The sequence below is a fragment of the Epinephelus fuscoguttatus genome, linkage group LG7, assembly GCF_011397635.1.
Source record: "Epinephelus fuscoguttatus linkage group LG7, E.fuscoguttatus.final_Chr_v1".
Classification (NCBI taxonomy): Eukaryota; Metazoa; Chordata; class Actinopteri; order Perciformes; family Serranidae; genus Epinephelus; species Epinephelus fuscoguttatus.
Window position 1 is genome coordinate 7,862,451 of NC_064758.1, and position 72,089 is coordinate 7,934,539.

Here is a 72,089-nt window from a genome sequence, read left to right on the forward strand (position 1 = left end):
AAAATAGGACAAGAATAAGCCGATGACATCACACACATCGTTAAAGACCCCCGGGGATGATTAGTGTGGACCATCTTGTAGTGTGTCATGTCTGTCGGCCAAGTCAAGGCACGATTTTATGACTCCACAATCGCGTAATCTGACATAGTGACTGTCAGAATGGACAGAAATGTTGTGTAGTGTGAACCAGGCATTAAGTTTTAAACCATGACTCCTTCTGTTCTGGCTCCTAATGACACAACATGAGGACATTTTAAGACTCCTGTGTAGCCTACAGCCCTGTGGTGGATAAAATAATGTCATTATAAAGTTGTCCCTAAAACGATCTATTCAGCATTGTTAACATACTTTATAATCTTTGGGAAGTATTTTCAAGTTAAAAGGCAAAGGTCCAAGTCAGGAGTCACTGCTTTAAAAAGTCAACTCAAGTTGAGACTTCGCCCATCCTCAGAGCCATTGGGAGAGAGCCTGTTCATGTGGGGAAAGATGCTTTTTGAGATGATTTTTTAATTAGGGATGCATGATATTGGATTTTTGCCGATATCCAATATGTGATGCATAACAACTCATTTGGCCAATAACCAGTACCAGTATTGATATATCCATTTTTTCCCCCCAACCGAAGTTTGGTGATCATCAAGTCTTCTCTGTAGTGGAATTAACATCATATTACATACACATACTCTTATCTTGATGGCCCACCAGCAGATGGAGACATGAAATAGAATGCTATTCAGTGTATGTTATACTTAGTTATTGTGCAAAGAACACGAAAGCATGTTGGCCGATTCTGATTCTGTTCATTTCAAAGCTGATACTGGCCTATGCAGATGACGTACCAATGCACAAAGTTCGTTGCATTGCTTTTTGTAGAAAAACATATGAAAATTTGTTGGAACAGCCTGAGAGTGTAGATATGTGTTTGGTATTCAAGCAGTAATGCAGCGAGGACTGGATCTCAAGCTTCCCTGAACTGCTGTATTTGATGGTTAATAAATGCAGTTAGTTAGGGGTGTGACTTGTGATAAGTCAACTAACAAGCAGAGTGATGGGGAGAGTTGGATCCTGTAGGGGTGCAATCTTCTGTGGTGTTAAGGGGGGTAGAGTGAGCAGTTTACTGAATCCAAGAGGCCCATTTGATGCATTTTAGTGTTGTGTTTTTATGGTTGACATTGTACTGTTCAAGTTTGAGGTTGGGTGTATTTATCAATGTGAATGTGTTTGTGCAAATTTTGGTCAAGGAATTGCTGTCTAGTGATATGGATGAATATTTTTTTCCATTTTACAATAGGACAATATTTCCTTTTGTTCTTTTTGGGTTTTGTGATGTGGTGAGTCTTGCTCTTTTCTTTATCTTGGATAGTGTTATGTTGGTGATTCCTATTCTTCCAGTTAAAAGAATGGTAGATTCAACAGTCTTGTTTTTGTCACCTTGAATTGATATGCGAGTTGAGATTTAAATGTACCAGTTAAGTTCTGACAGCTTTGTGGAGATATTAACACCCAGGTGTCTTATGGTGTCTGTGGAGGGAGGAATGGGTAATAGTAGAAAAGCAAGATTCAAGCTCTTTTTGGAAAGTTGTAACAGTGTTGATTTTGTCCAGTTAATCAAGTAGTTTGAAATTGTGGAGAATTTCCTGAATAGGTTCATGGTTTCTTGTAGTTAGACTTGTGGGTTCTGTAAGTACAGTAGGATGTCATCTGTGTATAAACTTATTCTATGGCATATCACGGATGGTATACCTTAAATGTGAACGTTTTGACAGACTGCTGCAGCAAATGGTTCAGTGAAGATGTATCTATTTGATATGGTGAGATTAATATTTTTGAATGATGTAATTAAGATAAATTTGCTGTCTGAATCAATAATGGAGTTTTGAGTTAATAGAATTTACCTGTGACACAAAATGTATACACCACTTTGTCTTGAGTTGTAAGGGGCAGAGAAAATTTGACTGAATTCTGTTGAATTTAACCTATGGTTGTGAGAGTTTGATATGTTGGTTTCCCGGGGTAGGTATATATCTGGATTTACTTATTTTAAGTTTTTGATTGTTTTAATCCTATTAGGTTGTGAGCCAATCCCACGTGCATTCCAGTTTAGGAATTTGAGAGAAACCACGAAGAAAGGGGGTGATATACATTTACTGTAAGAGTCTGTGTTGAGTTGGGTCTGTTATGTGCATGGGCTTTAGGGGGGAGAGTAATGAGAGAGGTTAATGTTAATATGAGATTTTACTGTTAATGACTGTTAGATAAAATGTAGGGAATCAGAGAAGCCATGGGGTGGTGTTGGAGTCACAATAGAGCAGTTCTAGGTATAATCTGTCAACAACCAGATTAGCATGTTTACTGTTTTGTCTGTATTGTTTCAGGATAGGGTAGGAAGCTTTACTTGCCTTTTTTTTGCATGGGATTAGTTATTTAGTCTGTAGTTTGTACCTTTCATTTCCCTCCATTTGCTTTTAATCAATTCTTTGTGTTTGAAATGTTACAGTTTGGCAACTGGGTCATGGTGATTTGTTAACATGAGATCCAAAAAAGTTATCAGTTTATCTATAAGTGATGTGTTGATTATGAGTTTGGTAGAAATCTGATACTATTACGTTCACTTTCCGCTAGCTGTTGTCTTTGCCAGTCATATCCACCTTATTTTCAAACATGGAAGTAAATAGTGATCAACTTCCGTTTTTTTGTGCGTGACTTCCGGTCAGCCGCTTTCCCTCATGCTTTCCCTTACCGCAGCTAACGGTGCAAGCTATTTTTTTTTTCAATTTTCAGTTGTTTATGTTAGTCAATCAGTTAGTTAGTTAGTTAGTTAGTTAGTCTGTGTATTTTGTATAGATAACTGTGCCCACGTTTCTGTTATAGCAGAAATTTATTCCCTCTAAACGTGAATAAATCGCACGTCAATCATAAACTATGAACCAAAAAAGCACAATCTATCCCGAGTGAGACAAACTGCTTGATCCCCATCTCCAGTGTACCAGCAGAGAACCTGCAGAACTGAATCAGCGAAAAAACACACCAGGCTAAGCCTCTCTACCTGAGCAGCTGAAGCTGCGGCTCACACCCTCGACACACAGACATACAGACGGTGCTTCTGCATGCCAGCCAAACGTGTGCGCAACTGTGAGAAATAAATATGTGAGGTGTACGCTGCTTTTCTATCTTTTTTCCCTTTTCTTTCTTTCTGTCAGCGACATACACTCCTAACACAGGACGGGTTGTTTTTATTGACTGAGTTGATCATTAAGCCATATGATGCGCGGATCGGCTCTGATAGCGCCCAAAAGAGCATGTACGCATCAACCATCCAGCCGTTACAACATGATTGAGCTAGCAAAGCAGTTTTGTGTTGCTATGTGTGGTATTTATTCAGTTTTGGGAAATCACGATGTCTAGAAAGCATCAGTGGCTGCAGCTGACAGGGACAGCTAACGTTAACACTAGCAGCAAAGCTAACATCAGGATCGTCATCCGTTAAAAGCCTCCCGTTGTCGGATACGACATGAAACTACTCCAATTAGCTCAATCATGTTGTAACTAAGACATCCGCTGGAGAAAATATTTTTTTCACAGGCCACTTTGTGAGTTTAGTGAGTTATTACAGACACGGCTAATGGTTAACAGCTAACGGTTAGCCCAGCTAATCTACGATAACCATGTTATTAATTACAGAGAAAATACTAATGTTTGTTCAGTCATTGTGTTTATAGACTTTACAAACATCAGATTAGTCTAAACAGTGATATAGTGACGTGAAAAATGTGATATATACATATATATAGCTAAACTCAGAAAGGTAAACAACAAGGCAATTCCCATTTACACAGTGGTAAGAGTGCTGGACCGGAAGTGTCGCACAAAAAAATGACTGCGTTCTGTTTTGTCTCCGTGTTTCCGTGAAAAATAAGGTGGATAAGTAAGGGTTAATGCCCGACAAGGTGTCCATTATCAGAAATTAATAGACGACGCAGAGGCGTCAACCATCTGACGCGAAGTCCATTAATTCCTGATAATGGACACCTCGAAGGGCATTAACCCGCTTATACCATGGTCACTTACCAAAGAAATGAATATTAAATCAATTATTTATGCTTTAATGTGTTTTACAGTTAAAATCAAGAGTTTTTCACAAGCCACCCCTGAGCAGCCTGAGCGCCATGGAAACCCGCTGTGGCCAGAGCATAGAGAGCATTGCGACTCTGATCAGTGAAGGGAAGAGAGATGATGGCTAAACGTTACGTGATATTATTCAGAAGATGATTATTTCAGAAAGCCAGTGCACTTCTTACCGCTTGTGTGTTACAGACTCTGGTTTTCAGAGGATGATGTGCAAAAAAAACCTTAGATATTACTTTCATGATTCATTGGCGTTCATTTATAGACCCAAGAAAATTTGTTTCAAATAATCAACATCCAAATATTAGTCAAAATCATTTTTAATTGCAACAAATAATTCATAAGCATATAGTAGTTGAGATTAAATCCTATAAACATTCACAAATTAACGATTGTTTCCTATTTAAAATTAAATGCTACATTACCATTAATAGTGAAATTTGAAAGTGATATGGGTATGTCCATCATAGTGGCATTTGAACTGCCCATTTCGTTGTCTTCTTGATGTTGGGCTCATCCTTCTCATCTTCTAAATTATTTAATTCTTCCGTTGTCACCTCCTTGTGCCGTTTCTCCCTTTTCTTTTCATTCGCTAACCTCTCTTCTTCTGCATCCCAGTCATCAAAATTATCAAATTCACCAAATAAATTAAATGAAATGATAAAATCACTCATGGTGCCCGTTGTAATCGGTTGCCTCTGCTCTGAGTCTCCGTTGCTATGGTTACAAACTAGCAGTTGAGCTAGCGCAATAATTTAGAACCTGTCATCAGGCAATTTGACCGGAATGTCTTTTTAGCTGTCCTATAACACCTCTTAATGGACACCCTGCAGCCAATCAGAATTGAGTATTCACCCAGATCATGGTATAAGCAACAATAAATTAATGTTAAGACTATGCAATCACAGTCATCACGCTCTGCCTACATCACACTGGGTGCCATGACCATGTGCACTATTGCTCTCACTACAGTTTCATAACATAATGGACATGTCTGATTAGATGCTAAGACAACTACATAGAAAGCTTGGTTGTGCATTCCAATGAACTGAATTTGAGCTGAAATGATAAAGTGCACATGTTAATGTAACATAACGTTCTGTTTCTCTTTCGAAAATTTTAATTTCTATCACTTAATGTGACTTTTATAGATTAGGACAAAGACAAGGACGGGTTCCATTGTGTTGCTACAGGTCATGGTCTGTGTATCATTAATCTGGGCAGCTCTGATCATATAGTGCATATCACCACTGCACACTACTGTTGGTGTACCTTCTGCTTTTTGGTCAGCCATTTTTTTCTGGTCTAATCCTTGTTTCAAATTGCATCAGGCATCAGGTTCTCTTCTTAAAAAAACATTTATTCATATTGAATGAAAGTGCATTCTCCATCCTGTGTAGACCTCTAAATCATAGACAGAAAGGCCATAATAAGGTCGTATTACAGTAGTGAGTAGCACTTAAGACTTATTAGTTATTAGCATTTAACTGGACAGCAGTGACAGTCTGTACTGTCCATTCACTGCTCACCAAGCCCTCGCCCTAATGGCAGATTCACTGAACTTTTATAGCAGATTCATCAAAGAGACCCATAAACATAAAACCGATATGGGAACAGATGGGTGGCATTCCATACAATATATTAGACATAAACCTCTGGATCACGTAAGTGGTTGTACTGTTCAGTCCAAACATAGGGAATAGACTAGAGGGAAAAGAGTTTTTCAGATCTTTTCTCTTTTTTTCAGAGGACATCTAAACCTGTAGGACTTGCATCTTTGGATATGGAACCCAATATACAATATTTGATATAGTACAATTAAAAATATCCCTAAATGGTACAAATAATAACCTGAAAAGTTCACTAAGTAGAGTACAGTTCTCTGCCAGGTGTCCAAGCGGCCACTCTAGACAGTTCTTGTAATTCCAGCAGATGTTTCAGAAGTATCCTAGAAGTGTCCCAGAAGCTAATGAAAATACTTGCTTTGTGTATTTACACTGCCTGCTAACAGACAGTGTATGTGGAATATAGATACTCCTTAATTAAGGGGATAAATGTATTTTTAATAACTAAAACACAGCCACAAATCTTATTCTAAAAGTGCTAACTTCCAAAGGTGGTGGTGGTGAATTTCTCCTCGAACTTGGATGGTACATGACTTGACTGGTCCCGCCACCTAAGGGAAAGGAAGGTAATGTTCCTCCAGCTGTATGAAGAATACCTCTAGAGCCCATTTAAACACCCTGTGTCGGGGTACACTGCCACATGCGGGCTAATACACCCCCAGACCTCAAAGGCCATGTACATAGGTGCTCAAAAGTACAGTTGGACAGTTGAAGGTGCGTTTCAAGTTTGTAGCACTGTTTGATCGAGAGGAATTCATCTCCAGTGTACTTTATGCCCCAGATTTCTTCTACATACCTGCACTGGACCAGCTCCTGTCTGATTTTCCACTCATCTTGCCATTCTGAGATGAGGTTGGGGGCGAGGGAGTCTGCTCCATCATCAGGGAGGTGCTGAAATCCCCAGCTGGCACTCTGCAAAATGAATTTAAGTCCCACAGTGGCATCGGAGGCTTCCCCACTAGCTGGAGTGCCTATCCGGCAGGGCTTGGACTTGAAGAGCGTCTGTAGGGCCACCCGCTGAACCATACCAATAGAGTGTTCACTGTGTGGGGACAGACTCCCTCAACCCAAACAGCGTCACACACACCTGTGGCTCTTTCAGGCTTACTTGCACAAGTGAGTTTAAAATTCACTTTCTATTTGGTCTGAACACTATTTGGAGGAGCCCCTTTTGGTCGACACCACTGTGGCTTCAAAGGTAAAGGGACATCTCTTGAACTGGCATGTTTTTTTCATCAATAACAAAAGATTTTTAATTTAAACCCAAACTTTAAAATGCACAAGGTCACTGGATGCTTAACAATAGATACCATGCAACATGAGCCAGATCTGTTAGTCTATTTTCTTATTTTATTAGCATTTTGCTACTTAACCAATTAAGTTGGTCATTGACCTCTGAGAGCATCTGCTTCCTCTGGCTCCCGCTCCTCAGCATGGACATGGACTCAGAGCTTATTGTTGTTTATGGGTAGTGGCCTTTCATCCAGAATTTCGTTCCCTTGTTCATGAGGTGCTTAGGGACAGACGGCTGGTCCGGGCTGTCCAGCACAATTAGTGTTGGAGCCAAATCAAAAGTCAAAGTCTTTTCATTAGATTGAAAACCTCTACTGTTGTAAAGTGTTACCCAAAGTCATATATTTGACTTTCCTCTCCAGAGGTACTAATTAAAAATATAATCACACATCTTACTCTTTCTGTCACCCCTCCTTTTTTCTGTCATTTTGTTGCCTTCTCATCTATGCCTTCTGGCCCCTCTCCTTTCTTTTCACATTTACTTTTTTCAATCCCGCCGCTGGCTTGGATCAGAGAGCTCTCTCTCCCAGATTAAAAAGTGTCTGCAGGATCTGTACACTGTATCCATTGCTTCTCCCCTGCCACCAGGTAATGCAGAAAAAGCATTCATCTCCGAGGCCATTTCACACGCCAGCTAAAGTAATGGTCCCCCGGGAACTTTAACTGCATCATAGGGAGGGGATAGGGAGGGGGGAAACAGTAGGGAAAAAAACAAGGAAATATTTTGGTGTTTGCTCTTGGTGGTTGCAGTTTGTCTCCAATGGGACTGCCCCGTCACAGAAAGACAGAGTTTGAAGGAGCTTATTGTTTTTTTGTCCTACAACACAACCTTATTATTCTGTCTGCTCGCCAAGCCGGATCAGATGAGTGTACAGACTCTAAAGTGCCCAATGACAACACTGGGGGACTCACAAACACACAGATCAGCTCTCTCTCACACACACACACACACATACACACACACACACACACACACACACACACACATGCAGCACTGTAGATATGACTGGAAAGACGCAGGCATGTGCAGGAATGCTTACATACACACAGTCACTCAAGCATAAATTAAAAACACACACTATAGACAAACATTTCACTCACTGAGCGTGTATTCGAGTGTGTATTCAGAAATTAAAGATGTAATCTGACTCAACACAGCCTTTCACACTTATCCAGTCACAAAGACAAATACTTCACTGTAGCAAACCTCTTCACTACAGATTATAGGAAAAGCCCCTAAAAAATAAGAGACATTCTTATGTGTTTTATTAATTTTTTAATGTTTGTATCATTCTGTGCATTTGACTATATGGAGAGAAATTAGTGTCAATAGCAATGACAGATGTGTGTTTCATGATCCTTAAAAAAATGCAAATGCATGTGAAAACTTATGAATGCATGACAGTGTTCACAAATGTATGTTAAAAAAACCAAGCACCCTCCACCCCACCCCCCAAACTTCAATAAAACAGTTTTACAAATACAATCATCAGGGGTGTAAGAGTTAAAAAGAAAAAAAAAAAAAGTTTGATTCAATACATTTCAGTGGTGTCATGGTTCGGTACGTTTTTGATACAGCAAAAAAGTAAAAGTCGAAATTTCATTTTTCAAACTCATTTACTTATTAAAACTAACATCATGATCTTTTTTGACTTTGAACAATGAAGGAGCTGAGTGAGTCATCTTTTGGGGTGTCTTCTTAGCAGCATATAAAACAAAAACAGCTCCTTATAAAATATTAAATGTAGCATTGTAGTTGTAAACAATTACAAACAAAAGAAAGAATTCCTGGGACTTCCAGTTTCCGCTTGATGGAGTAGGCAACCGAAGAGAGAAGCTCCAACAAAATAATTCCTTAACATAGACATTGCGCCTGCAGCAACACATGGAAAGGGGCACAACCTGATTGTAGGTCACTCACGATGACATTTCTGAGAAAAAGCTCACGCAAGGGAAAGGTGACACAAATTCAGAAAACAATAACTCCATTCAAAATTGGCAGTCCAAAGACGGTGGATAGTGCGTTGGAGAGTTTTAAGAGAGGAATAACAGAGTTCCAGAGAAGCGGTGCTGGCTCAGATAAAAGCTGAGATTGCGACATCATTTAAGGAAATTAAGGCTGACGTATCCTGTCTGTGCAAAGAGACAAAGGTTGACATGCTGGCCATACACGGCAAGCTAGCCGGTGAGCTAACTCGTCTCAGCTCAGCGCAGGCAGAAACAGCGCGCAACTACAAAAAAATGGGAAACATGATAAAATTAATTCTTGCTGATTTTTTCCTGCGCTACTGGGTAAAGCCGTCTTCAATTCACCAGTGATAATAGACAGAACACATCACACACCAGCTCTTAGGATGACTAGAGAGGAGAGGCCATGGGTCATTGTTGTCTGCCTGCATTAGTATGCAGACAAGCATAAGATACTTGGCCTCAGCAAAGCGAAAGTCCATCTCACATATAAGGGAGTCCACATACACATCTTTTCAGACATGAGCCCGGCAGTCAGCAGACTGCGCATCGCATTCAACCTAGTGAAGAGGAAACTTTGCGATACCAACGCCGAGGCACACCTTTTACTCCCCTTTAAACTGCCGAGGATTTCTTCAATCAGATGATCGCTAAAGTGGGCTGATTTCTGTGCAAGTAACATTAAAGGACACCGTCTGACATGTTCTCTTTTAAATAACATGATAAGGGACTGATAAGAGTTACAGGGTGATGCAGTGCACTATTAAAACAAAAAAAAAAAAAGGTCTTATCTTTCACTAGTTGGCACCAGAAATATTAGTTAAATTGAAACTAATTAGTGTTTGTGACAAGGCAAACATCATGCAGCCGCCCGCCACTAGTGGGGGCTACAGAGCCGTCAGACAGCAGTCCCCCTGCAGTAATGCCGGAGTAAAATGGAGTTTTAAAACAGCACAGTGGGAAATTGGAGAGATATACTCTCGCAAAACTGGGGCGGTCTGGCAGTAAGTGTTTGATCTAGAAAATGAAAACATGGTAGCATGTAGGCTGTGTCAGAAAAAACTGCCATATAATCACTCGACTGGAGCAATGCGCAACCACATTGAACTCAAGCTTATGTATGTTAACCTGCACAGAAGAACTGCTGCTCCTATCGGTGTTAGCCACACTCAGACCAAATTGGCATTGTTCACCCGCAGACGCTGTGATCCCACCCAGTCTGAGAAGATAACGCAACTCATCACAACAATTACCTTGCAAGATATGCTTCCACTTGACTTTGTTGAAGGTAAAGGCTACAAGAAGTTAATGGAATATGTTGAGCCTGAATACATCGTGCTGGGACACAAAATGATAATCTCCAGGCTGGAGCACATTCAACATAAAATGGGTGTTTTCCTCTTTTTAGACACGTCTTAATTAGAATTTTCGTTAAGTTGATAGGGAAATTAGTTGCCAGGAACATCCCTATTTTGTATCATTTTAGTTGAGTCAGTATACTGCAACTTAAATGTCAGGACCCACTAAAATAATGACATACTTAACAATATTGAATAATTTCATTATACTAATTAGCTATGGCAGTGAGCTAACCCACTGACAGCCTCTCACAACCTAAAACAAAATACTGACTGATACTGACATAAGTCACGACATAAGTCACGTGGAACAGCCCTTACAATCAATAAAAATACTCCTTTTACCCCATCTGATACGTAGTAACTTGGAAACAGAATGAAATAATTTTTTAACGCATTACATGCCTCCACCATGGAATGCAGTGTTAAGAGGCGGTGGTCATTTCACGTATTTTTGTGAGATCAGGTTGTGTTGGACGGTGGGTCGCTGCTGCTGATTGCTGTATGAGACAACACACACACACACACACACACACACACATTGACTGATTAATTGTTGCTGGTTATTTATATTATTGTGGTGTATTTATCATGAATACAGTCCATCTGATGCTTGTTTTGTTTGTTTTTTGCCCTTTAATCACTCCTACAAATGCAACTGTAGCCATTATCTCGCGATCACTATCCTTATGGGGTGCCGTTTGTAAAGTGTCTCACGCTGAAAATAACATCAACATTTTGCCACATTTAGCTTCAAACAATGTTTAAAAAAGTATTGTGATTTTTTTAACGTCACCTTTTACCACATTTACAGCAATATTTGTTAACTTAGAAATATATTAAATAGTTAAATCTAAATATTAAATGTGGCACCTAAATGTTAAATGTTAAATCTAAACATTAAATCTAAATCTAAATGCTAAATCTAAATCTAAATCTAAATGTTAAATCTAAATATTAAATCTAAATCTAAATGCTAAATCTAAATCTAAATATTAAATCTAAATCTAAATCTAAATGTTAAATCTAAATGCTAAATATAAATATAAATATAAATATTAAATCTAAATCTAAATCTAAATGTTAAATCTAAATGTTTTGGGTGAAACTAAATATTTAGCTAATATGCAAATTCACACTGCCGGTCACCGGAAGTACCAAAATAAAAGCTCGAGATGGTCAGACTGTTTATAGAATCAAATAACGAACTAAAACCAACTTATCGGGGGAAATGGACACTTGAACATACATTAGCGTGATAATAACTACCTAAAATAACAAGAAACGTGTTTGGAGAAATTTTATTTGATGTATACTTTGAGTTGTTAGTGTCCCTTCGGAGGGATTAACAACCTAAGCTAAGCTAACAACCGTCAGTTCTTAGCCCCGTTAGCAGTGTCTGTTAATGACTCATTAACTCTTAAACGGTCCGTGAAAAAAATATTTTTTCCAGCGGATGTCTTAGTTACAACATGATTGAGCTAGCAAAGCAGTTTTGTGTTGCGATGTGTGGTATTTATTCAGTTTTGGGAAATCACGATGTCTAGAAAGCACCAGTGGCCGCAGCAGCACCAAAGCTATCCGGACTTCATCTGTTAAATGTCTCCCATTGTCTTATAAAACATTAAACTACTCCAGTTAGCTCAATCATGTTGTAACTAAGACATCCGCTGGAAAAATATTTTCTTCACGGACCGTTTAGAGTTAGTGAGTCATTACAGACACCGCTTAACGGGCTAACAGCTAACAGTTAGCCCGCTAATCTCGATAACCATGTTATTAATTTCAGACCGTGATAGTAATGTTTGTTCAGTCATAGTGTTTATAGGCTTTACAAACACCAGATCAGTCTAAACGGTGATACAGTGACGTGAAAAACGTGAGATGTGCATATATATATGTTGCTAAACTCCGCTGGTTTTCTACCCGGAAGTATTTGTAAACAACAAGGTGATTCCCTGCGAAAGGACACTAACAGCTCAAAGTACACATCAAATAAAATTTCTCCAAACACGTTTCTTGTTATTTTAGGTAGTTATTATCACGCTAATGGATGTTCAAGTGTCCATTTCCCACGATAAGTTGGTTTTAATTCGTTATTTGATTCTATAAACAGTTTGACCATCTCGAGCTTTTATTTTGGTACTTCCGGTGACCGGCAGTGTGAATTTGCATATTAGCTAAATATTTAGTTTCACCCAAAACATTTAGATTTAACATTTAGATTTAGATTTAGATTTAATATTTAGATTTAACATTTATATTTATATTTATATTTAGCATTTAGATTCAACATTTAGATTTAGATTTAATATTTAGATTTAGATTTAGCATTTAGATTTAGATTTAATATTTAGATTTAGATTTAGCATTTAGATTTAGATTTAATATTTAGATTTAACATTTAGGTGCCACATTTAATATTTAGATTTAACTATTTAATATATTTCTAAGTTAACAAATATTGCTGTAAATGTGGTAAAAGGTGACGTTAAAAAAATCACAATACTTTTTTAAACATTGTTTGAAGCTAAATGTGGCAAAATGTTGATGTTATTTTCAGCGTGAGACACTTTACAAACGGCACCCCATATATCCTCATTCATATTTTAAGAAACTACAAATATAAACCTGAAAAATTGGAAATCAGAACAGAAGTACAGAGAGTTGTTGCATAGAGATGATACACCATCTCATCTAGTTGCATTGGTCTGAACCAGCAGGTTTTTAGAAGATTGTAGTGCGGTGCATTGAAAGTAGTTGCATATTTCAACTTGTGTCATTGTGAATCTTTGGTCTGAACTAGGCATTACACTCTTGCAAAGAGCAAGTTTATCATAGCTGCCTCCCAGCATGTTTAGCTGGAGACAAATACTTTGGTTTGGGGTGAGAAGAGAAGACAGCATGTTACCTGTTCTGTCATGCGGGCTGCTTTGTTGAACACAGTGGCACTGAGGACATTATATAAACACAGTTTAAGCTGTATATTTTATTTTTCGGTTTGTAGTGTATACCAAACTGAAAGCCTCATACCAAATGGTTTAATACAAATTTGTTTGTCGTTACACCCCTATAAAATACATAATCTAAACAAAGAATTAAACACAACACTTTTGTTTTTGCTCCATTTTTTCAGTTAAAGTTAAATTTCTAAGATAATATGTCCACATGACAGGTGTGGCATATCAAGATGATGATTAAACAGCATCATTACTACACAGGTGTGCCTTGGGATTGTCACCATAAAAGGACACTCAAAAATACACTTGTTGGGATTTTACATGACTAGCACTGCAGAAATGCATTTTTTTTTTTTGCCACAGACCAAATTTTTTTGGGTGACATGTTGGGTGAGCCTGCATGCCATACAGGAGCTGGATATTGGGTTGTGCATTATCATGCTGCAACATGATGTCATGGCGGCGAACACATGGCATTGCAATGGGTGTCACAATCTCATCACGGTTCTTCTGAGCATTCAAATTGCCATTAATAAAATGCACCTGTGTTTGTTGTCAATAGCTTATGCCATCCCATACCATAACCCCACAACCACCATGGGGCACTCTGTTCACAATGTTGACAAACCGCCTGCCCGCTTGCTCACGTAATGCTGTACATACCGTTTGCTGTCTGACCTGTACAGTAGAAACAAGGATTTATGAGGAGAACCCTTCTTTTAAGTGCCAGATGCCACTGAAGGTGAGTAGTTGCCCACTCAAGTTGGTTACAATGACAAACTGCTGCCAGGTCAAGACCCTGCTGTGGAGGATGAGAATGCAAATGAGACGGTTGCTGACGGTTTGTGTTGAATCAGCTGTCTGGGTGGCTGGTCTCAGATGATCTTGCAGGTGAAGACCCTGGATGTGGAGGTCCTGATCTGTTCAGTGTTCATTTCTTTGACAAAAACTGTGATGAAAATTTTTCATCAATTGCCTTTTTAATTCATGATGAAAACGAGATGATGACAAGCTAAAAATATATCTTGATAATAAAGATTAAGAATAAATTTATGTTTCCATTTTGTTTATGAGACAAGATGTGATGAAGATGTTAGTAGGAGACTATCTGACATTGAAAGCTGAAAACAACCATGCTTGCAATTATCTTCAAATGCTACAAGAGCAACAGGCTGGTAAACTCCAGTAAATAGTCAGCACTAGGATGTTTCGCTAGCCAGCAAAAAACATTCACTTCGGAGCAGCGTCAGCCATTGGTGTGAGCTGCGAGCTGTAATTCACCAGTAAATAATCAGCTGTGTGTGTCTGACTGTGGATGGTGGAGCTGCTGGATGGATTTGTGGAGTTGCGGCTGTAGCTGTTAGCAGCTTTGCTTGTTAGCCACTGAACGGCTAGAAGCTTTATGGGTTGATGCTGTTTGACAGGCAGGTAGGAGGCTCAGTTATCTGTGAGTGTAGCTTGTGCTGTAAGTTAACAGTCTGAACTCAGATCAGTTTTCTCTGACAGAGGTGAAAGTTTACTTTCAGTCACCAATTCTGTGACACAAGTTAACACTACCAGACTAACATGTTGCAGATTAAGAAATAATTAATAATTAAGAAGGATTCGTTTTTTGTTTTTTTTTAGCTTGGCGCCACCTAGTGTCAGTGGTGTTGCGTCGCACTGTCGCAAAGACCAAATTGGCCGTGGGGATCAGAGATAATCAATAAATTAAATAAAATGTAGGCTGTAAAGCCACCAGTATACCTCTATGTATATGTAGAATGAGAAGGAGTGTGGACACTATACTAAATAAATGAGTAAAGAGACCGAGCAACAACAAAAAAACAAATAGTAATGCAAATAATTAAACCAGAATGCACAGTACCAGTACAAACAACTCAGTAAATTCTACCAATATGTACAGTATCAGTACAAACAACAGTAGACACGGTGGAATTATACCAATATGCACATGTAAACAGTCCCGATTCTAGAATAAACGGTAGCTACTGTATGGAAGCGATGCGGCCGGTTGGAGCTCAAATTGAATGGGAAACAAAGTTCAGTGTTCACTTAACTGGGCGTGACTTAGCTGGGCAATGTCCGTCAATAGCTGCCTCGTGAGAAGAGAACAGAAGGAAGGGAGGGGGGTATCACTGTCTGAGGGCTGCCATAGAATGGCAACGAAGATGTCAGCCGACCAACACTCGCTACCCGGTCCCTGGTTACAGTACAGTACAGTCCTCTCTCGTCTAGCTAACATTTAGCCGTGTTATTTACTGATCCATTAGAAAGAAAGCTAGCTGGACATGGGTTTTGAAGCCTCTTTGGTCACGGAGCTCCCACCATCTCTTGAACGCCTGACTGAGGTTTACTCTTGTTTTTCCTCTTCTTTTATCACTCTCCTTTTTGCTCTTCTTTGCCTCCTCAGACAGAGGAGCTTGTTTTCTTTCGCTAGGCCGTTTTTCACTTGTTTCCAAACTTTGTCCGTCTGCCATTGTGCTCGTGACTCAACTATCTCATGCCCAACTCCTCATAAGGACTCGCTCCAGTCCCTGATTGGCTGACCGACCAGTTTGGGAATGGGACATGACGCGTTCATGCCATAAAGCATTTTTTTCCGCAAAATTTCGCCCCCGGTGGCAGAAGCTTATTACAAAGATTGCAAAGCCACTAAGTAACCTTTGTAAACACTGAGAGTCTGATTTTACTGTGGCCACTACCCTGTGCACTGTGTACTGTGTACTGTGTGTACATGTACTGTGTACACTGTGTGTGTGAACGGGTGAATGTGACTCAGTAGTGGAAAAGCGCCTTGAGTGGTTATACAAATGCAGTCCATTTTAGCAACATCTGTGTCATTGTGATGTGTGATAAAACTGCAGATTTTAGAGTGGCCTTTTATTGTGACCATCCCAAGGCACACCTGGGTAGTAATTATGCTGTTTAATCAGCATCTTGATATGCCACACCTGTTAGGTGGCTGGTTTGTCTTGGAAAAGGAGAAGTGCTAACCACTGTAACATGGATTTTAAGAAGTTTGTCTTTGCTGAAGTTTGTTTTTACCCACGCCTAAAACAAGACTTTGTTGTCCTGTCTTAAACATGAGCATTTGTCAGTGAAACCTTCCTGACTCACCAGGCAGGGAAATGTAAAGCTTTGGTGTAAGCAAAGAAGGAAAAAGGTTAAAATTAACTGGGGAAAAAGAAAAAAAAGGACCTATTGGAGCAGAGTGCTTGTAAAGGAGCCAAAGCAAAAAAAAAGTGAATAGTTTAAAGGTGTTATTTTGTCTTTTGCTCTGTTCTCTGTTTTACGTTTTAGAACACCATTAACATTCCAAAACTGTGTGTGTGTGTGCTTGATGTCTGCACCGGTGTCTCCAGTCTCTGCTGTGATCCCAGGACAGATCATACATACAACACACACACACACACACACACACACACACACAAGCGCAGACAGACGCTTAGTCCCCGGAGCTCCTGAGAAGCGGAGATTGCCTCTTTAAGGTGGAAATCAATATCCTTTCTTTCCCCATCTCTCCTCCCTTCCTCCTGTCCTCTCAATTCCCGGGTCCTTTCTCTCTCCATCTCTCGGTGTCTCTCGGCCGCTTCCTCCACAGATACATTCGCCTCACCTGAGACTCTTCATCAGCTCAGAGACACACACGAAGTGAGCACCTCTTGCCCTGCTGTCTGTATGAGGGTCCTTTCTCTGGCTCTCTCTCTCTCCGTCAAACTATCATACATACACAGCACCTCCATGGTGGTGGAGAGTCAGTGTGGGGAGGGTGTGTGTGGAAGTCTGGGCAGCTGTTTGGCTGTGGAAGGGGCTTGCACCTCTTTATTTGGCAGGGCCAAAAATACTGCAGGGAGATTCAGCAGGGGGCACCAACAAGCGAGGAACATGGAGCTGCTCAGGCTTAAGGAGACTTTAACAACTGTGGTTATTTCAAAACTTACCGACTTTGAAGGGTAACACTTTGGAGGAGGTAGAGTTATGTACATCAGTCAGTCACATGCATTAAATATGTAGACATCCACATGAATAAGTGGCTTATAGATTTTAATTGAAAGAAAAAAATATTAGAATATACATGTTTGTTATGCTTCACAAAGCCAACAACACAAACCCACTCACACAATGGCATATTATTTATGAAAAAATAAAACACTTCTTTTAAACCATTTTTAGTATTTTATATTTAATATACAATATTAACAACAAAAGTACCGAACTATTAATAATGGTACACTAAACCCAGATAGGGAATTTAAAGACAATTGGAAAAGACAAGCATGCAGGCTGAAATTTTATCTTGCTGTTCTGTCAGGAGATGCAGTGAATTAAACCAGCGTTAAGTAAAAAAAAAGTATACATGAGTAGAGAAAAACTCCACTAACTGCTATGCAGTGTAAAAGTGCTTAAGCTAAGAATGGGTGTCCAGCAAAAAAATAATTGTTTTGTCTTTCAGCCTTGACAATTATTATTGAGCGAAATTTATACTTTTGGTAAATGATGTTGCTGTTAATTCATGTTTTATGGCTGTTGGGACAAGTTTGTCTTCAGGGCTTTAAACCAGACAGCCTTGAAGTTTAAGGAAAAAGACTATTGTTTGGGCCCGTTCTGAAAAGTTTTCCTTTAGATGCCTAACGTATTCGTATAGAATTGATCGTATGATATCCTATGAAAAATGCATGCAAAACAGTTCATATGATATTCTATAAATTTGCGCCCCACGAATGACCTTGCATCCTAAACATACAGTTACATTAGGCTGACCAAACGTCCTCTTTTGCCCGGACATGTCCACTTTTCACGTCCCGTCCGGGGCGTCCGGGGGTTTTTTATAAACTGATGATAATGTCCGGTTTTCCGTGTGTTTGTGTGTGTGTGTTAGAGTGCGGCACGGGCAGCATATTTCTGTCCGAACCCGATCGAGCCCGACATTATTTAATGACCAAAGCACTGAGTTTGTGTCACACAGTTGTTACGGTTACAGGCTATTTAACAGGCCGGGCGTGCTCAGCGGAGAGGGAGACCTCCGTGTTTGAGACGGGAGCGGGAGGTCCGACGCTTCCAGCGAGACGAGAGGGAGAAACAAAACAAAATAAGATAAAATAGGAAAAACCTGGCTCCCTCTTTTATTTTATTTTCAGCGTTTAATCAAGGCGGAGGCGGGCGGCTGGAGGTCCGAGGCTTCCAGCGAGGAGAGAGGTAGAAACAAACAGCCAATGTGTGTCTGTGTATGCTATGTTCAGGTGTTGTCACGTAAATAACAGTGCCCAAGCAATAAACAGGACAGACAATAGGATTTTATTTATTTTTACACTACATTTTCACTGAAAGCTGACCGAATCCGACCCGAGCCCGAATACAATTTATAGCTACATTTTTGACCAAACCTGGCCGACCCGTCAGGTACCATCGGGCTCAGATCGCCCCACTCTAGTGTGTGTGTATGTGTCCCCTATTGGGGCCTATCTGAATTTCTGTCTTTGAGAGATATTATTTTGTAATATAACTGAATTTTCTATCCATACATATAAATTTTAAATATATTAAAATGATAAGGCATCTTTGAGTAAGCTGCGAGTATCATTTAAGTAGGCTATGTGGTGGCCGGCCGAGTGTCCTCTTTTTTGGAAATCAAAATATGGTCACCCTAAGTTACATAATTAGCGTAAAGTTACAGAGGTTAGCTTTAGACAATAAAAGTTACTGTGGTTAGGGTTAGGAAAAGAAAGAATGATGAGGATGTATCTTTAAGGACTCAAAGTTTACATGGATCCAAACACGGGACTCCATCAACCACGCCAACTGTCCTCCTTACAAGCGCTCGGACCGCTTCCTTTTTTACTGCGGACGGCGTATTGGTCACGTGATTGCAGCCTTTCAAAATACATAGGATATGTACGAATTTGGTTGCATTGCTTTCTGTGGCAGACAGCACTAAGCCAAAAAACTTTTTGGGTATGTCTGCACTCTATTATCATTTGTGCGTAGTCTTTTGTGAACCTTGAATGAGGAATATTGCTGTTGCAAGTGATGTGTGTTTAGTGATGCATGAATTTGCCCCCATGAGTCTACTGCCACGCTACGCAGCTCTCTGAGGCTGTACAGTGGTGGTACATAAATGCTTTTTCAATGGCATTTTCATTGTGAGTATGTTAGCATGCTAACGTGTTAATGTTTACAATGTTCACCATCTTTCTTTAGTGTGTTAGGATGCTAAAACATTTGATAAAAAGCACTAACCAGAAAGTACAGGCTATTGAGGATGATGGGAATTCCATTAGTTGCAGATATTTTGTCATTAACCAAATTGGTCTAATTAGGACTGAGAAGTCTGATGACCTGAAAAGTCTGATGGGGGTATAGTCAGTGGGCAGTTAGGAGATATACTGGGGAACTGAGCCATATTGTGCCTTAAAAAGCAATAGGAGGATTTTTAAAGTGAATTTTGTGTTGAGTGGGAAGCCAATCAAGTCAGTTAAGTTTAGTTTTATTGTACTGGTAAGGACTCAGCAGCTGAATTCTGTATGAGTTGAAGCAAAGTTAAGGGTTCACCAAAACACCGCCTCATGGTGGTGTTTTCATCCTCTTTTTAAATGCAGGAAAACCTGCAACAAATAGGCAATAGGCTCCTTTCCCTTTGCCAGAAGATGAGTATGCCTTTGTTTTTTATTTTTATTTTTTATTTATTTATTTATTTATTTTCTTCTGGTGTGTCACATTTGATGTCACAAACATGCCAGAAAACAGGTTAGTAAACAGCAGAAAGTAGCATGAAGTCGAGTGAAAACATCACAGTGGTTACTTCTTTAAAAATTCTGTTATTTATTCACAGGGGTGTGGACCCAAATCACATGACTTGGACTAGACTCAGAGTCGAGTCACAAATTTGATGACTTACAGGGCTGTACAGTGTGACATATATGTTGCACGTGCGATGGAAAAAAATGTTTGTGTGATGAATTTATTTGCCTAGTAGCATGTTTTTTTTCTCGTAAAATCTGACAGACATGAGCAATGGCTCATCGTTATCCTACAAAAAAAAAAAAAAATCGCTAGTCTACATGGTAGTTGTAGTCTACTGTGATAACGACCATTCCTAGTATCCTGTATATCCAACTACTATTACCACAATTCCTGTGCAGTTACCTCTAGCCTCTCCCATCATTACTTCACTTCAGCAAGACGGTGGTGACAATGAAGAGATATTTTCAGCCCCTCAACAAAAACCCCAAACAAAAAGAGAAAAATCAGGAAAAATTTGCAATGCGATAAGTCGGTTAATTGCACAGTAAATTTAAAGGGAGACGGTAACTTTTCTGGCAGCGCATAATTGCCATATTCATGCATGTTTGTTTTCCTTGTCTCTCTCCACCAAAGAGACTGGACGACAAGAGCGTTCACTGCCGTGCATCGTCTGGCAGCCAGGTGAGTTGGTTCATTAGCGTAATGAATGGAGGGAAAAGGGAAAGCTCTTGTCATCGAGTGTCTTTGTCTCTGTAGGGGAGAGTTGAGCGTAAGAGAAAGACAGGGAACTTGTTCCTAAACCAAATGCCATGGCCCCTGTGTGGGAGTGTTTTGGATTTAAACCAAATGACAGAGCGGAGCCCAGTAATGTGGACTAGCTGGTGTGCCAGGTTTGTTCTAAAACCATCCCAAAGAGCGAATATGACCAACTTAACTGAAAGTCTATTTTTTTGTATTTATCCACCTTATTTTTCACGGAAACACGGAGGCAAAACAGAACGCAGCCAGCTTCCGTTTTTTTGTGCGACACTTCCGGTCCAGCACTCTTACCACTGTGTAAATGGGAATCGCCTTGTTGTTTACCTTGCTGAGTTTAGCTATATATATGTATATATCACATTTTTCACGTCACTATATCACCGTTTAGACTAATCTGATGTTTGTAAAGTCTATAAACACAATGATTGAACAAACATTAGCATTTTCTCTGTGTGTAATTAATAACATTGGTTATCGTCGATTAGCTGGGCCAACCGTTAGCTGTTAGCCGTTAGCCGTGTCTGTAATAACTCACTAAACTCACAAAGTGGCCTGTGAAAAAAATATTTTCTCCAGCAGATGTCTTAGTTACAACATGATTGAGCTAACTGGAGTAGTTTCATGTCGTATCCGACAACGGGAGGCTTTTAACGGATGACGATCCTGAAGTTAGCTTTGCTGCTAGTGTTAACGTTAGCTGTCCCTGTCAGCGGCAGCCACTGATGCTTTCTAGACATCGTGATTTCCCAAAACTGAATAAATACCACACATAGCAACACAAAACTGCTTTGCTAGCTCAATCATGTTGTAACAGCTGGATGGTTGATGCGTACATGCTGATTCAGGTGCTATCAGAGCTGATCCGCGCATCATATGGCTTAATGATCAACTCAGTCAATAAAAACAACCCGTCCTGTGTTAGGAGTGTATGTCGCTGACAGAAAGAAAGAAAGAAAGAAAGAAAAGGGAATAAAGATAGAAAAGCAGCGTACACCTCACATATTTATTTCTCACAGTTGCGCACACGTTTGGCTGGCATGCAGAAGCACTGTCTGCGTGTCGAGGGTGCGAGCCGCAGCTTCAGCTGCTCAGGTAGAGAGGCTTAGCCTGGTGTGTTTTTCGCTGATTCAGTTCTGCAGGTTCTCTGCTGGTACACTGGAGATGGGGATCAAGCAGTTTGTCTCACTCGGGATAGATTGTGCTTTTTTGGTTCATAGTTTATGATTGACGTGCGCTTTATTCGCGTTTGGAGAGAATAAATTTCCGTTATAACGGAAACGTGGGCAGAGTTATCTATACAAAATACACAGACTAACTAACTAACTGATTGACTAACATAAACAACTGAAAATTGAAAAAAAAAATAGCTTGCACCGTTAGCTGCGGTAAGGGAAAGCATGAGGGAAAGCGGCTGACCGGAAGTCACGCACAAAAAAACGGAAGTTGATCACTATTTACTTCTGTGTTTGAAAATAAGGTGGATAAGGTCTTTATTTATTTTGGTATTTTTACATGTTATTTCGGAAATTTAAATTTTCTTTTTTTGCATTCATAAATATTCTTTAAAAGGGTGTACTTGCATCATTATACCTTTATTATCATTATATAAGTTTAAAAAAGCAAAATTACAACAATAATAAAAATGGTCTTAAAAGCACAATATTACGCATATTATCGCTTATCGCAATAATTTCTGATGCAATTAATCGGCCAGCAAAATTTGTTATCATGACAGGTGCTACAAACTTTCTGGCCTGTGCTACAAAATTATCACCCTCTGTAGCACCAGTGCTATGGGCTAAAAAAGTTAACGTACAGCCCTGACTTAAGACTGGACTTGAAAAAGCAAAACAGACTTGCAACACAATCTGAACTTTAACACCAGTGACTTCACTTAGACTGTAGCCTTTTGACTTGAAAATACTTGATAACTTTTTTCAAGCCTGGCGTGTAAGGTCAGCAATGTCCTATCAAAGAACTCTTTTTAGCCCTTTTTAAAATATGAATTGTGCAAATTTGCAGGAAAGCCCAATCAGTCTTCTTTTAACAGTGGCAGCATAAAAACAAAATCAGGGAGTGCAGTGAAATGCCGCCTACCTACTTTTGTTTATACAGAATGTGCCTTTTTCAGGGCAATGGGGGGCGTGCCCCAAATGCTCTGCTCTGACAAGTCAAAATACGGCCAGTCGATACGGCCCCCTGCCGCTCCCCCCTGCTGTTGTGGTCGTTCACTTCGTGAAACTTTTTCTTCACATTCTTTAACTTAATAATGACTTGTGCCTTGCTCCGAGGGAAGCCACGTCTGGTCAGTTCTCTGCGATTCTCTCGTAAGTCGGCCCGTCCTTCACTGTTCCCATCATTTGACGGTTAAGGGCCTCTTCATTTGCAAGGGCAAGGAGGGAGAGCAATTCCTTGTCTCCCCAGTTGTCTGTTCCTTGTCTCCCTCATCTTTACAGTGTCTTTCAGGTTTGCATTTCCCTCTTGCTACTAGCTGCTCATTCTATCTATCAGCTGTTTCCTGTTAGTCCACCGTCAGTGGGTTGCACGTGCAGCGTCATCAACAGCTCCTCCTACAAGTCATCAACATCCCCTCCCGTGGCAGAAGGGCGCCTCGTTCTTTTTAAACCAAAATGTTCCGGCAATATGTTTACCCCTAGGTGGCGGAAAATTGGGCACCTCGGATCAACTCGCCAATCCGGCTCTGTGTGTCTCAACACTCGCAGCTTGCCAGCAAAACGGCCTAACATTCACCAAAAATCTGGCAGTGTAAGAGGGGCTACTGTTCATCATTCACATTTGCATTACACAACAAGAGAGGTCAGACATAAACAAACTTTTTTTATGATTACGTTTAGTGGTACCTGTTTTAACAAACTTGTTTAACACATCAACACAAATTTTTAAAAGCATTAATGATTTTTGTAAATTTCATATATTATTACTCTAATGGCAGGACATTTGCTGAAGAGCACATTATGGCTCAAATTAGGAGTCGAAACTAAAAGTTTAGGACTTGGGACTTGATTTGACGCTTGTCAGTCTTAATTAAGGACTTGACTCGGAACTTGCCCGACTTGACTTGGGACTTGGGACTTTCAGTCTTGACGTGGGATGTGTCTCTGAACTTGAGTGCAAAGTCTTGAGACTTACTAGTGACTTGCAAACCAGTGACTTGGTCCCACCTCTGCTTATGCATTCTCTCTTTCAAGCTCCATGCCAACTAACTTGGAATGATGCTGCTGAGATAGAGACGGACAGAATCTTTGGCTGAGATAAAAAACAGTGGCAGAAGTAACCGAGGGAGTCATAGCATTGCATAGCACTACTTTTTAAATGATTATGTCCAGTCACACTTGTTTTCACAAACATGTTTACAAAAGAAATACACTGAAAAAAAAGCATAAATGACTTTTGTAAATTTCATATATTATTACTCTGTGTTAAAATGGCATTACATTTGCTGAAGGGCTCAAAACTCAAAATCTACGACTTGGTTTGATTTGAGACTTGCAAGTCTTGATTTGGGACTTGATTCAAAACCTGTCAGCCCTGACTTGGAACTTGACTCGAAATTTGCATGTCTTGACTTGGGACTAGACTTGGGACTTGTAAGTCTTGACTTGGGACTTAACCTGGGACTCCTCAGTCTGGACTTGGGACATGACTTGAGTGCAAAGACTTGAGACTTACTTGTGACTTGCAAAACAATGACTTGGTTTCACCTCTGCTTTTTCAGTGTCTCTTTCAAACTCAGTGCTGACTGATTTGGAATAATGTTTGAGTGCTGCTGAGACAGAGATGGACAGAATTTGTGACTGAGATAACGAACAGTGTCAGATGTTTCCAGCTGAGTCAGCATCACATAGCACAGCACTTTTTAATAATTAAGTTCAGTTGCACTTTTTTTTCACAAACATGTTTAACAAATAAATAAAATTGTCATACATTATAACTCTGTATTAAAATGGCATTACATATGCTGAAAGTACGTTATGACTTATTTAGGACTTGAAACTCAAAGTTTAGGACTCGGTGCCAACTGATTTGGAATGATGTTTGAGCGCTGCTGAGACAGAGATGGACAGAATTTGTGACTTGATTCAAGACTTGTCAGTCTTGACTCAGAACTTGACTTGAAATTTGCATGTCTTCACTTGGGACTAGACTTGGGACTTGAAAGTCTTGACTTGGGACTTGACTCAGAACTTGCCTGTCTTGACCTGGGACTTGACCCTGTACTTGTAAGTCTTGACTTGGGACTCAACCTGGGACTTGTCCGCCTTGACTTGGGATTTGACTCAGAATATGTCAGTCTTGACTTGGGACCTGGCTTGGAACTTGCCTATTTTGACTTAGGACTTGAATCTGAACTTGAGTGCAAAGACTTGAGACCTTTTTCCACTGCTGATGGGAGCTGGAGCAGACTTGTGACTACTGCAGAGTCATTATCCCGGGAATGAACACCCAACCTTTAAACTAAAGTAAAAATCCAGACGTTGGTGGGTGTTAGTTGGTGTTTTGTCCAATGAGAGAGGAGCTTTACACACCTGAAATAGAATCAGAAAGACTCATCTAGGATTCTTAAAGAGCCCAGGAAAATCAAGGCGCCTGAGAAGAGGCACAGCACAGACAGATAGTAAGTACAGTAGATTAAGTATCCCAGGCAGGGGGATAGGACAGTAACGTGACACACCAAGGGGTGGCCACAGAAAAAAGATGCATGAGAAAGAGGAGTAAATCAAGCTCAGACCTGACTAGTCAATTAGCAGAGAGAAAGATTAAAAGTGACTGCAACACCACTACCATCCCCAACCTTCCTTTACACCCCCTCTCTGCCTCACCTCCCAGTCTTCCCCGCCCTGTCCCTCCCACTCTCCCACCCACCCACTTTTACCCAAACACCCCCAGCAGCACTTGGGAGGCTATTTTTTGCCACGCTTCACTAAATAAGGCCGTGGAGCATGGCTGCGCGGGCGGGCTGGTGGAGGGGTGCTCGTCTCTGGTTCTTACCTTGGTATAAAAACCCTGGGACGGTGGGGGTTTCCTCTGATCACGCTCAACCTCTTGCCTGCTCCCCCCTCACAGTGTTCTCATTCTAATTTTGCTTTCGTCTATTTATTTTTTTTTTACGCCAATGCACAAACACTGCCTGTGAGCAGTATCACTTGACCTTTTATCCCAGAACCTTTTTTATCCTTACAACTTGATTTCTTGATTTTTTTTTTTTTTTTTTTTTTTTGTAGTCATCTCTTTAATTTTAAGGAACTGCTTTTACCAACCGCTGGACGACATATCGGGAAAGTGACTGAGTGGAATATGGGGGCAAAAGGACAAGAAAGACAGGAAAGAGTAAGAGATAATTGAGTTAACTCTTAAAAGCTCCCCATTTTACTGTTCCTTTTTTTTTCTTTTTTACCAACCTTACTTTTTCATTTTTCTTTTTTGCCAGCTATCATCCAAACTTTGCACCTCCCTTCTTTACCTCCCACCATGCTTTTTCCTCTCCTTCCCTCTTTCCTTCCTGCACCCTCCCTTCCTTCATTTTCATCTTTTCCTCTCCCACATTTCATCTTCTTCTCTGTCCTCCTTTTCCCCTCTCATTCCTGTCTTGAAATCTTCTGCTTCTTTCCCATTCCCATTTTTACTTCAGTTCCCTCTGTTTTATTTCATTCTTTCATCTCCATTATTTTTCCTGTTTTTCTCACCCACTGTCTCCCTTTACTTACTCTTTCATTCTCTCAACCCCTCCCTTCCTCCCTCCCTCCGTCCCTCTTCCCGATTTGTCCTTCAGCTCTGTCAGCACTCACTATCTCGCTCCATCTCCTTCTCTGGCAGTCTGATCAGCTGTCTTCCTTCTAACTTTACATGGCCTGGTGTGGTGCGGAGGGACGGGCAGCTGCCGGCTGACGCATTTCACTGCCCAGTCATCACTTCAAATCGAATCCTCTTACACAAAGCTCTGTGCTTTTTATACTGGCCACTATTTTTGCTCTCTTTTCCACCTGCACGGGGGTCCTGTGATTTTTTTTTTCTTTCTTCTCTCCTGGTTTTTTTCCCCCTCCTCTTCCTTTTCCCACCCCATCCAGTAAGAGAGAGAGAGAGAGAGAGGCAAGGCAAGTCCCGTGACCCTCTTCTTTTCTCTCCTCTCCTCTCTTTTCACTCCTCCTCTCCTCCTCCTCTTCTCCTCTCCGCAACCTTAAACTCTCCATCGCTGAATCAGCTCCCAGGGAGGAGAGACTCCGCCTGCAGCGACCGCTTCACTCCGCATGGGCCGTCATCCCTATCTGGATCACCTCTGCTTACGGTAGGTGTGGAAGTGTCTCTGTGTGTTTAGATATTTGTAAAAAAAAATTGTGTGTTTACTCACCGCATTTATTTTTGAATGTATGCCTCTGCGTGTGTGTGTCAGTGTGCTTTGTCCCAGCCACCTTCACTCACACACACATACACACACACACACAATACAGTTTTTTTCTCATCAGCTGCTCTTTTGGAAAAACACACTGTGAGTTAGGGAGCTGGAAAGAGTCTTCTTATTTATTTATCACTCCGCTTCTTGTTAGAATTGTTGTAGCAGAGCTTGTGATTCACGTGTTGGCAAAGAACTGTCTCCGCACATTGGCATGGGGTTAAAAGGTCAAGGGTTATCTCTGAGGTGTTCACTCTGGAGTGTTTCTAATCAGCTGGTACGGCTGTGTTGATATTCAGTGGAAAGCATTTAGAATAGTAATGATAAGCAGCTCAGGGCAAACTACACATTATCTCTCGTTATGACTTAAAATGAGACTGCCTGATTAAATAAAGGTTATTATGCATTCGCACAGACTGTAAAACTAAGTAAGTAAGTTGTCAGATAAAGGTAGCAAACTTAGCTTGTTGCCATTTTTTGCAGACTAAATATATTTGAATTATTACCCACATACAGTGTCCTTCGATGTATTCATATCTCTTTAAAATTAAATTATTTTTCCATTCACATGCATTTTATTGAGAAGCAGATCTGCAGTTTTTTTGTAAATATTTGAGGGAGCATATGGGCCACATAATGTTACATTTGTGGTGTAGATATGTATGGTGTTGGACCAGTGCAGTGTACTATATTTGCCTGCAGGACAGGTGAGATTTATTAGCACAAACACCACATGAGTATGTTCTAATGTGCACCGGTGTTAAGCTCACCGGGACCTCAGCTCTATCTATAGACGGGACACACACATGTGTCACTCTCCTGAGAGAGCGAGAGAGAGGTTTAAAGTAGGAGCAAGGTTCTAAAAGTGTCGTGCATATGCTCCCATCCCTCTGTCTCGTCGCCTCTCTCTCTCTTTATCTCTCTCTCGCTGCCTGGGCTAGTTTTAACCAGTTAGCGGATACCAGGGAGATCAGCGGTGGTCAGCTGTCTGTCAAGCGTCCAGAGCCTTGACAGGCTTCACTGTGAATTGCTGGAGGTGGGTGAGGTGTCGGGTGTCCCAGCCCGGCCCGGCCCAGCCCTATAGGAGAGCGGTTATAGTACACACGCAGCTGTTTGAAGGGAATCTATCTGTCTTTCTGTCTCCATCAACCACAGGGTGTGAAACTTAGCTTTAAATGGTGTTAGCTTAACTGCTATGAATGTTGAGAGTATACAGAAAGGTGTATAAGAGGAAGAGGATTTATATTATCTGTTTCCGGCTGGTTTATTGGGATGAAAAATGCTTTTCGATACTGCACCCCATTGTAAGGATTACAGAAGTCGCACCAGATGTTGGCAAATTCCATCCACTTCCTGCCGTATGAGCTGTGTATCACAGTGCAGTGCGGGTGCATATTACATGCTGCCCCTTATCTTGCAATCTACAGCAGTTGGCTATTTCTCCCTGGAGAATTGTAATTCTTGCCTGGAATATTGGGACGGTGGTGGCGTAGAGGCCAGAGTGGATAGGCAGCTTAATTCTTTGTAATGTGTCTATGTCTAGCACCGGGGCTGGAGTGTGTCTGCGCGCTCGCGAGGGTGCACGTCAGCAAAGCCCCCTCGTTTACCAGCCCCGGCCGGTGATTTACAAAACCTTTCCCTTCCATCGCTGGGAGAGAAAAGAGGGGAGGAATGAGAGAGAGAAGAGGACGAGTGTGATTTATGGAAGAGACTTTTAGTTTAATTACTGGGCGGGCAGGGCTGATGTGCACAGCCCCCATGGCACTGGTTACACAGTGGTGGGAACACACAAAGGGGCTATTGGGGGGCTACAGAGTATGACATATTCATATGCGGATGCAGTTGATACACTCAGGCAATTTGTATGTTCAAAGTGCAAGAGTTAAATTATGTAGCACAGAAAAGCAATATACAGTAGCTACCTGTGCAGTTAAGTGAATATGCACAAACACAAGTGGAAATCACAGAGCTGCTTTTACAAAATATCCATTTTCTACTTCACTGTGGAGCCACACACATATATAGAAAAATGTGTCTTTTGTCCTTTGCATGTAAGAAATAGAATATTGTGCTGTGTCAACAGTCCAGCCTCAACGTTCGCTTTCATAGAGATTTGATTAGCTGTAATTGTCATTCAAGGTGAAAGGTTGACAACCAAAGACATAAGAAAGACTTCCTGATATTGCAGTTTGGCAGTGCAGGTGCTTCCAGCAGCAGTGCATGCTGGGATGTCTATATATCTTAACCAGTTTATATATCTTAACCTGCCTCTTGTGTAAGTGGTATCAAATATTTTAAAGGGAGGACCGGTAGGAAAATTGTAACACAGTAACAGCTGTCCACCCAGCATTCACACACACACACACACACACACAGCCGCACAAAGGAACACACGCAACACACACATTCCCAATAACCCTTATGCGCTTCCTACTGCTCCCACCATAGGTTTTCTTAACGCCTCTCTCAGAGCCTTCATTAGATGCCTGACGTTAGCAATGGTTCAATTCATTAAAAGCGCGACTCAGCCTTTGTGCATTTGCCTATAAATTGGTATTGATCTCTGAGAGGACAGGGAGGGGGGTGGGGGGTGGGGAGGGGGAGACAGCAGAGGATGGTGGGTAGGTGTGTGTGTGGGTGTGTGTGTGTGTGTATGGGATTGGGGGGTTGCTTGTGGATCAGGGACTGAGGCTAATGGGAGGGGGCAGGGGGTCTCAGGTGAATGGGGTTCACTCAAGCAACAAGGGCAAGTCAAGACAGACACATAAACACACACACACCACGCACACTGACACACATTTACAGATCGTCAGATATGCACAGTAGGTCACACACACACACACACACACACACACACACAGATATATTGACATTCCTGCTCTGGCTGCTCCCCCCAAACCTGTCCACGTGCCACGCCACATGTGCCATTCAACCTCATCATCGCTGCCGTCTGCTCAGCGTGGGACTGGAACACTACTGTAGTTTGACTGGGAGGGTGGGAGAGTATGTGGTGTGGAGTGTGTGTGCAGGAGAGAAAGAGAGAGAGAGAGAGAGACAATGCGAGCACATGGTATATAGAGGGGAGTGGGCAGTCAAGGGGAGACTGCGTAGCATGGTAGCCTATAGAGTGCATGGGACAGTGTGTGTGAGAGAGATGAATGGCACAGAGGGGAGAGAGAGGAAAAGAGAGGAATTGCTCTCAGAGGCAGAGGACCGGTGGGACGAGCGGCTGTGCGCCGGACTAAAAGTTTTCAGTGTGAGGAAGAGGGAGAGATTAAGGAGAGGAGAGAGGGAGAGAGAGGATCAGAGAGAGGAGGGAGAGAGAGTGTGTGTGGCTAAACAGAGAGAGAGAGAGAGAGAGAGAGAGAGAGAGACTGCAGAGGCAGCACCTGGGACACAGACTGAGAGAAGAGAGAGCGAAGCACTTCTTCTTCCCAGTCTCCTTTTCTTCTCCGCTCTCGCTTTATTGCTTCTCTCTTTGGTGCATCGGCCCAGCTGAAGCAGGGGGGGGGAGGAGGAGGAGGGGAGGAGGAAGTGGGGGCAGGGGGTGGAGGTAGAGGAGGGGGGGGGCGGTTCTATCCAACATCTGCCTGTAGGTAAGTGCAACATCTCCCTCATTTCCCTTCACCCTCCCCTCCTCCTCCTCTACCTTCTCCCCACCTCACCCCTTTCACTCCACCGCTGCAGCTGAACCTCTAGGCGTGACACTCAAGGTGAATCGCGTGCCGTGCGTGTGTGTGTGTCTGTGTGTGTGTGTGAGAGAGAGAGAAACTGCTTCATAATGTACAATATGTCAAAGCAGAGCGGACACATGGTGGCCAGACATTGTAGTTATGCTGTAGTATTGCAGCATTTTAAAATATGTGTTCTTTCAGCGGGAATAGGGGGAATTTAAATCTTTATACAGTGAAATATGACTTTTAAAATTGGCTTTTTTTTTCCCTCTGTGACAGTTCAGGTGTAAATTAATCTGCGTGATCTGGCATTATTCTGTGATTTGATATGACATGGTGGAAATTTTTTTACCTGTTTGAAATGTTTCTTCTTAGAGGTGTAAGGACCTTATGATAGTTCAGAAGAAAAATATGATTTTTAAAACAGTTAGAAAAGTTTTTTAAGCATAATTACTGCTGTTTTAGAGTATATTTGCATGAACTTGTGTGTTTTTAATCCCGAGTGTGTGCGCTCAAGCTTCTATCTTGATGTCCAGGGGGACCCTGAGGTGCCACAGGGGGATCACAGGGGGGTTATGAGCATTCAGTGGTTTGCATGGATCCCGATTCAACATTTTTTCCTCCCCGTTGAGTGGGTGTGTGCCAGTGGGGGGAGAGGAGGAGAAGGATTAAGGATGGAGGGCAGTGTGGGGGGGCCTGATGCGCCACCAAGGACAGTGGCCTGCTTGGGGGACATACTTCTTTATATGCCCATATGAACAAGAGCAACTATGGAATGTAAAGAAGTATGTATCCCAGGTTGGGAAAAATTACAGCGCTGCATCTGAACAAAAATCAAACAGTTAAACTTAAGTTTGCAGAAATAACGGAAACTCTTTGGAGAAGATGTTCTGTGTGCTTTATTCTATATCCTACATGCGCAGCTCGTGCATGTGCAGTGTGTTTTCAGCCCTGATGTGGCCCAATTGAGTCCAGTCAGCTCGGTGCTGCAGAGGGATGCATACAGTAGCAAACCATAGATGCAGCTGCAACTCCAGTCAGCACTTTCCACTCGCCCCGCAATAGATTTTTGGATATCTCTTTCGCTCCTGTCTTTCCAGTTTGATTGCGGAATAATTTCCTAATGGCGGTGATTTCAAGAACACCTCCTGCTTACTTTGGATTACTTTTTTTGGTCATTTATCAAGCTTTTCTATCAAATAGTGTGAATTTGCTACAAAAACACACACATACACACACACACCACAGACAGACAGCAGTTTCCAGTAAATGGTGCAGTGATTAAATGCTTGCTAATGGATAGTATGATCCGAGAGGATGGTCAGAAAGAGGAAGGAGCGGAGACTGCCTGCAGGACTAACGGATTACTAGTCTCAGACGCCTCTGTGTGTAGTCACGCTGTCTGGGCTCAAGTTGTTGGCCTGGTTGTGAACACCTCATATATAATGTGGAGATTTTGGTCTTTTGCGGACGAACGTGAGGTCGAAAATATTACATTTCAATTTTAACGCACCAATTGAAACAGCAGTCTGTTGGGGGGGGAGTTTCTGCTTTTCAGCGTTTAGCTCAAAGAGGCAAAAATGACGAAAAAATGGGATGCAAGAATGAGAAAATGACTCATGACGAAGGTTCTGGTTCAAACCCACAATGTCAGGCTGCATGATATCTGTCTCTGCCTGCTGAGCCAGCAGAACACATAGGTGCCACTTCTTTTTTATCGCTCCTGTGTGATAATTCTTAGGCTCTGATTAAGTATGTATGGTACGTACAGTATATGTGTGCAGGAACAATGACTAATCCGGGTGCGGTTTGGGAGCAGGTACAACAATCGTGTCAGGTTTTGGTCGTATGTATTTTGGCCTACTTTGTATATAAATACTGTATGTGACCTAGTTAGGGTTTACCTGTCCCTGTTTAGGTGTTATTTGGGCCAGTTTCAGTGCAGTAATTTGGCCCTGATCAGGTGCACACCCCAGGGCGTTGTGCCTGTGTGGGAGCTGCTGGGCTGACAGGGATCTGCAGTTGGATTACACTTTCTGCCAATCTTATTTTACAAGAAAAAAAAATGTTAACAAGGGATCATAAATGAGCAGAACTGCTTTGTGCCAAGAATAACTGTTTAACATTACAAAACATGCAGCCAGACAGTGTTTCAAAGCTAATTAACCGTCAGTTTAAGTGACAATTCTAATCATAGCCGCAGATGAAGAGGCCATTGAGGTATGGGTCCAGAAATGCAGACTTCAGCTAGGAACATATTCATAAAGCCCCCCAAAACATAAAATGTGTTTGTGAGTAAGTACAAGTGTGTGTGTGTGTGTGTGTGTGTGTGTGTGTGTGTGTGTGTGAGAGAGTGTTTTTATGTTGGAGGGATTTATTGCAGTGATTTGTAAGAACCAGAGGGAAAGGTCGTTGTACTGTGGGAGAATTCAAAGATAGAAGGGCACGGTGCTGAGGTTGGGGGGTGGGGGGGGTGAGTGACAAAAGGGAAACGAGAGCGCAGCGTAGACTGAAGTGGGATCGGAGCGGAGGGAGTTGTGGCGAGTGAGCGTGTGAGATGAGGCGAGGCGAAAGAGGCAGAAAGAGAGAGAGAGAGAGGGAGGCTGGATTGATGATGGTGTTCAGGGCTGGTGTGTGTATGTGTGTTGTGGGGGGGGGGGGGGCAGTGGCGAGGGGGCTGGGCGGGTATTGTTCTGTCACTTTGCCTGTGTCAGCAGGTGGAAGCTCTCATCAGGACATTAAATATGCAACAATGCTGACTGCGGCACCGTGCTGAGACAGCCAAAGCCGGACGACTGGGGGGCCCCACTAAAAGTAAACCAGCGGCACCGCTTTGCCTCGCGCCGTGTTAGACAGCCATCCATCCACAGACACACACACACGCACACACATACTGAGACCTCCGGCTTCTTCTCGGGGCTGCCCTGACCCTCCCTCTCTGCTCTCCTCGGCTACCCAGCCAGCCAGCTGGTAAAGCTGGCTGACTTACCGGCTCACCGACTGGCTGGTTCTCCATCTGGGAGTCCACACAAGGGCAAAGGCAAAGCTAGTAATCCACAGGCCCAGTGAGGGATTAGCAGTAGTTACATACAGATCAGTCATGTGGAACACTGATGCCCAAAAAAATCTGCCTCTGTGAATATGGAATTTCATGCAAAATCTACAGTACACCTGACACAACGTATGAGTAAATGATTGATTTATCTCTCTCTGTCAGCTACCGATAAAGCGCATTAGTCAATCAACCTTATGTTACATTAAGAGCAGTTTTAAATGTGCTGTTCCAAGCGACAGGGTGGGTGGGTGTTATTCTTTTGAATGGAACCAGTGTGTCAACGCACAACAACACAGGGTCATCGAGCAAAAAATGTAACCTGCCTTGACTTTTGCTGCAATGCAACGTGACGTCATCAGGCAAAGTGCTGCGTCAGCCAATCACATACATACAAGCGCACACTCTTGTTCAATTACTTAGTAACATACATGTATTTTTACTGGTTATCTTGCGTAGAAATCCGTTGTGTTTTTGTTTTTGCATCTGATAAGCCTTTGAATGCATTAAGCAGGCCGGACTTCCAGGATCGTTTTTTATTGTCTCTCGGTATATCAAACAACAAAAGTTTTAATGCAGGGCTGAATCCCCAGTTAGCCGTCAATGGATGTGGGCATGCCCTTAATCCTCTGTTTGCATATCAACACTTCCACCTGCCCCACCACTCATTAGATCTGTCGATGAAAAGAATAGCGAAGAAGAAGCGCATTTCCACCAACTGTGTTGCACCCTCAGCCATCTTTGTAACTTTGTAACTGTATGTTAACTGTATGTTTGTGTAACTACCAGCCAAGACAGCATCAAACAACCACCTGTTTGCTTCAACAGAGACAGTGAGGAGATGAATGCAGGGATAATGAAAGGAGGAAGAATTATTCATTATCACAGGGGGTCGGGGGTTTATAGTACTCCTTCATGGCTCTTCTGTGTTTACTGCTTTTCTGGTACAACAGAAAAAAGGGAGGACTGTCAGATTCCACTGCCAGCAAGCTGTGTACTCACCTGCAGTCTCTTTCAATAAGTTGCTGCTTTATTTAATGACAACTATGTTCTTATTTTTGTAGTCAGTGTCATTTCTTTAGGTCATGATAGCACCACAGCAGCTTACTTAATGTATGTATTTATAGCCCCTATATCATTATCATCACATGCACCTTTATCAGTGATATCTCAATCACCAGCATTAAACATCAGAAAGGTAGTTAATTTTGTTCACAGTGCTCATATTATAATACAGGGTTAAATGCAAAGATCAGGGAATATATGTTGTCTGCAGTGTGAGTAAAATAATAGAATTGAGCAAAATTTTAGAGAAAGTTTATGAATGTGCTTAAGACGGGCATTTTCCAGACTGCGGCGTAGGCTGCAAAAAGAAAAAAAAAAATCATTCCATTAATGAAACCTAAACAAGCAATGCCATTTTTTTTACTGTACACAATATCACAGACTGACGTAGAAAAACATGTACGCTGATCTGACGTCTGTTTGCACGCTCTTACCACACAATCTGTTTTAATATACACCAGTTTGTGTGTGTGATATAGTGTATGGATGGGTCCTGGTGTACACCCCTTATACAGAAAGGGAGATCTGCTTTAAACTTCTACAGGATTTGAAATATATATAAGGAAAAAATATGTTGCCATGAACTGCAATAGTTAAAATGGCTGAACAGACAAGAAAATTAGCATCTGCAGCAAAACACTTAATTTGCAGAAAATGTTTGTAACGGGAAGTTCAGTGTAGAAACACAACTGTATTTTTGACAAAATAAAATGAAGGATTTAATAAATATTCTTTAGTATTTCTTGAACAGAAACTGTTTTTAATTGCAAGATTGGTGTCATTTTTATGGCAATAAAAACACAAGAAAGACAGTGGTTATGTATATAAATTGAACTTTAATCAGGGAGTTTTGAGGCTTCACATGGCTGTTGTGTAGCAGTGGGAATGGCTGAATATGAGGCCTTAATGGCCTTTGGTTGGGAGATTGTGTGTGCGCTCACATAAAACATAAATTCCTGGATTGTTAGTATGTACCCATGCACTGTACACCTGTACTGTATGTACATGATGGAAAGAGAGCGAAGGCGCGTGCAGGAAGGAGGCATGAGATTGTAAAGTCAGTTTTATATTAAGTGTCAGAGTTTATTGCCGGGATTTTTTTTCTCTTTTAATCATGTTTATAGTAAGTGTGCATCGGCAGCAATCCACAGAATATAATAGGGGTAAAGAGTAATGGAAGTTGAAACAGATGCAGTGGAGTGGTAATGTATGTGTCGTCTCGCCCTGATACAAGGACACAGACACAGCCTATTATATCCCCTTCTATGTTTATGTCTCTGAAGTGAATCTCAGGACGAATGTACATCTGAACTCCCCAAAGTCATTCCTCAAACAATAGGCACACGCGTAAAATACACACACAGATACCGTGGCATGTATGAGTGTAATGTAAATTAAATGCGAATATGGACACACAAATAGTCAGCAAGTTGCAGTATATATTTGTATATATGCTCTCAACATCAGCAGTGCCAGTCACAGTCATGACTCATCCAGCTGCTGAGGTTATTTTTCCTTATATGTAGCATTACATGGATATAATGTATCTGTACTGAAAGCAAATTTGTTTCTCACACTGTGGAAGCAGCTTTTATTTGTAGTATCAGCAACGGGCTGAAGCCAAGGTAAATGTGTGATTTTACAGTTTGCAAGCTGCTTGTGCACTCAGTCATTACAGGACCGTGTTCACATGCCCTCAGCGTATTAGAGATGGAACATGTGCTGTATAGTAGACGTGGCGCTGACATCAGAACAGACAAATTACTCTCAACACTACAGAAGTGTATTGATGCCAGGCCAAAAAATAAACAAAACAATCAGTAGTGAGTCATGACATGAAAAGTTTCTAGTTATGACAAGAGGTTTTTCAGGTTTTTACAAGATATTTTCATGTTATAAAACTTTTCTTGTTATGAGAAAAGTGTTGCATTATAACAAGCTAAACAAGTATTGTTATAACAAGAGGTTTTTGTAAGTTTAAAAGTTTTTTTTTTTGTATAAGAAAAGTGAAAAAAATGTGAAAAATATCTTGTTATAACAAGAAATGTTTGCTATTGAAGAAATGTTTCATGTTACAACAGGATGTTTTCACATTTTAACAAGAAAGAACAAGGAGAAAGAAACATTTCTTGTTGCTACACTAAAAGTTTTACATTAGAACATGACAAGTATATTGTTCTAACAAGAAAAGTTTCTTGTTATAACATGAAATTATCTTATTCAGTAAACTACATTGTTGAACAAGAACCTTATTTCTCATAAGAAGAAAAGTGTGTCCTTGTAACAAGAAAAAAACAGAAGACAGAAACTTTATAATACATTATAATAAGAAAAAAGTTTCATGTTATAACAAAATAAAGATCTGACAAGAAAAGTTTATTGTTTTAACATGAAAATATCTTATTAGTGAAAATATTTGTAAAAACATGAAAAAATCTTGATTTAACAAGAAACTTTTCATGTTATTACCATATAATGATCACCTTTTTTTTCCTGGTGTGGCATCAATATGCATCCGTACAAGAAAAAGAACAGATGACAACAGACAGAAGGAAAAAAAAGATGTGTCTCTGATAATAAATGACTTCAGAAACCTAATGAATTACTCATAATTATGAGCCTTAAAAGTCAATTAGTTAATTGGCGCAGTGTTTGAATGTGAGAATGATGGCGCATCAGTTCAAAGGGAAACTGAGAATCGATTAAGACAACACGCGGCATAATGAGAAACCAAATTACGATTTATCATTTAGCGATCGAGTCATGCATTCTCTGTGAGCAGGTCGGAGCCGAGGAGCTTTGCCCTGCCCTCCACACACAACACACACACACACACTCTCATGCAGAGCGTCTCCAAAAAGCCGATCAGTCCCTACGCCGGGACAGGGATCAATGTTGAGGTAATTTGTTTCGATCAATTAAACAGACATCTGCTTGAATTAGACTCCAATAGACTGCAAAAGGCCCAACCCCTTCCCATCCGCCTAGGTATATGTGTGTGTGTGTGCACGTGTGTGTGTGTGTCCTTTGCATGGACACATAAAGTGCACTACAAACCAACAGCTAAAAGGTGAAGAATCTAACAGTCCAGAGGAGAATAATTGATTGTAATAGCTGTAGAAGCTGGATTTGTGAATTTATGACATCACTTTGCAGTTTATATCCTCGTTTCCTGTTATTATACTTTTTGCCGAACACATTTTGCCTCTCAGATGTGATGCATTGAGAAAAAAAACTTCACATCTGGAAGGAGCAACGCCACGGGCAACTTGTTTATTGTTTATGGTGCAGGAGGAAAAAAAGGTAAAAGACAGTTGTATTAGCCCGAGTCTAATTTAATGGCTCCCACTAGTGTTCTCTGTACATCAAGTGATGTTGCTGACACCAGAGCCTGTCCATTACTGTACGATATGAGGAGAGAGGGTCTGCTCCCTTCAAATGAACACGCAGGATAATTGTTATGCAGCGAAGCTGTGAAGCAGAGGGAAGTAATTAAAGGAACAAGGGCACTGTGGTGGTGGTGGGCCGCATCCCCCTCCTCCACGTCCCCACCGCTACTGTTTCCCCCCTGCTCGCTGGAGATTACACACACACACATTTTCACACGCAGGTTCCCCTTATATTGACACCCTCATAATTACAGCCAGGGTTTACAGTCATCCTAATATTCTAATTACACTCTGTCTGTGTTTATAAGGTCATAACGTTTACAATTTTACGACACAGTAATTGTCAGTTGACCAAAAAATGAGAAAAAGGCATTTCCCGCTCTAATTGTTTCTTCTGATGACAACACATATTATACGGTACCACTCGCCCTTAGAATAAACACTCCATTTTTTAATTAGTTCAAAATACATTTGTGTTATAGAGTGTACAGTATCTGTCCCAGTTCCCCTTCATAATGCAGCTCCCACCTCGGAACATATGCATCCATCTCCTGCAGTATTTCAAACATATATTGCCCGGAGAGGCATCTCAGGGAAAATATAGAGTAGACTTTCAGTGATATATCTTATAAGGTATAACTTGGAATAGAATGCATTCCTGGGCACGTTGTTATTTCCATTACTGGCTATGCGAATAGTGAATGGAGACTGTGTGAGCGAGTGATTTCACCAGCTTATTTTTGGGAAGTAGTCTCATGAAGCGGAACAGCTTCTGAAAACTGTTGCTTTTTCAGTCATCAATATTTGATTTAAAACAATTAAAATTACAGTTCAGAAAACAAACACATTGTTAGAATTGAAGGCCCAATCGCAATGTCCCCCCTCAGGCCTGAAGCTCTGAACCCTTGTGGACTTAACTGATGTCACCTGGGAAATGTTAAAAATGGGTTTGGCACCTATGAGGCCTATAGGAAGATCCGCCACTGCAAGAGCTAATTTATCATTATATTATCTATAATAATCAATTTATTTATTTTTGTCAAAACAGCACCAACAAGCAAATTCAGAAGCAATGCTTGAGGTATAAACTAGGTGTGTAATATAGCCTGTACTTGCATTGCTCTGATTACATGCGTTTCTATGGATCATCTTAAACCTTGAATCCTTAGTTTAAATGTAGTATTTCTGTGTGAATGTAATATCCCAGTCCACTTTGTTTGCTGTTTTGTTTTGGTTGTTTTTCTATGTCACCGGGCCTCCCCTGCTAACCATGTATAACACTATAGGGCCATGTCCACTGAGGTGTTTTGTTTTTTTTTCAGAGGCCAGCATATTGTTTTATATCTATCCAGTGGAAGCGCTGCATGTTTATACTACCTAACAAACAGCAGTGTTGACCATTGGGTGTTTTTTTTTTTGTTTTTTTTTTTATGAGCACTGAGAGCGGAAAAATATTCAACTTTGGATAAAACTGCTGTGCTCATTACTGGCACTTTTTACCCAGCGGTTCAGTCACAGTAGAAGAGGGACCACAGCGATAGACCAAAGTGCTGAGCAACAACAGTGGAGGAATAATATTTTCATGGACAGGATTTCAAAACTTTTCCATGACTTTTAAACGACCCATTATACACATATTTATACATTACGTCGTCAGCTCCAGAAAATAAATTTGCTGTTAAGTTTATACAGGAAGGATTACTGTAACAGTTTCATTACACACAACAAAATTCCATGACTTTTCCATAACTTTCAATGTGCATTGTTAATTCCATAACTTTTCCAGGCCTGAAAAACATGATGGTGAAATTCCATGACTTTTCCAGGTTTGGACTGTGGGAACCCTGTATATTAATATATGCTTCCTCTCATCAGCCCACACAGACCAGTCTGTCCTCTCTCCCTACATGCTTCAGCCTTCCCTTCATCCAGAGCATGTACTCTACCTTGTGCCGACATGTTTACTTTGGCGGATATTCCTTATCATAGCAACCAGACGCAACCGAGGTGTCTCAGCTAAAAAAACGTTGTACCTCGAAAGCGCTCTCAAATGCTCCCAGCTGGGTATTTTCTTAGGAGCGCCTAGCGTTTTCAGCTGGGGAAAAAAAAACGCTTTGGTGGGCAAGGCCCCTATGAATTGTGGGTAATTCCCTCAGGCAAAGTCTGCAGAAATGCGCACTTACGGAGAGCATGTATAAAGGGCTCAGAATGTCTGTGGGAGAACCCTCATGTACTTGATAATTTTACAGCGGGACAGCCCTAAGCTCTCATGCACTTTGTGGGAACACACCTTGGACATCATTGACCACTCAGAAAACAGCATTAGTATGTTTATATCTGCAAAGCGATACTAAATAAAAAAATCCAGCATAAGTCTCTACCTTTCTCTGTCTTAGCTCTGGCAGTTACCAGCTGCGCTCCTCTTAGTGGTTGTAGTTTTCCCCACATCTGTCAAAACCTGGGGTACATTAAAAAACAGTTTCCCACAATGCACCTTGGGCATTGAATGATCTGCAAAAAAAAAAATAGAAACTTTTATATCCACTGATTAATTTAAGGTCATCATAAAGAATGTAGGGATGGAGGCATGGGGTTGTTTTTCTTGAGAGGCCTCTGTGTTGAATACCTGTTCTTCCGTTTTATCGTACATCATGTTGTTTGTGGTGTATTTTACTATGTTGTGATTTTGCACGGCTGCTACATTGGCCAGGTCTCTCTTGTAAAAGCGATTTTTTTATCTCGATGACACACCCTGGTAAAATAAAGCTAAAATAAAAGTAAAAAGTCAGTGAGTGTGTAGAATGAAATTGGGCCGAATAGACAAAAATGTAACTAATGTGCGGTTGTGCGTTGATCAGATTTGACTGCACTATCATTGGATTTTAAATGTTACTAAATTGTGATTGGAAATACATGACATCACATCACCCAGCCTGTTGGTCTGGTGTATGAGCATCCAGGATGTACATGAGGTTTGACTCAAGCAGAACCAGCTTTCATGCAGCCACGTGGGATTTCTGTGTACACACAAGCATTCGCATGCCTTCACCGACCTGCCTATGCTAACACGTCTCGTGTCTACGCGGGGGCCTCATGCATCCATCTCCCTTTGGTCTGCCAGAAGAGGAGTGTAATTGGGAGCAGCATGCAGGAGTGCAGAGTGTCAGGGAGTCAGCAAGCCAATGTGCTATAGCTACTGATACAGGACGATAGGAGGAGGGAAGATGAGTGGAGCAGCCAGCAAGGCAGCAGGAGCAGCGAGTCAGTGGCGGCCTGTCAGCTGGTAAAATGAGCCAGTCAGTCAGAGAGAGTCTGTCAGTCCAACCGCAGAGCAGCAGCGAGTCAGGCAGGGATGGGCTGTGATCACCGCTCCCCCTCCTGCCACCGCCCGCCCGCCGCCCCTCCTGTAAGTGCACATATATATCTAAGAGGAGGAGAGTGCAGCGTCAGGACAAGGCTAGTTAGCATTCCCCTGTCATCACCCTTCCTGCTCAGAACTTGTGTTATTGAAGAGGAAAAAAAGAGGAGCAGAAATAGAGGTTGGAGTTAGAAGAGGTAAAGGACAGAGGAATTAAAAAAAGGAAGCTATGGTGGCACATTACATTACATTACAAAATGTGTTTTTTGGGGGTGTCACGGCTAACAAGAAAAGCAAAAAAACAATGGTCACTAGACAAAGGAAAAAAGAAACAAAAGAGAAAGAGAGTGGGATCGTAAAGAACATGAATTACGCAGAGGGAGGGAGAGTCAGTTGCTGAAAGTAAATCTCCCAAACCCATAAAGAGTTATGCGTTGTGATCTGTTCCACCGATCGTTGTGTGCTTTGAGATAATTGCTTCCATTTTGTTGCACAGAGACTATTACAGTATATGATAGCCGGATTACCATCTGTAACAGTGGGCTTTACACAGCAGCAGTAGTGCTGCATCAGCAGCATGGCTACTCTAGAAACTATAGGTTTAGTGAACAGCGTGAGTGGGTTGTGTATTGCCCTCAGGCTATTGTAGTAGTTATGGTCTCCTTTCGTAAGAGTCCACCCGGTGAAGGGAAAACATTTTCCCTTGTCGGATCCAGCGACATCAGCACATCACCTTCATGGGATCAGATCTCATTGTGGGTCTGAAAAGTACAGAGTGTGACTCTCCAGAATCAGGCTGGTAATTATATTTGTAGAGATATCGATATTTTTTATTGTATTTTTTACTTTCAGTTGTTTCAAATGAGAGCAAGTGATCTTCCAGCCTCTTATGATTTTCTTTGTTATTTAAGGAGATCGCAAGAGAGAAAACTCCTTTAGGTTTTCATACCAAGCCACTGATCTCGTATATGTTATTTCTAAAGGCTGGCGATAGGTTCAAACCAACCATGTGTTAGTCTGTCTCACAATAGTGTCTGACTTCTCTATCATGTCTATGGCACTCAGCCTTAAGCCCTCTGGTTCCTACTGATGATGTAAATCTAAAAAATGGGTTTTAAATGTGTACAGTTGATTAAGTAATTTTTTTTTTTTTTGGATAATTACCCAAAATGGTAAATAAACTGACTAGACTGTAGGAACTGAATTGGCCTTTGGGGATAAATAAAGTTTTTCTGTATCTGTATTTGTATCTAAACTGCACTTGTATAGCACCTTTCTAGTCTCCTGACCACTCAAAGCGCTTTTATACTATGTGATATTCACCCATTTACACACTTGTGGCCTAGGCTCACACACTGATTGAACAGCCATCAGGAGTAAGTTGGGGTTCAGTATCTTGCCCAAGAATACTTCGACATGTGGACTGGAGGAGCCAGAGATCGAACCGCTGATTTTCCGATTGGTGGACGACTGGCTCTATCTCTGAGCCACAGCCACCCCTTAAAACAGGAGCAAACGTGCATTTGCTTTCAGCTGCAAATGACTCCACATTTGGTACACTACCAACCATGTACAGTATAACCGTTAAAGTTGGATTGAGTCAGAGTAAACTACAGTGTGTGTGTGTTCATGTTAATGAAGGAACGTCACCAGCGACAAAACTGTGGCTCGCTGATGAGTTTTTGGACAACAGTGAAGCTCTATGAAAGAAAGAAGGAAAATATATCAGACTTCATTCAGTAATTTCATGTGAAGTTTTCACAATGAGAAGAATGTAGAATGTTACCAGACTTGTTACTTAAGCAGCTTATTATTCATGGTTTCAATCTATTTTTCTTCCCAGTAGGCTGACATATATTGTTTTGCTATGAAACTAAAAATTTACATGTTAGAAAGTAGCATCCACCTTGGCAGTGATGTAGTCAGTGTACAGTGTAAACATGGATAGTGGTGGTACATGTAAAATTAACCCGTTCAGATCCCTCGCCCATTCTAATGGACTAACTAATGGATAACTGTTATCTGATTCCACCCAAAAGCACAGACTTATTTGGTGGGATGTCTGTAAGCCAATCACAGTGTTCCACATCATCTAAAGTGGACTGTATCAGAGCCACACCCCCTTTTTAACAAGCATGGCCAGCCATGAGGCAAGGAGGAGATGCGAGGCATGTTTTAGTCTGCTAAACATATTGTTAAAGTACAAAATTTGCATTTAAACAGTTTTTAAAGTAAACATTAGATGCTATATTATTAATTCATGTTTAAAAATCACATGAAAGATGTATAGTCAAAACTACCCAAACTATCTGTCCATTGGAACGGACAATGGATCTAAATGTCAGCAGAAAACAAACAGGGGAAGTACTGTTTAAAATGGGGAATACTGTTCGGATTAAAATTTCTAACGTAACAATCATCTTTTAGCGCATTTTATTGATTATACACAATATTCACCTCAGGAAGTAACAGTGTATGTGATGGGGGAAAAAAACAAACTTTTATCCTATATAATGAAACTGATTACTGGCCAGTGTTACATTTCTTTAACGTAACATAGTAGCTTGAAGAAACAAAGGAGAAGAAGTAGAACAGAAAGACTATAAACAGAAATAGTGGATAACATGAAATCCAGGCGTAACATGGATTAAGGCAGTGTTTTTTGCAGTAAAAATGCCCCTAATTGCTCCCTTTAACCAGGAAGTTGTTTATTATATCATACATTACCATGCTGCATTATGATCGCGTGTCTGACGGATCTCGGTTCCTTTCATGTGTCTCCGGTGGTCAGTCTGTGGCCGGAAACACAGCTGAGAGGGCTACTCTAAGCCTCAGTATGCCAAGTCATAGTTGTGGCACAGAGCACAGAGAAATGGAAAGATAAAGAGGGAGGCAGAAAGAGAAAGAGAGACTCCTGTACTCCTGTGGTTTTGTTATGGGAACAATAAAGCTGCAGGGCAGCAGGGCATTCTGGCCCGGCCACAAGGTCTCTGAAGGAGGAGAGGAGAGGGGAGGAGTCGGGAGGGGGGGGGGGGGACGAGAGGAGAGGAGAGGACGAGGGGGGGAGAACTCAAGAAAATGAGACCAATATTCAAATAAATATTAACTTGAAAAGTTTAAGAGGCACAGTGGGGATTGAGTGTTTAGATCCTTTACTTCACTGAAGTAAAAGTAGCAATACCACCGTGTAAAACTGCAGAATAACACTTAACACAAAAAGATATGATGCACTGTTACAGTTAGAAGCAGTTAAAATTCGCTCCACTTGCTACAACATGCTCATGTTTACTGGTTATCGAGTAAAGCAGTAACTTGTATCAAATAAATGTAGTGGAGTAAAAAGTACTATATTTGCCGTTGATATGCAGAATAGTGGAGGTATAAAGTAAGAAATGGAAACACTTAGATATTTCAAAATTGTACTTCAGCATGGAGTGTAACTACGGCATTGGAATATCATCCCAGTTGGCAATTGACAGATACGGCAAACAGTTGCTTTTAGACATCCAGCTGATATGGAACAACATTAGCATTTACTTGCAGTTGTGTTTGTGTCCATCTGATGAATGTAAAGCCCAATATTGGCTTTTCTCCTAGCTCTGTTTTGGTCTCCACCATCTCTTGAGAAAAAGACATCAGCATGTTCTGCTGCTAACTAGATAGCCATTAAATTTGCTGTTTGGTGTTGGGCTATGGACAGAGGTGTATAGTAGATTTGTCACAGGTTTTCCTCTGCTGATTAGCAGTGAGACTGAATCAAAGCAGTAAAGTTGCGCGTCGTACAACCAAAAGAATGAGCGAAAAGATGCGTCAAAGTTCTGGGAAGTTGAGGGGAACTGCAGAGTGTGGTGATGATTCTGAATATGTTACATTTGCTTGTTTTATATGTATCACATCAAAGTTTCTAAAGTGATGTCGTATAAACTTTGTTAGCAGGAGGCGGAGGGGATGATGAATGGTTTGTCACCTAGGCCAGACGCCTGCCAAACTGCATACTACTGCTCAAGACCAACAAACAACAAAACCACTTGTTTTAGCAAGTCGTCGCTGCATTTTCAGTGGCCTTTAGCCACCAAACATGGGTAATTTTAGTGGTGTGTCGCTGTGTTTTCACCGGGGACAGTGCCAAGGAAAGCAGTTGTTTTTACCAAGACATCGCTGCAACCTGTTGCTGTTTGTCTATCAGTTTGTTAGCCACCAAACATTGGTGTATTTTGGCAACCAATCACCGTTTTTCCACCAGGGATAGTGCCACGAAAAGTGGGTGATTTTTAACAAGACATCGCTACTTTTCCAGATGAAATTGTGGCACCAATCTGGGTAATTTAAGCCAAAACATTATCTTTTCCTAACCTTAACCAAGTGGTTTTTGTGCATAAACCTAACGATAAGTTATCCTTAGTGTTGTAAAAACATATTTAAATATATCTGCTACATAATAACATACAGATATAATGTACCCATGGTTTGCAGAAATGTTCAATGCCAACATTTGTTCTGGTGATTGGATTGTGATTCTCTGTGGGTCCGTCACTACAAGCAGCCCTTTTCTCATTACACAGTCATTTGATCCATTATTTATATACCAGATTGTCATTAAGAGTGACTCCTTTTGCATAGTTATCTTACTCATTGTTATTTAGTTCTGCTTTGTGTAAATGTTTGACTTCATAGCCATATTTTAATCTTTGATGAATAGTTGATAAGAAAATCAATAAGAAGTCTACGCCGTAGTTTCGTCTTTAATTCCGTTGTCTCTACCCATAGTAAAGTGTATTTTGCCTTTAAGCCTAAAGCTTTGTTGACTCACTTTAATCACACTTCTCTGTCCCGACACATACGTCTTTACACAAGCGACCAAGACGCTGATCTGCCACAGATTCTAATCTCGATGGCTCTAACTAGCTCGAGCCTCTTTCGATCCCCATTGTCCCAAGTTAAAACAGAGCAGTCATGATGAAGCCTTTCACTCTCTGTGCGCTTTTCAGGCTTAGAAAGAGCGGGCGTCCCACTCTCTCACAATAGAAAGCGTGTCAGCCGGGGCTATCTTTACGCCCGAGCTCCTTTCTGACTTAAACTGCATTGGATTTTTTGTTTCACGACAGAGTGTATATCAAGCTGCCTTTGTGGCCCTGCTGCGGCCTGTAATGAATGCATGGCTAAAATACCTAAGTGGTGGCGGTGGTTCGTTAAGGGAGGAGGATGGAGGGAGCGGGGTAAGAGGTGGAGGAGGATGGGGGGAGAAGGTGGCGAGGGGGGTACGCTGGAGCGTGCTCGGAGTGAGAATCAGTCTGCATAGCTGGAGAGAGAGGTGAAGACAGAAGGCAGGTCTGCTGCGGTTTGGCATCCGCCGCACATGGATCATGACATCATTCCCCGACGAAACGAGGTGACGTCTTTTCCACTTTAATATCGTTCAGTCTAAAAAAGAAAAAGTCTTAAAAGAGTTCTTTTAAAAAAGCTGCACATGTTAAATTGTTTCATTTAACTTCTGCCGTGCCCTTCATTCTCTTAATCCGATCTCCTTTCACTTGAGAAACCGAAGCTTTTCCCATCATTTCTCTCTATCCAAGCTGTCTCGTTTATCTCCCTTTGTCCTACTTTGACAAGAAGTTTAGTGACAGCCCAGTGTGCAGGAGTTAGCGTCTGGCATTTTTTATATCCTTATGTTAGTTTATGAGCAGATAATTACCGATATTGGCTGCCCCAAGCATCTTTACACACCACTCCCATTTAACTTTTGAAGCTACACCTCAGCATTTTCTAACACATAAAATCACATAGAGCAAGGTTGGCTCGGACGAGATCTTTCCTGCGCTTGTTGCCATGTTTTTTTAATCTCATTACAGTTATTGATGGTGTGTTACTGTGGTGAGGACAGGTCCCAGGGGCAGTTAAAGCTGGTTAGTCGACTCATACGCATGTACTGCGAGAAGGTCTGTTTGCTGAACAGTGTTCAGGCTTGAAGACTCTCCGGATATATATTTGGTGAAATTACTGAATAAAGTGGTTCATTAAGGACACTTACAGTGTCATCCTTCTTGCATTAATGTGAGGAATTTCACCTCTTGCAAAGTCTAAGAAAAGACAAAGTTCCCAGGAGTCCAGTAAGGTTATATTAATGGAGGATACAGACCCTGGTCTTTTTTAAAAAAGGTGAATAAGAGACAGTCAAACTCTGTTTATATGTTGTAGATGGTCTACAAAGCAAGGCAGGGAGGAGAGAGAGTGTGAGGGAGGAGGAGAGGATATAATTAAATATATCATCTAAATAGGTATTGATCGTCTTAAGGGTGTTGCTGTTAGATTAAAAGGTTAAGGAATAAAACCGCTTTGAGGATTAAATCATTGTGAGGTAAAATCAAGAGCAGCGGAAGATAAACACTGCAATAATCACAAAGTATGAGCGCTGCAGATAGACTTAATGATGTCCTATAGAGACATTAAAGATCCTGTCAAGATACATTTAAGGACCATAACCAAAATTGGTCAAAGCGCTTTAAACAAATCCACTGCCAAGAGGTTGGATGAAATATGAACACAAGGTCATGCAGGTGCCCTAACTGTTTATGTCTGTGGAGATAATGTCAAAGTTGCTACATACTATGAACTACATAGTGGAACATAGCTTACATAGAAGATTCTATCGTTACAGGCCGAAGTAACCCTGAAAGGGCTGCCGACTGATAGAGAAAAAGTTCACCGCTGTACGGTACGGTAGCCACAGTGCGACACCTGAGCCAAGCAGCCGCACAAGGTCAGGAAGCGTTTTATCAGACAGACGTGTTTTATCTTCAGGTAGAGTAAGGGAGCGAGGAAGTGGCTGAGCAGAGGATAAAGGGTCCTGTTACGCTCCTGTCTCCTACTCTGATCAACCAATCAGGCGCAGGAATAGTGCTGAGTCAGCCGCTGGGTGCTGCTCACGTCCGAATGCAGGGGGAGGAGGGGTTGGCGGTGGAAGAGGATCCAGCCAGCCTGTGTCTGCAGTGGACTGCAGCAGCATTAGCACCACTAACCTCATGACAAGAGGGCCTCGCTAAGGAGAGGAGGCCGAACCGCCAGCCAAGTCTTAAAGCCTGATCTCTCCTGATGGACTTTTATTTTACACCGCTTCTGCAATGCTCATCACAATCCCATAGATATTAGATCCACCCTGAACGTCTGCACTCAGTTTGATATATACATCCCACTTTTCCCTCTGCCTCTAGTCAGTGGGTAATTAGCAGGAATAAATACGGCCAGCCACAGAAGATAAAGTTTACAGCCTGACCACAGGTCAACTTGTTTCATTACTATAGTGTGCCTTGCATTAAGCTAATTACCAACTGGCAAACATCTTCATCAGACATGCACAGAGGCCTTCATTACGGCGGTTTGTCTAAGTCCGCTTCATTTAAAAGCTGCATTACAGGAGATTATTGCACTTTTAAGTGGATTTTAATGATTATTTTGTAAGAGTGGGCTCACAACTGTCAGGGGCTCCTGTCGTCAGGGGTCGGTCTTGGCACCTCGACGTGACAGGAAGTGATGCTCTCAGAGGCTTCCGGGCCTCGCCCTCCCACGGCGCCCGGATGGAGAGCTGTGGCCTGACAGTCAGTCAGTCTCTGAGAGCTACTTGTCCTGATAAGGAGAGAGAGAGAGCTGAGAGCATGCGACATGGTCAGCAAGTGGAGAGGCTGAGTGAGTGATGGGAGTGGCAGCGTGCGGCAGGTTGTGTTAGTGCAGCCCCGGTGTCAGGCCATACATCTGAAATGAAAATATCATGGTGAGCGAGAGTGACAGAGTCCGCTGTGGGACTGGTTTCAAAGTGTCACTCCTCCTGCGGGGGCCGTACATAGTGTTGGGCCGGCAGCTGCTCCGTAACACCACCTGTGCTGTGGAAGTCTCCCCGGGGACGCCTCGCACCCCCACTGACCTTCCCACTATGACTCCCTGACTGTCTTTACCACTACGTCTCTCCCTCCCTCTCTGCCGGCGTCCAGCTGTCCCTAACCCTCATCCCCCTCCTCCCACCCCTGTCTCCAATATAAGGGCAGGAATGCAGCGGACAGCATAGTCCCAGAATAGACAAGTAGCCAGCCTATCTCCAACCATGCAGTCAGCCTGATAGAGGGCACCTACAGTAGCAGCCATGCAAGAGTGCACACGCATGCAGCACCCCGACCCACATACAGACCACTTCCCTGAGCTCAAACTGCTCAACTTATGAATGCACAACACCTTTACTTATTGTAGTTTTGATCTTGACGGAGCTGCCTTACAGTTTAATGTTGAAAGAGCACTCACCAGTGAAGCTTTCAGCAGGCATCTAAGCGAGGTTAATGATAAAACGCTATGGGTGTAATGATTCTGTTTGATGTCGGATCTGAGTGGAGGTGCGCGAGGTGAAGGAGGGCTGCCTGTTTGATGAGTGTGTGGGCCACAGATTGCCGGAATAAAGCGCAGACAGCGTGGCAAAGGGATTCTCTCCCTAATCTACTGAAAATCCTGCTATGAAAAGGATTTCATGTGTAGCGCTTTCTCCTCTGAAGTTGATATTCGTGCTTGAACACACACTGGAGCTCACCAAGCACTACGCAGAACATACACACTCGCGCACACGCTGTCTGTCTTATGTGGACATTCATAGATCAGTGTCCACAAAAACGGCACAGTCACATTCACACCTTGGAGATCAAAAATAGACACGAACATCCGTACAGTTTATATGCTTGGCAGCACAGAGTACACACACACATGGCCTCCACACACACACACACACACACACACTGCAGTGCTGCATGTTGCAGAGGTAGAACAACAGCAGCTCTGGGACAGGTAGAGAATTCAGGCCATGCAAGCTCGTCCTCTCCTTCTCCGTGTGCTACTTCCCACTTTCTTCCACCCTCCGTTCTCCCCTCTGTTTTCCAGCCTTCTTTCTTTTCCTCTCAGTTTTTTTTTTCTAAGTCAAGGATGCATCCCCCTCATCAATTTGCCGGTCTCTTGGGTGACAAGTTTATTAAACACGAGAGAGAGAGAGAGAGAGAGAGAGAGAGAGAGAGAGAGATGGAGGAAGAGGGAGGAAGAGGGAGGAAGAGAGAAGGAAAGAAAGAGTGAATGGGCCCTGTCTTGCTCCTTAGCTCCTTACATGCACTGCTAGAATTTAAGCATTTATTTTTTTTAATGTGATTTGTGTGCAGTGAGGCTGATGTATTTGTTATCTAGAGAGGGGTGGACAGCTTTGATACAGGACTGACAGTGTAATCTCTCTCTCTCATACACACACACACACACACTTCTTTTTAAGTGCCAAAACCCAGTAGAGCTATAGGCTGTGACTGTTTAATACTGGTTTAAATACTTAGGAGCCAGTCAAGTGAAATCCATGAAGGCAGTTTTCAAAGTGTTACATTTTGGTGAAAGGCAGTGGGTATGCACCGTCATGACAAGGGGTGGGAATAACCAGAGGCCCCACGATACGATATTATCACGATACATAAGTCAATACAATATTATTGCTATTAAAATCATGTTGCAATAACATATATGGTGATTTATTATTATTTGTCAACTGCACATTATAACCTCAAAGGAAAACCTTGTTGAACATCTGTTTTATCTGTTCATCACACCTCAGCCATTTTTATAGCAGCTAAATGTATCTAGTGGACTTAAGAAGCAACTGATGATATTATTTTAGTAGAAGTGACAGTTTAATTTGTATTGTCATAATTTATAGAATAAAAAAACCAAGACGAACCAATACTATTACAACACAAAAATATCGTGATACTATGCTGTATTGATTTTTTTTTACCCCACCCCAATGACTCCTCAAACAGGAGGAAATAGTACATCTAACTGGGACTATTTTCTGTGGTGGATTAATCCACATTTGGTGTTATAGTGAGTATTGTCAGCAGCAGGATGGCAGGATGGTGTATGTGGGATTGAGTCAAAATAAACTACAGTAACATGTCAGCCAGTGCAACAGTGTGGCTCACAGATGTGTTTTTAATAGTTTTTCGACAACATTGCAGCTCTATGACACAGAGAAATATCAGGCTTTAGATACACAGATACAATACTGTTGTTTTCATGTCATTTATTGACAGTTAGAGGAATATAAAATATATATCAGCCAAATCCTTTAAAGCTGCATTGAGTGTTTAGACATTTGCGGGCAGCAGAAACAAGCCGTGAACACAACATTGATAATGATACACTGGATCCGTTGACTTATGTGAAACTGACGGATCCTTGTCGTTTTATGTGACAAGCAGGAGATCTAGCCACATGTTGCATGATGGACACAGCACAGCGAGTACACGGACTATTTGCTATATCTGAATTAGCACAATCATGACTGGACCTCAGCTTTATGCAAATAAGTTCCATCCATCACAATGCAAAACTCTGATCAAACTGTCAAACATGGTAGCACCTTTCAAATATCAAGATTCTGTTACTGCCTTGTTTATTCCTTGATTCAAATGTTTTCAGAAATATTTTTTAGCATGCTGTTTAGCTGGAAAATGAGAATGTTTGTGACCTGGCCAAAACCAAGCACTGCCTACCAGCCAGACCAACCCAGACTGGGAGCCTGGCATGTCTTTCTGCTTGTTTGCCAGATTTGGTATATCTCCACCATAACAGTTGCTTATTTCAACATGTTCCCAACTCATAAAAGCTTAGACAGTGGCCCTACGCTTCAAACTATGATGCTTTAGGTACCCCTCTAGTGTCTATTTTGGATGCTCAGGGACAGTGTGTCAGTTTCCACTCGTTACATGCTTGGTGTCTTTTCAAATAAACGAAACGTAGGTTTCTTCACCAAAACTATGTTAGGCTTAGGCAACAAAACTACTTGGTTAGGTTTAGAGAAAGGGTCATGGTTTGTGTTAAAATATTTACATTTGTTACTTAACTTATACAAGTACACTGTTGAAACACATCTGAAGAGTCTACTCAATAAATGTGCGGTGACCTGAAGAGAAGTAGCCATTATTTGAAACGCAGCTCAAAAGTCTCTCCTTCCACGAAAGAAACTGACTTTGGCCTTGCTGAATGGGCGCTAACACAAGCGTACATTGCAGTGCGTGGATTATACAATATCTTGGAGTATATTTTATGATATTTTTTTATGTTGCAGTTGTTACTTTTAACAAATAGGTAGAGTTGGTATAATTTACCCATTACCCATACCCCATTTTTTTCACTTCACTTATGTCCCATAAAGTTACCCATGTAACGTTGTTAAAACAAACTTCACATGGGACAGGAACACTATTCTCCAGGGTCAGGGGTCAGCAACCTTTACTACCAGAAGAGCCATGTCTGGTCCAAAAAATGTAGCTAAATCTGCCTGGAGCTGCAAAATATATTTTAGCCTTATAATAAACGTAACACAGCCTCATTATGTCTAAATAATCTTATCAATATTACTTATAGGTCTAATCATTAATATGTTTCACCATCAGGTGGCTACTCTTCAGTAAGGTATTTATGAATATTTGGTACCTTGCAGCAAAAGTAAACAAATCTGTCTATGCACTACTAAATTCAATATTTTCCTCGAAAACGTCTCCCTTCTTGATTTGGAATTCATGGCGAGCTTTGCCAAGGAGACTCATGCCAAGCCACTGCTCTCGATGTTCAGCAAAATTTAGAGAAATGGCACCAGGCCAAACATAGCAATGTCTCAAATTGTAGTTGACAAAATGTTAAAACATTTTTTTAAATTTCTGTAGCCCTATAGGTTACCCATTTTTACAATTTGATAATATTAGAATCACTTAAGGCCTACAACAATGATAAATGAATTATTTAAATGAATTAATTTTTGGTCAAAGCCACAGGGAGCCATTGTTGAGGGGCTAAAGAGCCTACCCCTGTCCTGGGGGAAAGTCCTGTCTTGTTTGACCTATTCAGCTACCCCTGCTTGGACTTCCTTACTCTTTACACTAGGCCATCGCCACATATAGGAGTTAGCTGAAAGCCCAGTGTGTCCCATACAGACCCTAGAGATTACCTTGTCCGTCAGAATCAGACACAGATGACTTCTGACCAAACTGCCATATTGGATTCTCTGGGAATGAGAACAGCCTGCTTTTTTCCACACATTATCATTCATTTAGCAACATTAGGAATGTAAGTTCATTCAGTCTCATCTTCCCCAACTCTTGAGAGAAATATCTGAATCCTCAGCTGATAAATGCTCCACTATGTTCACCAACTAGTTGCTAACCTTGCATGTCTGCTGTTTGGTGCTGGCCAGGTAGTGCACGGTGGGTTTGGGAGAGCTTTTTCACTGGCAACAGCTGCTTGCTGTAGACAGTGACATTGATGATGAGAACAGTGAGGCTAAATCAAACGACTAAAGATGCAGGCTGTAAAAAACAAAACAGTACGCTGACAGTTGCTGTAAAGTGCTGTAGAGCTGAGCAGAGCTGCAGAATTTAGTTTGTTGAAATGAATTGGGCGGGAGAAAAAAAAAGACAAAAATATTGCTCGGATTCCAGTGCCAAGATTTTGATTAAACAGTTTGCTGTGAGTTTGTCACTACAAGCAACCATTTTTAAATTAGACATTTGATCCATTATTAACATAAAACCGATTGTAGCAAATTTGAGCTTTTAAAACCAAAATGTAGTCTCTTACAGGGGAAGGTACTGTGTTGGATAAGATATGCAAAAATTGCCTTTTTTTAAAAGTTGAAGTCCGCTGTGCAAAAAGCAAAACAAACAAAGAAAAATCCAGAGAAAAATATCAATAGCTTAGATTCCAGGGCCAAGACTCTGCTTAAACAGTTTATTTCCTAATGATTAAATGATTAGCTCAGCTAATTGAACCAGGAAATGAGTGAGTTCCACCAAGGACAAGCAGAGCCGCGCAGCGAGCAGGAAGACTGCTGAGTACATCATCTCTGTGCCACAGCGCTCAGGCAAGCAGCAGGGCTGAACGGGCCCGAACCACAGGCCAAAAAACATCTGAAATACAAGCAAGTAGAGGAACAACAGAGAGGAGGAAGTGTGTTTGCAATAGTATGTGTGTGTGTGAGAGAGAGAAAGAGATGTTCCACATAGCACTAGAGGTCAATGAGAGTTAATTTTCCTGCTGTCCTATCCGCTGGCTTCATTAGCAGTATTGGCAGTTGGGTGATGAATTCATTGTTTTCTCAAGTTTGTCTGGAACCATCGTTTATATGCGCTCCTCTCTTATCTCTTAGGGCCCTGCTCCCTGTTTTTCTCATCTCTTTTTCATCACCCACATTGCTTGTTCGCCTCCTTTATCTCTCCTTCTCCCTCACACACTCTTCTAGTCTTTTTTCCTTCCTCTCCCTTCTTAAATCTGATTCCTTTTTTGTATATATTTGCTTTGTCTATGCAGTAACATGCACGCTTTCAAGGGCAAGGTCTCCTCCAATAATCAATGACTCTTTGCTTACAATGTCTCTGCATGTTTGCGTGTGTACGTGTTTTGTTCATGCATGTACAATGAGTTCTTCTTTGATGCTACTTGTGTACGGACAAGCCCTTTTCTTATGGTTTCCTCCGTCTCGCTCTGTCTCTTTCAGGTCCCAGATTTGTCTATTCACTTCCCCCTCCTCCTCCTCCTCCTCCTCCTCCTCCTCCTCCTCCTCCTTCTCCACTCTTGTCACCTTTTGGACCAGACTCGCCCCCTAAAATGCTTTGCTAAAGCTGGTAAAATGGAACCAAATCAACTGTTCAATGGATTTGGTCCCCTTCAACCAGCTGTAGCTGTGCATTGATCACTCCAAGCACACGCATGCAGAGAGACAAACAAACGGACAGAGTGGCGGAAAGACTCAAGCTAATTCACTGGAAAACAGCTTTAAAATGTAAAACTGAAGCTACATTAGCTTCCTCGCTGAAACAATTGGACTGAGACACAGACGCTCACCCATGGATAAATACACAGCATGCACCACTTACTGTGTGGATTTATCTCTATCGCAGAGATTACCCAAAAGACATTGAAGTCATTTGCGAAATCTGAATAAAACATGCCAGGTAAGTAATTATAGATACTGTATCTTGGTGAATTTGTATTTTTGTTGTGTACTGCTATAATTGCATTGTCCTTTGGAGACTTTTTATTGTTCTTTGCAGATTTTTTTGAAGTGTGTGTTTGGTCCATGGATTGCCCTAATGTGAGTTAGTGTTAGTGTGTGTGTGTGTGTGTTGGGGGGGGGGTTAAGGTGGTTGAAGAGCTATCATCAGATACTTTGTAAGAAAAGCACTTGTTCGTATATGTATGTATATGTGTGTCTGACTCCTAATGCACATGTCTGATCAATAAAGCCTCATCCTGAAGTTCATACAAACTGCTGAAGTGGTCTCTGCTTTGAAGTGTGGTCTTACTGGACAGGTGGTAAAACATATAATGTGGAAAGGGGGGGTACACACAAAGAATTACAGGGGTTACCCAAAAGGGTTGTTATGACTATGGATAGATTACTGAATGTGCCTACCAGTCACAGGTCCAGGGGCCCAAAGTGTCAGGTTCCCTTTTGGTCTTTACTGGTAAAATGTCAGTCAAATTAACACATGACGACCAGGAGACCCAAAATGACAACAAATGGCAAAAAAGACCACAAAGAGATGCAAAGGAACTGCAAATGGTTACAAAGAGACACCAAGCAGCCACAAGGTGGCACAAAATGACCACACACAAAATTACCACGCCGAAAATGACCACAAAGAGACACAAAACCACGTAAAGATGCATAGGTTTTATGTTAAAATATAAACAAATGTAAAGTCATTAGAAATGCAAAGGATAGACATTTTATTAACAATCAGCAACAAAGAGCTAGAGTAGATTATAAAGATTCAAAACCACTGACTGATATATCGATTCAATAATCAACATGGCATGTCTGTGTCACCATTCAGGCTGTCCTCATGCACTGTTCATACATATACCCACAAAAAGTAATGCACCAAAATTCATACACATTGCACATAATCATGAGCCAGTAATTTGGGTATTTTGGGAAGGCTATGATCACCTGACCAATGCGCTGATGGGAGTAAATAAAGAAGCAGTCTGGGTGGTGGACAGGTCATAAAAAGGAGGCTTACCCCCAGGAGACTAGTGTTCAGGACCATGTGAAACCAAGTGAACTCTGAGTCATTTTAAGGAATGTCACCACCATGTTTTATAACTTTACGTCAAATGTGTAACTTTTTAAATCAAATACGTAACCTTCATCAACCTTCATTCCTGATACATATATGGACAGCTGTGTGTTCATTTTCGTAAGATATCATACGAACCATTGTATGAGGATACGTTAAACCATTTCCGTCCAAGCACACCTCCCAGTGGCCCAGCCCCAGGCAGTTTGTGGTAAGCAGCCAAGAAAGGCAATAAGGATATTTACTGATATTGTCTCATATAACCTGTTAAACAAATCAAAATTGTATTGTGGCAAACTTTGTGACATCAAAAATATCATATCATTGTCCAAAGAACTGATAGAATATTGTATCGTGATGAAACTTGTGATTTAAACCCCTGTAAATAACCCAACAGTAATTTATACAATAATAGTGGGTCAAAACAACCTCTTGTCTTCTGTGGTTTTCTGCCCATGGGTACTGGGTTAAGTGAACTCATTATTGTGTCACTTGTGACCCAGGGATTACAAGTGTGCAGGGTGGAATATGAGTGAGGGTGGAAGAGAGGGTAGAACATGATGGATGCAAGGGGAAAATGAAATTTTGAAATGACTTCAAAAAGGATAAAGGGGAGATGAAGCACAAATTTGAGCATTCCCAAATTTAGGTTGTAGACCCCACCTCCTGTCTTTGTTTTTTCCCACTCCTCACATCCAACCACCTTCCTTTCCTCACCCCTTCATCCCCCGGTCCTCCGCCTCCTCCCCAGCCGCTGTATCGCCCGCTGTGCGTGGCTCTGGAGGTGTGACAGATGTTTTAATGTGGCTGCGATTCCTTATCACCACTCAGCTGAAAGCTCCATTTGCCTTGGTCCGCCGTGATAGATGGGAGGCCGGGGCTGAGCGGAGAGGAGACGCTATGCTAACGAATGGGAGAGGAGGCATTTCAGAGGCTGAGGAGGGGGGAACACGATGAAGATGACACACACTGCTCGAAATGGTAGATGTGGTCATTTTCTGTTTTTCATGTCCCGGGTGTGATGAGCAAGTGAGTAATTATAGGAAGGGAGGGGTGTGTATGCAATTACACTGGGATGAAACAGTGCTTGTCAAGACTGGGAGCGCCGCTGCAGAAATGGAGAAATCAAGCAGAACATACACGTTACAAATAAACTCGCAAATAAACAAACAAACCGACAGCGGTTTTGATTAAACCTCCGTGTGTTTACAACCCGTTAAATCTGTGGGATTATTAAAAGTCAGTGGCATTACATCTTCTCGATGTTTCAAAGCAAGAGAAGCAAAAGAAAAACAAGAAAAGGGCAGAAGTGATCCATCAAGGCATCATACCTCAACCTGTGAACCAGGGGCACATTACACAAACACTGTGTCATTTCTCTGAAATGCTTCTGAGACAAAGGACACACCCTCTCTAAGATGTTGGAAATATATATATTTTAGGAAGCTATGATTTCTGCACCACATATGCAACATATACACTACGTGAACAGGAATTTGGTTTTAGAAATGGTAGTGCTTCACTGTTATAATGGCACTTAAATATACAGTGCGAGTAATTTTTACTCTCAAAAAAGCTCAATGAACCATGGCATATGGTGATAGGGGTTGTAGACTCCTGCTTAAGTAACTACCTGGAAAGTAGATTTCAGTTAGTTCAAAAACCAACTAACCCACTTTGGTTAAATTAAAGGCTTTCACTTAGGTTTTTAAAACGATAGAAATCATCAAGGGCATAATGGAGGGAAGGTGGGACTGATTACCAAGGGCCTTCGAAAAGCCTCAAATCAAAAGTTTGGTTTTGTTTGCAGTTTTTTTTATTTCTAAGTAACTATTGCCATAACTCAATTAAAATCATCTAAATAAATCTGTTTACTGGACTTTGTATAAAAAAAGTGAAATCTCTGAGGCCATTCTTACCCCTAAAATAATTTAGTCCAACTTGCACTAGGATGTATCTCTGAACTTACTGATGCTGCTGGAGCACCCATGTACTCTGTCACGTCTCTCTCTGAAAAAGGGAAACTGGCAGTTCCAAAATAGGGAGGAAAGACAGAAAGAAAAGGTATAGAAAGTAAACTGACCTTGAGGATGAAGAGAGGAAGGGTGGGGGCCCACAGAGACTGCTTATGCACAAGGCCCAGAATTTGGTGCTACACCCCTGCAAAGCATGTGTAAGATCAAAACAGTTTACTACCTTAGGGTATCAAAAAGTTGTTTAAAATAAGAGAATGTCAAGGCATGGATCCCTGGTAGAGCATGCGCCCCATGTACAAAGACTATAGCCCCTTTTACACTTCCTGTTCAAGGTGGAAATATCATGCCATTATGCTGCCTGGCAATGCTGTATGTAAGGTACAATCGCCGAATGGGAGTTTAGAACACAGTAGAGAAAAGTTGCAGCAGTGTGACCTGGTCGAGTGCGTGTCAAATGACGGTGTCACCTGCAACTCAGCTGGTCAAATTGCCAGCAACCGGTTCCGGCATAGGCTCATCTATGCCGGTGTCGGATGGTGGGTCACTGCTGCTGCTTGCTATATTCTTATGCCCTTCACCACACACACACACACACACACACACACACACACACTCATTTACTAATTAATTGCTGTTAGTTATTTATATTATTGTAGCGTATTAATTATGAATACAGTCCATCTGACGCTTGTTTTGTTAATGTTTTTTATCGTTTCATCACTACTACAAATGCAACTGTAGCCAGTATCTCACTATCACCATCCTCATTCATATTTTAAGAAGCTACAAATTATATTCAGCCACAAAATAAGCCTGAAAAGCTGGAAATCAGAACAGAAGTACATCGAGTTGTTGCATAGAGATGATACACCATCTCATCTAGTTGCATTGGTGTGAACCTGCAGGTTTTTAGAATGCTGCAGAACGGTGCACTACAAGTGGTCGCCTGTTTCAACTTGTCTTGTCATGAATCTTTGGTCTGAACTGGGCTTTATGCATGTAACCTACTGCTGGAGATTGAAAACATATAGCAGTTAGCAGTTAACTCAAAGACAAAGAACAGCAGTCAAAAATGTCCGCAAATTGGGAAAACAGTGAAGTCCAGGAGCTCCTTACTCTCTGATCAGAGGACAAGATCAGCTGACATGTAACAGGGGACAGTAAATTCTTGTAATTGCCATGTCATGCCATTGCTATTGTTTAGAAAGTGCTGCTGAGGTGCATATTATATGTCACACTAGAGGCCGATGCTGTTGTCACACCTCTTTGATTCCACGATGCCAGTATGCTGTCTAAAATCACACACTGGAGTGGCATGATGCTGCTGTTGTTTGGTTCTGTGTAAAAACGAAGAAGCGCTGTGAAGAAGGGACTTTGTAGCGACTCTGTAGTGTGATCTCTGTGTAAAAAGGGCTTGTGTCCTCTCCGCAGCAGCCTGACTTCGATTCCAACCCAGGGCCCTTTGCTACATGTCATCCCCTCTCTCTCTTCCTCCTCCCTCCCCATGCAAAAACACATGGGGAGTCAGAATTTAGCCACTGAGGCCCTGGACTCCACCTGCACCTCTGTGGACATTTTTAAGAAAAATCTTAAGACATTTCTTTTTAGCTTGGCTTTTACTCAAGGTGCCTCATCATTTATTGCCTTATTTTTCAAGTCTTATCTTTAGTCTTTTTTACAAATTTTTATCCCTTGTGTTTATTTAGTTTATTTTTCATATTGACATTTATTTATTTGAACATTTTACTGTTTAATTTTGTAATGTTTAGCTGTGCAAAGTTCTATTTATTGTTGTCTGTTTGTTTTTTTTCTTGTTACTTTTTTGTCTGTGCTGTTTTATCTAGCTCTGTGAAGCACTTTGGGCTGCGTGATTGTTTCAGTGGTGCTATATAAATAAATCTGAATTGGATTTCCTGTCCTCTTTGCCAGTATTATCCAATAAAAAGGCAAAGAAAAAATAAAATAAATAAAATGTTGATATGATTTGAGAGAAATCTTCCTTTTCTATTTTTTTAGGAACAAAGGGTCAGAACTGATGTTAAAAATCACTATATTTCAGTTAAAAGGGTGCATTTATGGAACAGTGATGAACTGATAACGTGGACTCATGTTAAAGTGTATGTCCAGTATGACATGCTGGCATTAGTATAGGGATTATGTAACATTTTGTCTGATGCCAAATAGAAAGCAGGGGCAGGTGTAGAGGTCGGGTAAAAGGGTATCTACTTTACTCGACACCTTTACAAACTTTACAAACTCTGGCAAAAAAAAGCAAACAAAAAAAATCAACAACAATATTTCTGTTGTTTTGTTTTCTAAAAACTGTTTCCCCAAAAAATCAATTTGGTCAATATAGTTATTATAAAATTGAATGCGAGGAGTTTAAGCTAACACCTATAACCTGCTCAGCTGCAACTTGTTTTAGAAATATTCCAAATATCCTTCCCAGAGACAGAAGGTCATATCAGACAACATGTCACATGACTCACGAGCAGGTGAGCTTCACATCGAATTCTTTTATTGAAAACAGACTGAGGCTCGGAATGAGAGACGAGCCAGCCGCTGCAGAGCACACCGGCCCATCATGGCATATGATAACGCTGCCCTTTACTGTACATCGATTTATTTATCAGCCCGCTGACATTGGAGAGCAAGGAGCAATGTGCCAAGTCACATAAAACAATGGGAGACATTTTAATATAGAAATTGAAATGGAGGTTAGAGAGATCAAAAAAGGAGGGGGTACTTTTGCAAAGTGCTGTGTGAGTGCATACAACTGTAAATGTACTGTAGCCCTGTGTGTGTGTGTGTGTGTGTGTGTGTGTGTGTGTGTGTGTGTGTGTGGGTGTGGGTAACAACGTGGTGCCAGGACTCATCATTCACACTGTATTGATGTTTGACCACATTCATCAGCACTGGCTGACATGGCGCTTTAAAGAAGGGAGGGCTCCTTTTCTCAACTTTCAGCCTCTGACTCTTCTCTTTCTCTCCTGTTGACTCTCTCTATCCTCCGTCACTGTCTCCTGACTTGGAGCTCTTTATCTTTCATCCTTCCCTCATGTGCATCATTTCCTTTTCTTTCCCGACTCCTCACTTCTATCCCGAGGCAAAAACACTTACAGTGTATGGACTTGGTTGACTGACACTTTGTTGAGGTTGAAAAGTTCAGCAGAGTGTTGCAGTGTATTACAGTTGCCTCTCAAGAAACACACTGGTTTGAAAGTTAAACCATGGCTAAAAACACTCCCATCCCAAAGTGAGATTTAAGATGTATTTAAGAACATTTCTACACTGATGTCAAATAAGAATCTATAACATTCAAATTCAAATTTTATACGTATGTATAAAGCATATGTATGTAAGCTTTACGGCTATTGGCAATACTATTAGTGACTAAGTAAAAACATAATCCCAAAATGAATACACAGCTTGTGTCTTTTAATGCTGCTAACTAAAGGCGGACCTATTGTTGTGTGTTGGTTTAACACAGAGCCTACACTGTAGCCTACACACATAGCTACACTGTTGTGAGCATTTATACTTTTACGGTGGTGTGTCACTCTGCAGTTAACCCTCCAAAACACCAGTCAGTGGTGGGGTTTCTGTGAGTGCTGGTAAAGTTTAAACAATTCAAAACACACCTAAAATACACATTAAACACTCATTAAACATGGCTTAATAGTGACAATTTCAAACAAAAGTACACATTTTTCATTGTATACATTAGCCTAGCAGCTAGCAGAGATTTCTTCTACTCATATGACACCAGGAACAACAGTAACATCTAACAAAAGTAAGGTTACAAAATTTGGCTCTATTACAGCTCACCGACAAAATAACTACCTTTTACTAGACACGTTTTCCCTACAAAGATAACATGCAAACATTTTTAGCACCAGCATATAGTATTTTACTTATATTAATTAGCCTAGCGGCTGGCTGATTTTCCTCAACTCATATGGAGCTGGGAACAACAGCAACATTTAACAGAGGTAACGTTACAAATTTCAGCTTTATTACAGCTCACAAGGTTTACCAACAAAATAACACGTTTTCCCCACAAATACAATATGCTAACCTTAGTAGTATAAACCTATGACATTTCACATTGCATAATTATTGTATTATCTTACTATATAATGACGAAAACTCTGTCTGTGGGTGTGTGGGTGTGTCTGTGTCTTAGGGTTGGGTCGGTTCTCGGTAATACCAATTTGGTTCGGTACTCCGTCTTGGACCGGGTTTTTTTTTTTGAGACCGACCGGACCACATACTCGAGCGGAACGTAGGCGGAGCGGACTCCGCGGAGGTCCGCCCAGTAAAAGCAGACGTCCGCAAGCCCTGTGCGCTCAAAGCACGACCGTGCGAACTACGCTCCGCGCACCAGTGTCACACAAGTGTCACAGACATTTTTACAGGAAACTACAACACGGAAGTGCGCTCGACTCCGCTTACAGTCCGCCTGAGTCTGTGAACACCTGTGTCTGCCTCTTCGCCAAGCGCACAGCGAGCAGGAGAGAGAGGGGGGTGGGGGTGGGGCGGGGACTGAGCTAGGGGGTGCGAGTGCGCATGCACCGTGGCCTCTACTGTAGCCTGGGGAGTCGATAATGGCGGCCAATTTAGTCTCGAAGAAATCAAAGAATGCGCCACTATGACAACACTTTGGCTTTGAGCCAGACGAAGGAGGCAACCTTTGTTTGCACTGATTGAATAAGCTGCAAAATTTATTTGTAAGGAATACAAGAAACAACGTGTTACTGTCACTCTGTTGTCCTATTGTCGTTTTTTATTTTAAATGAGTCAGTTGCGCCCCCAAGTGGCGAAAATCCGGTATTACCGATTTGATGCGTTTTTTTCACAAAAACCGGACCGTTTTTTTTTTTCCTCATACCGACCCAACCCTACTGTGTCTCTGTTCCATGTTTTTCTCCTCACTGACTTGGTCAATCTATATGAAATTTGGCACAGTAGTAGAGGGTCATGGGAGGATGCAAATGAAGCAATATTACATCAATTGGCCAAAGGGGGGCGCTATAGCAACCGATTGAATTTGCAAACTTTGAATGGGCATATCTCATGCCCCGTATATCGTAGAGACATGAAACTGTACAGAGATGCTTCTCCTCATGAGGAACAAATTTGCCTCAAGAACCCATAACTTCCGGTTTGAATTTTTTGAAAAACATTTAAAATCAATCTCTTTCTAGGACGTTTGACCGACCTGCATGAAACTCGGTGAATATAATCTAGGAACCACTATCTAAAGTTTCCTCTTGGCAAAAGTTGGAAAACTTCCTAAAACTGAGCTTCTATAAGGCAATGAATATTGCGGAGGGCGTGGCTCATCACATAAAGGTGTATAACATCTCAAGGGTTTCACTGATCACCACACAACTTTGTAGGCATATAACCACACATAATCTGAGGAGACCCCTCCATTATTGACTCAATCAAACAAAATGGGGGCGCTAGAGAGCTAATTTCTTATCTAGGCCTAACCACCACATTGATTTTTACTAAACTTAGTACATATGTAGAACAGGACGCCTCAAGGTGACTGGAGAAATTTAACTCTAATTGGCAACTGGGTGGCGCTATAACAGCAGAAAAATGCTTAAAAATGGCTAAAATGCGACCGATCTCTGTGGCTCCCCCTGTGGCCCAATGTTTGGGTTTTTTTTCTCATTTTTGGTATGACTAAGTCATGGTATGGTATGCTGTACATAATCACAGAAACTGTCAGTGTGTCATTCTGTCAGTCAGTCATTCTGTCTGTCCCACGTTTTTCTACTCACTGACGTGGTCAATCTATGTGAAACTGCACGTAGGCATTGAGGATTGGCATAGGCAGAAGGTGACAAAGCTACCAATGGGTATGGACTAGTTATATATTATTCATGTGATCGCAGCCTTTCAAATTATGTGGGATATGTACAAAGGTGTCAATTCGACACAGAAGTATAACTCCAGCTTAATATTCCCAACCCAAACTGTGTTTTTATGCTACTTTTAATAGATATTTTGAGTCATGATGCTAACTATTTATGTAATGTGTTTTAAAGCATCAGTTCATTCATTGATATAAATGAGCCGTTCATGAAAAATAAGTCATTGTCAATTGTTGAAAAAAGGTCTGCTATGACCATTTTTGTCATTTTCACTATTAGGTGATTTCTGCATTAAGATTCTTCATCAATTGAAATTGAAAATAAAGTATCCTGATCAAAAAAAATAAAAATGTTTTTGCCTATCGTTCATGAGTGCATTTAGAGTAGAAATCCACCATTACAATATTTTTTGTCTGCTTCGAACACAGTTCTGAATGGGTTTCATAACAAATAAAAGAATAAATAAATAGATAAATAAAAAACAGGATTTTCATGGATGCAGCTTGTTTGTCCATAACTTTACAATACGTGGAACAGGCATGAATTAATTTGCACATTTTCTGAGGAGCTGTGCAATCAATCAAAGCTTGATATATTACTGTTAAAAACTGCTGGTTGTAAAAGAGGTAAATCATCACTTTTATGAAGCTGCATTTTTTCTGTCAGATAAACAGAAACTTGCTTTTTGTGCTCAAAACATTTTTATAAGTAGCATTTGCCAAAACCTTATTTCACATTCAATGAATTCACCGTCACCATCAGTGGGTGTCTCTCCTCCTCCATAGATTGTGTGCACACTCCTGCCTGAATTCTATCTCCTGACAACTCCTAACATGTTTGGACACTCCTGTAGCTCTCTGAAATACTTAATTTCATACTCAATAAATATGGACCCAGAACTCTTTTTGTCTCCTCATATCCATTTTTCTTAAATATATACCAGTTTATGACCATACCAATTAATCAAAGAAAAGGGCACTTTTCTCTCTAAACAGCATTTTAAATGCAAATGACCAATAATAATATTATTAGTATTTGGTAAAAACATTTAACTTTTTTATGGTCAGATGTATGACTTAATAAATAAACTTGAGAAAGATGATACTTGAGTATATCTGCAACATATTGTCACCTCTTGACCTTCAGTCCCTGTTGGATGATCTCAGTGCCCCCCCACTGTAGGAAGCCCCCTAGTGGACAGAGCTCAGGAAGATTTGCAGCCTGTACACAATGTCCTATCATCAAATGCCTCCACATCGACCTTAGCGTTGCAAGTAAAAAGCTGATCTGAATAAGGAGCGAGACTTCCTCGGCTATGCTCTGATGGAGCATCTGTCTAAATTGTTTATCGGCCTTATTTCCCCATTTCTCAGGAGGGAAGAAGAGCAGATTCTGCAAAGGGAAATTAATGAGAAAGGAACTTTTTACTGTGGATTGCGTTCCCCTGTAAATGAAAAATGACAGTAATATGCTTTCATTCAATAATAGAAGAGAATTCAGTAAAGTAGTTTGGTGTGATATAGTGGAAGAAGCATCAGGCCAGATGCGTGCTCAGTGTGTATATGTGTGCGTGCGTGTTTATGGGCATGATTGTCTTCAAACAGAACCTTTGGAGCTAAATAACATTCCTATGAGCCAAACGCATGCTGTGCCAAATCACTGACTGCTCAGGAATAGCAGAGAAATCCTTGCATGAGCCGACAGCCACCATGCATTATGTTGTAGGACAAGACGTGTGATCAACATCTGAATTCCATCTGAATTTTAATGAAGTGAATCTAATAGTTTTTACACTTGAGCAACATCTCAAGGTGCAGCAACATCCTGCAGCACACAAACACGCTCAAACTATGTCCATATCAAAGTGTTTAGTATGAGATCACACATGCCTACTCACAGACAGATTTATAATGCACTTTCTAAGATAAATCTTTTTATAGTTGTCTCAGCTGTATTTTGTTTAAAACCTCTACTGCAATATTTTTAACTATCAAAATCTCCATGCATATATAAAGTTTCACATGCTGTAATATAAGATGAAGTTCTGTTCAGATTCCTGGAAGCCATGGGGCCCTCTGTAAAAGCTCAAACAAACATACTATTTTTATAAGCTTTATATTTCATGAGTGTTCCTAATTTTCACAAAATTGCTTGTAAACATGACTTTGAACTCATGTTTTGAGATGTCCTCTTTTAAAACTTCTGTTTGGGCTCTCTGAGACTTCAGCTGTAAAAACAACAGATTTCCATCTGCTCTAGCTTTTACATCAAACTAACCCTCCCAAATCCCAAACAAGCAGATTTCTATTAATTTTTTTGTTTTTAAGTTGTTTTCTTACAGGGAGTCACATCTCTCAGGCTTCTAATTGAGCCCAGAAATATACAGTAGTAGGTAACATCACTATGTAGAATAACATATCATCTGAATGACATTTTGGCAAATGAGGAATATGTATTTGTTCATGCAAGGCAAACAGGGCAGAACGGTGGTTAGCAATGTCACCTCACAGCAAGAGGGTCTAAACCTGGGCTAGGGGTCCTTCTGTGCAGAGTGTGTATGTTCTCCCTGCATCAGTGTGGGTCTTCTCCAGATTCACTGTAGATTAACTGATGAATCTAAACCTCATTTCCGCTAAGTATTTAGCAATTAATGAATATATTATCAATTAAATAACCCTAATCTTACAAAAATGGGAGGAATTCTTCCCTGAAAAATAATATAATTCATGTAGCAGAGGATTAAGATGTTGGCAAGTCAAGCACAGGAAACAAGTGCACCTATCTCCCTGGCAGCGTTTTCTGTTGGTTGTGGGAATTTTTTTGCCGTGTAAGCCTCTCACTGTGTGAGCCTCCTGTAGAACCTCCGCAGTCCAGTACAGCGTGTGGCTGTATAGTATGGCAGCTCAAAGACGACTGACAGGCAAGACGAGAAAAGCAGCCCTTTTTGCTTCCTCCCTTCCTTTCCTCCATCCTTTTCAATTTCTCTCCTCACTCTGAACCCCTTCCCTTCTTTTCTCTGTCCTCCCTCCTTCCTTCCTGTCTCTGTTCCTGCTACACAAGGGCTTTCAGTAAAAATATATTGATTTCTGCCCCTCTGTCCTCTCTTGCCTCCCCTTCCTCCCTCCACAAACACACATACACACACTTGTCTCTCTCCATACCTCTTCAGAGAAGAAGAAAAAGCGAGCAGCAACACTTCATCCAGCGTGTCATAAATAAAGGGCTGGTAGATATTCAATCGACTGATAAACTGACATCCTGTATCAGCCAAAGTGAAAGTCAATGGGAGAGCAGCCGGGAGGTCTCCCACACAGACTGCTGCACACACACACACACAAACACAAACACACACACACACACATTCAGAAAGAGGCATACTAACATGCCTAGAGAGGACAAATATGTTGATCAGTTGAAGTAAGGGTTCCAATACAGTCTAATGGCCCATACAGTGCTGTTTTTTTCTTTACATCTCCATAACTGTATGTTCACAGCAAAAGCTGCCAGAGCTGCAAAGGCGACAGGTCTAAATCCTTTTCAATTGACATGTGGTGACTAGAGGCATTTTGAGCTGCAAAAGCGATGAGCGGTGGCGGTTTGGCGAATTGAGCTGCAAATGAAAGTTGAAGATTGGTTAACTTTATGCAAATTAGCTATGACTCGTTTGAGCAAATGACCAGCAACCAATCGGAATGTAGATGTCATCGCTTGTGTGGAACCAAGAGAACATCCTCGGAAACTTTTAGTTCCTACCACACATTCGTTCCTACTTCAAAACAAGCAGCAAGCTGTCAAACTGATCTATGTTCAGCCTGAAGTAGCGCTGGAACCTCTCCCCATCCAGTCCCACCAGCCGATGATATTCCCCGTGCTGTTTACAGCCCCGAAGGATATCGTGAACCCAGACCCGACGGCAGCTATATCCATGCAGGTACCACACGGCAGCACGAATTACAAGAGTGTCTTCTTCCATGTTGAATCGATGCACAAGTGTGGACAAGCGCACGTACTTATACAATTTCTCTGTGTTCTGGAACACTTGTTATTAGCGGGAATGCAATTCATTTGTAGGCACTCGAACCCAACCCACTGACAGTGTTTCCCCTAGGTTTACAGCTTTTGGGGGGGGGACATATCAGAAAATGTTGCTCATATTCGGTTCGGGTTCGGCCCACTTGACATGCTGCTGTGTTGTGCTACGGCCTGTTCAAGTGCTGGAATTTGTCAGACCTATTTAGACTTTTTATTGTTTTCATTGTCCAAAAAAAATGTATTGTAAAAAAGTTGTCATGGTCCTTGATGTGTAATACCAATGCCAAAGGCCCCCTTTATCAACTTTATGCAATGTATCCTCATGCAACAGTTTGTATGATATCCTATGAATCAACGCCCCAAAAATGACCCTAACCCTTAACGTAAAGTTGCATTATTAATGTAGTTACAGAGCTTAGGTTTAGGTAAGTGAAGTCACTGTGGATAGGTTTAAAAAAACATTGGTGAGGATGTACCTTAAAGTGGCTTTTCCTCAAAGTTCACACAGTTCCAAACCTATGTCTCCATGGAAAAGTCCATGGTTTTGTAACCCATCCACCACCCCAACCTGCCTCCTTGTAAGACCGCTTTATAACAACTCCTTGTTTACTCCTGTCAGTGCATTTGTCGCATCATCGCAACCTTTCAAAATATGTGGGTTATGCACAAATTACTGGTTTATGATTATGTGGAATATGTAGTATGAATATGGTGCATTATGTTTTGTAGGAAAACGTACAGACAGTTTATGAGAACAGCCTGATTCATCTATGTAGTTCACTGTTGCCTCCGCTTTCCAATGTATAAAGTGTGGCGATCCTGTATATTTTCTAAATATATAGGCTATATATATTTTTTTTATAAGACAGTCAGCTGATAGCTTGCTCACCTCCAGACACTGAGGTACCTCCAGACACATCCGCTGGTGCTATCAGCCAGTGGGATGGCTCAATCGGCTGAGCCCAGGTAGACCGGCCCCTACATTATGCCGCTCCTGACAGTATGGCGAGAGTCGCCGGTGAGTGAGAAATGAGCCAGAAGTCCTCTGTGTACTCGGCCTACCACGGCATTTCACACCGCTCAAATTCCGTGCAACAGGTGCGCTTCCCTGTGGAATATCATCCATCCGGCTACCGGCCTCGCCTCTGAGATTCCGCCACGGATATCAAGGGATTCTATGGAGCCTCCACGGCCGAAACAACGCTGGAGCGTCACGGCATTCACCCACGGTCCCGTGAGTTGGCAAAAGCCGGGGGTTACTTTCCATTTCATTATTCCTTATTTGGAACCTTAGGACCGGGTTGATTTATTGTTTTGAAACTGAACTGAGTCACAGCAAACAGTGGATTTTCTTTACCTCCTTGGTTGCGGAAAAACCTGGGGTGGAGTTTCCTTTTGTTTAGCGAAATGTATGGATTGAACTGAATTGAACTGTGAACTGTGAACTGTGTGTTATTTGGAAATCCCGGAGTGGAGTTTTTTGTTTGAACTGGATTGAACTGACTGAACGGAGCGGAACATTTCTTTTTTTGGTGGAAAAAATATATACTTTCTTGAAACTGATTACTGTTGTATTTATATTTTTGAAAATTGAGTATAATTCTTGTGTTCTACAGAAACCAGGTAAAAACAATTTAATTTTGGTGTTAAGGGACCTGTTTTATGGGTTTTATGGTTTCTTTGTGGGGTTTGACTGAGCTACAAAAGATATAGGCCTAATTTGTTTGTTGAAGACACAAAGATATTGAATTTGTTTACATTTTGTGCTGCTGAAGATAAGCTTTTTGGATACTATTTAAATAAAAAACAAACCTTATGGGACAGCTTGGATGCATTTTTTTTTTCTTTCTTCATGCTTTGCAAAGTATCGGATTGGACTCGGTATTGGACTCAGTTTCAAAATAAAGGACTCGTATCGGATCAGATGCAAAAAAAATAAGATCAGGACATCCCAAATTCATATGATATCTCACAAATTAGCGCCCCACGAATGACGTTACATACTTAACATAAAGTTATGAATATAATGTAAAGTTACATGGGACAGGTTTAGGAAAGGAAGATGGTGACGATGTAACTTAAAAGGACTCAAAGTTCACTCAATGTTTCCACAGTTCTGAGCACTGGTCTCCTGGGGGAAGTCCCAGGAGAAAGCCCTGTGTTTTGTTACTCATCCACTGCCTCACTATACCTCCGTACAGTGACCGCTTCCTTCTTTACTCCAGGTTATACATGAATTAGTGGCTCATGACTACATGGGATATGCACAAATTTTGGTGCATTGCTTTTTGTGAGTATATACCCTCTCTACAGACAGTGCATGATAACAGCCTGCTTCATCAGATGCACCAAGCTTTAATCTAACTTCATTGTATACCTACCTGTGGCAATACTGTGGCAACTGATTAGATAGTATAAAGAGTGAGGACGGGTCAAATAAAATAACACTTTCACCTAAAAGACCACTGTTTGTGTCCTGTGTGCAAAGTAAAAAGTAAAAGCACAATTACTTCCATAAAAACTGACTCAAGGAAAAGTGAAAATTACTGATGGAGAAATCTAATCAAGTAAAAGTAAAAAAAAGTAGCTGGCAATATATTACTTCAAGTACTTCAAGTTACTTTCCATTTTTATGTTTTATAATTGACCTCACATAGTTTTGGTACTTCCTTACAGAATAGCTTATTGCTTCACACTCCCTTAATCAGAACTGAACTGGGAAGAATGTAATTTTCTTACAAAGCTCCTTGTGCATGGAATAATCTGCAAAAGGCCCTGAAGTTGGACACTCATTGTTTGCTGTTCTGTATGATTTAATTTCTGTTTTAATTGGTATGCATGGTGGCTCTTTGTTTGCTTATTGATTGTTTTTAATGTCTTGTTCATGCTTGGCATCACTGAAAATGAGGGTCTCCCTCCCTCCCCTTTGCTGAGTCTTAAATAAAGCTTTGAATAAACTAATGTTTTAGGTGTGCTTTAGGTTAATACACACACACACACAGATAGATAGATAGATAGATAGATAGATAGATAGATAGATACAGTGGTGGAAAAAAGTTTTCGGACACCCCATGCATTTGTGAAATATTGCATTAAGAATCACTCTTAGGTCTTCAAGTGCAATTTCTTTTAGTACAGTCACAGCCAAAATACTAAATAAATCCTAAAAAAGCCATCAAAAACTTAAAATTGATTGGTTCCATAAAAATACATAAGAAATTTTGAGTATTGGGTCATTTTGGTACCAGTGATGAAGGTCGTTCTTTTTATT

At 41.2% G+C, this 72,089-nt stretch overlaps 1 protein-coding gene across 1 annotated transcript; it reads left to right on the forward strand.

Annotated features, from left to right (window-relative positions):
- The first annotated feature begins 25,899 nt into the window (after positions 1 to 25,899).
- LOC125891254 (uncharacterized) lies at positions 25,900 to 56,093 on the forward strand. Its single transcript, XM_049580352.1, has 3 exons — positions 25,900 to 26,181; positions 26,282 to 27,136; positions 55,335 to 56,093. Exons 1-3 carry the CDS (start codon positions 26,149 to 26,151, stop codon positions 55,527 to 55,529), a joined length of 1,083 nt encoding a protein of 360 aa, XP_049436309.1. The 5' UTR covers positions 25,900 to 26,148; the 3' UTR covers positions 55,530 to 56,093.
- Positions 56,094 to 72,089: the final 15,996 nt, after the last annotated feature.

Excerpts from the sequence above, each read along its gene's own strand:
- LOC125891254 (XM_049580352.1), top strand. The coding sequence starts at position 26,149 with ATGGGGGCAAAAGGACAAGAAAGACAGGAAAGA. Across the intron at positions 26,182-26,281 it reads GACAAGAAAGACAGGAAAGA|CTATCATCCAAACTTTGCAC; the intron begins GTAAGAGATAAT and ends CTTTTTTGCCAG. Across the intron at positions 27,137-55,334 it reads CTGGATCACCTCTGCTTACG|GTCCCAGATTTGTCTATTCA; the intron begins GTAGGTGTGGAA and ends TGTCTCTTTCAG.